The sequence below is a fragment of the Galeopterus variegatus genome, unplaced genomic scaffold (genome assembly GCF_000696425.1).
Source record: "Galeopterus variegatus unplaced genomic scaffold, G_variegatus-3.0.2 Scaffold342, whole genome shotgun sequence".
NCBI classification, from domain to species: Eukaryota; Metazoa; Chordata; class Mammalia; order Dermoptera; family Cynocephalidae; genus Galeopterus; species Galeopterus variegatus.
In genome coordinates, this window is record NW_007726453.1 from 258,798 (window position 1) to 330,886 (window position 72,089).

The 72,089-nt window shown below is 33.5% G+C and overlaps 1 protein-coding gene and 1 pseudogene across 1 annotated transcript; one reads left to right on the forward strand and one right to left on the reverse strand.

Annotated features, from left to right (window-relative positions):
- Positions 1-1,913: 1,913 nt before the first annotated feature.
- Positions 1,914-44,083, forward strand: KPNA5 (karyopherin alpha 5 (importin alpha 6)). The gene is made up of 14 exons (XM_008567748.1): positions 1,914-2,040; positions 4,738-4,871; positions 6,765-6,866; positions 6,985-7,084; positions 10,137-10,231; positions 14,149-14,280; positions 15,939-16,027; positions 21,813-21,912; positions 31,543-31,706; positions 33,705-33,783; positions 35,367-35,492; positions 36,158-36,285; positions 39,281-39,459; positions 43,162-44,083. The coding sequence occupies exons 1-14, from the start codon at positions 2,037-2,039 to the stop codon at positions 43,347-43,349; spliced, it is 1,620 nt and encodes a 539-aa protein (XP_008565970.1). The 5' UTR covers positions 1,914-2,036; the 3' UTR covers positions 43,350-44,083.
- A 22,933-nt stretch (positions 44,084-67,016) lies between these two features.
- On the reverse strand, positions 67,017-67,854 carry LOC103586470 (annotated as a pseudogene).
- Positions 67,855-72,089: the final 4,235 nt, after the last annotated feature.

The following is a 72,089-nucleotide window of genomic DNA, read 5'->3' on the forward strand; positions in this document are numbered from 1 at the left end:
GAAGGGAATTTGCAGATATGATTAAGTTAAGCATCTTGAGATGGGAAGATTATACTCGTGGTTGAAATGTAATAACTAGAGTCCTTAGAAGAGGTCAGCATCAGAGAAGGAGATGTGACAACAGAAGTAGAGGTCATAGTGATGAGATTGCTGGAAGGGTCCACAAGCCAAGGAATGCTTCTAGGAACTGGGAAAGGCAAGGAAATGGATTATCCCCTAGAGCCTCCAGAAGGAACACGGCTCTGTTGACACCTTGATTTTAGCTCAGTAAGATCTGTTTTGGACTTCTGCCCTGTAAAACTTTGAGATAATAAATTTGTATTGATTTAAGTCAGTAAGTTTGTGGTAATTTGTACTGCAGCAATAGGAAACTAATATACACCTCTAGCAGTGTGTTTGAAGATCAATTAGTAATGAGCATGTAGAAAACTGAACAAATGATGGTAGAAAACAAGCAATTATTAACTTAAGAATAATAAAAAAGCTGTATAAGAAAATATAATTATACCATGAGGTGCAGCTCTGATCACTATTTGTATAACACTATTTACATAAAAATTAAATATTGATTTAACCAAAATAATTTTAATAGAACTAACTAAATAAGATGTGAGATGAGGAGGTATGTGTATGAGTGTGTGTGTGTGTGTGTGTTTGTGTGTGTATTGGGAGTCTGTTGTGGTTGAAAGAGTGATAAGTATTCATTTTGTAAAAAAGGTTAATAGATAATGTCTAAGATTTTTTAAAATTAAGAAATAGCATATGACTAAGAAATATAGATGAAATACCAATAAGAAATAGCTAAACAAGTTGAAAATGGTAGCTCCTGGGTAGTGGCAATTGGAGAAAGTCGGGGAGGGAAGTGTTAATTTTCTTGACACACTTTGTAATATCACTGGACTTTTAAAACTTTTTACTTTTATTATTTGATTAAAATAAATAAAAATTTAATTTTAAGTTGCTGCACTCTGCCTTTTGGGTAGGGAATAGATTATAAAGGAGTTGAGGTGAGTACAGATTGCTCAGTTAGGACATGACTGCAGTTTATGAAAGAGATAATGGAATGTTCGAGAAGGTGTCAGTAACGATAAACTAGGAATAGATAAGGGCTATTTTGGAGGTAGAATCAAAAGACAGAAGAGATTGTTAAGGGAAAAATAAAGAATGATTCCTAAGTTATTTAGCTGGAGCGTTTGACAACACGGTGATATCATTTCAGGAATCATGTGTTATCTTGTATATTCTGTGCCTGGCATTGCATCTGTTTTTAATAGTGTATTGAACTCCACGGTGGATTACAGGGCTGCGTGTGTGTGCGTGTATGTGTTATAATAATTTAGAATACTTTATCTGGAGTTTTTCATTTCATGTATCAGCGACTACATTTTTTATCACAAATCCACAGATGTTATAGAATCCAAAGTTACAAATAAATGCCAAATTAAAAGGCTTGAAACAAACGAGCAGAGCATATAGGAAGAAGTTAATGAATCTGAAGAAGGCGAGAGTTTCTTTGTAAACTCCACGAGTCTGGGATTTTTACCGGTTTCTTTCACCTTTGCACTCCCAATATCTAAAACGGTACCCAGCCCAGATTAGACCCTAATCACTATTAGGTTGTAGGATGAATGCATAGATGAACGAGTGAATGAGAGCTCGACTCTGGGCACGAGGAGAACCAGGGACAATAGCGCACACGTTTGCCACAGCGTGCGCGCGGCTAAAATCCAGGCACTGGCTCCTCCTGCTGAGCACAGGGGTAAGCACTTCTCTCCGCCGCTCTGCGGGTCGGTGCGGCCCCGGCCCCGGCCCCGCCTCCTCCTCCTCCTCCGCCGCCGCCGCCGCCGCCGCCGCGTGCAAGGGCTTCTGGGAGCCGAGTTCGGGGTCTCGGGGAAGGGGCGCAGGTGGCCGCCATCTTGGGCTGCGAGCCGGCTCGGTAGGCTCCACTCTAGGGGCGGAGTGGCTGCTCCTCTGTTACTCGCAGTAGACGTCTCCGCCGGGGACTGGGAAGTCAGAGCACGGAGGGTACCACATTAATGGGTAAGTGAGAGTGACACAGGCCAGGTTGGAGGATCCTCGGTCCGGTCCCTTTGAACGCTTCTAGTTACTGGGGCCGCTTTTTATTTATCCCCTTCCTCACGAAGGGTTCAGGACCTGGCCTTGCCAGGGTGGTTTCTCAGGTTTTCCTGAGGGCGACGTTGGTCGCGGGGGCGTGGCAGCCGCACCTTTCCCTTGCAGACGCGATGGCGCGGTGAGTCCAGATTCCGCTCAGCCAGGCAGGCTGGTCCTCGGAAGGAGCTTTGGGCAGCCGATCTCATCTTCTCGCCGCTCTGCCTCACCGTTTCTTGGCGGTTCTTCTCGGTACATGGTCTTGGTAAACGTTGCCACTCACTCCTGGTACGCAGTGGCTGTCTGTATCCTGCAGCTTATGGAAATTCCACAGTGCCCAGAGAAGAGGCAGATTCTGTCCCCGGGGCCTGCTTGCAGTACCCTATATTGCCACCGCCGCTGATGCAGGTGCCTCCAAGTGCTCAGTCCCGACGGTTGCATAGTTTGTCTGCTCCGTTCCAAGATGCAGACTTAATAGTGTTTCATCGATAATGCATGAGAGGTGAATAGATTTGAAAGCTGTGAAACAGCGTAGTGATACGTCAAAAGAATATGACACTGGCATTTACTCATGAACTTTTTGGCACATTAAATAAAAGAAAAGACTTCTAACTTAATCTCCGAATTACAACTTTCAATAATGACTCATTTTGTAGGAAAGTGACTTTTTTGTTAAGCTATGCAGAACAGCTCTGTCCTTCAGATCCTGGTAGGTTATAGGGACTCCAGTTGGCACCTTCCCCCTTTTTTACAGTGTTGTAATGTTACTAATGAGGCACCCAAACCCATGGCAGTGACGGCTTGACTGGCATGAGAAATTCCGATAATAGATATTAGAAAAAGAAAACCCTAAGTTCAGATTCAAGTTCTTTTCCCAACTTCAACACAGTTTTTCTGAGAGCTGGGTAAAAAATATACTTAATGAATGAAAAAAAAAAAATTCGTCTGTTTGGCAGCTTTAAAGTATGTGAATACAATTCTTAAATTTAAAATAATTTGTATGAGACTCCAGCCTTCGAAGTAGAGTCTTTGAATTTATTTTCCAGTGATTGGATGAGGCATCTTCGGAGATTATTTTCTTTAGCCTTAACATATCCTTTAAAGCAACTGCAGTGAGGATGCAGGTGTTAAATAAGAAGCAGGAAGTTAGTATTAAAGAAAAAAAAGGAACAAATGATATATGAGTTGTTGGGGCTACATTTTATTTGGTTAACAAGTTTATATTGAAAAGTGGTTGCCTAGATTAATGGTCTCAGAAGTAGTGTCTGCGGTGTGTTTTGTGTGTATGGTGGGAGAGTGGGACACAAGGTGATCTAATCAGATGTGGGAAGAAATTATTAGAACTTGTATTTGTTTACCTTTAAAAACTATTCTTTTTAATTTTTTTTTTTTTGTTTTGTGAACTTTTTAATTGGATAGTACATTAAGGTAGTAATACATATATAGAAATAAATATATTGAGAATGGATGCACAAATACGTTTTACATGCATGATCAAAAAAGTTTAGAGGCCACTGGCCTAGAAAATGCTGCATATATAGGTGATAAATATTTTAAGAGGTTTATTTTCGTGAAATTTCATTTTGATAAGATATTTTATACTTACTGAGTATAATACAACAATTAATATTGAGTAATGAACTCTGATCTTTATTTTTTCTTCCAAGAGCCTAAGCTGTTAGTAATACGATAGATTTTTTATATATATATAAAATAAAGAATAATGCTAAACATGATTATTATTAACAAGATTGAGCAGTTTCTAATGATTACTATTTGTAGGTGCACACAGTACTGTGAAAATCCATTAAATATTTTAAAGAGGGATTTTGGTCAATTATAAATGCATTTTGATTGCCAGAATATAACGTGTTTAGTTCAAAGGCACGAAGTACTTTTTAAATCATTTCCAAGTCCTCAGCCCATGCCATTCTATCTTTAGCTCTACCACTAGTGAGATTTGTCTCACTATCTTTACCAGTGACCTGATTACCAAATCCAATGCCTGGTATGGTACTTGGCTTATTGCAGCCCCTTATTTGTTTGATGAATCAATGAATGGATAAATTGGCCAGTTTTTAGTGCTACTACGACTTAAATATTCCTCTATTTCTTGAACTCCCTTCTCTTATAGGACTTATTTTCTTTTGATTCTCCTACTTCTCTGACTTATTTCTTTTTGGTTTCCCTACTCTTGCATTTTCCACTAAAATGTGAATATCCTCAAGGTTTCTCCTTTGGTCATCTTTCTTTTATAGCTCTACATGATATTGGATGATCAGTCAGGACTGAGTTCTGACTCATATTTTTAACCATCTATAGATCAAAGCCTCTCATATGTGCCCTAAGTACTATAAATTTAACATGTTTAAAACCAAAATCAGTGAAATAAGGGTAATGATTTTGTGTTTAGATCAAAATCTGTTAATTTGTTTAATATGTTATTCCTAAGATATTTGGTCATTTTGCTCCAATCTTAACATGGGAATGAGGGAATGTATTCTTTGTATGTAACTTACAGAATAGGTCTTGTTGCTCTATTTAATCAGTGACCTTTAATTTAATTGCCCTAGAGTAAGCATCTTGTGTTGTTTTGAGAATCATCAGTGTCTGTTCTCTTCTCTTAAGATGCCATGGCTAGTCCAGGGAAAGATAACTATAGAATGAAAAGTTATAAGAATAAAGCCCTAAATCCTCAAGAGATGCGTAGACGAAGAGAAGAGGAAGGAATACAGCTTCGAAAACAAAAAAGGGAAGAACAGGTAGGTGTTTTTAAATATTTAATTTTTTTAACAAAAATTATATTATGTTGCGTTTTTAGAAGTTTAATTATTATTGCTAATTTTTAGATAATTTAAAATGGAAAAGTATTTAGGAAGTTGACAAATAGCTGAAATAGCTAAATCTATTCTTTAGTTTATTAGACTTCAGGAATAATATTTGTAAATTTATGAATCAGATTCCTGTATGGTTTTTAGTAATGGAGAGGAATAGCATTTCTGTTTCGTTGATAAACATTTTCCATCAGTTATACTTTTACCCCATTGCTAAGAAATTTTTACTCTTGAGTCTATTTAGATTACTTCCATTTGTCAATGTAAAATTTTCCCTCTAAAGAAAATTAATTATACTTGTTTGCTTTTTTGTGGTTTTCATAGCTCTTGCCCCTAAGTTAATTATAGTCATCTTCCCATTCTATTCATACTGTTTTCCTGTAGTCTCATTAGCCAGATTTATTAGCCTTCCCTGTTTATACTTTACATATGTGATATAAAGAATAGAAAATCATTTAAGAGAGTGCATCTCAACAACATTTTCATTCTAAGATATATTTAAATTTAGAAATATTTATATATAGTAGGGTGTGGTACTTACATATACAAATGAAAAGTGATGTGTGAAAAGGGCTAGCAATGAAGAAAGTAGAAAAAGCCCAGCTTTAGAAATATAATTATGATTTGTCATCTCCCTATCAATAGTATCTAGCAAAGTCTTCAATATATTATAGTAGATACTAAAAAAAAATTTCATTGACTGAATGATTAGAAAGAGAAGTGTGTATACATTGAAGAAGAGCAGTATTTATTTAGCTATCTAAAGGACTATACGGTAGTCCCCCTTTGTCCAAGGATTCCTTTTCCATGATTTCAGTACCCACATCAACTGTGGTCTGAAAATATTAAATGGAAAATTTCCTAAGTAAACAATTCATAAATTTTAAATCGCTTGCAGTTCTGACTAGTATGATAAAATCTCACACCTTCCATTCCATCTTGCCCCATCCCTCCTGGAATGTGAATCATCCCTTTTTCTAGTTTCTCTCCTTTGAGATGGAAAAGGCATTAAATTTGTGGGTGGAAGACATGAACAGAAACATGTTTGCTACTATCTGTTGTTTCAGGCATCCACTGGGGGTCTTAGAACGTATCCTTTGTGGATAAGGGGAGGACTACTGAAACAAAATTTTTTTTCCCTCAATTTTTGTTTAGGAAGTGTACCTATAAATTTCCCTTAGTGACCTCAACATGTCTCTTTGTCTCTTTCCTCCTTCCACCACCTTTGTTTGACGGCTGGCCGGTAAGGGGATCCAAACCCTTGATCTTGGTGTTATAACACTGTGCTCTAACCAACTGAGCTAACCAGCCAGCCCTTTTCCTTCATTTTTATCCACTCCTGAGTTAATAAGCATTGGGTCGTCTTTCCTGAGAATTTGTTCTCTATTCCTTGTTAATAGGATATACAACTCTGTTAATATACCATATGTTATCTCTCCTACGTAACAGATTTGCTTTTTATTAAGATTTTCTTGGAAAAATTCTTAGGCACCTCATAATTCAGTGTGGGTATGTATGCTTTTTCAAGTGTTATGAAATGTAAATGCGTACTCTACTTATGGGCTCACCATTGGTAAAAGACCTGAGATTGAAAATGACCCGAAGTAGGTCTGCAAGCAAAAGCTAACCTAGCCCAGAAAGTTACTTCTCATAAATACTTTAGGTCTTTCTGGTGTAATGATTGGGAAATACTAAAATATTCATAATTTTAAATTATAAATTATTAGTTTGTTTTCTTCACTTAAATGAAAAATGGAATTGTATGGCAATTGAATGTTTTATGGAAAGCTTAATGTATAAAGTGATTTCTTTTTATTATAGTTGTTCAAACGCAGAAACGTCTCTTTGCCCAGAAATGATGAATCTATGCTGGAAAGTCCTATCCAGGATCCGGATATCAGTTCCACTGTACCCATTCCAGAGGTATATTTTACAAAAGTATTTTGAATTCTATCTCAGCAAAATTTCAGAGATAGTGTATACAGCAAATATTCATGCAGAATATTTAAATGTTAATCATATTTTCTTTTGTGTGTTTTAGGAAGAAGTTATTACTACAGATATGGTTCAGATGATTTTTTCTAATAATGCTGATCAACAGCTAACAGCAACACAGAAATTTAGAAAACTGCTTTCTAAAGGCAAGAATTATTTCAGTATGCTTATTTGATATTACAGGATTTTGTAGTAAAGTTATATTTTATTAGATATTTTTTATTTTAAAACACCTTTCTTTGCCAGACGTAGTAGATTTTAGTTTCTGTTTAAAATAACATCTATTTTTAAATTATATGAGTATTATCGAAGTAACACATGTTGATTATAGAAAAATTGCAAAATGTAAAAGAATTTAATGAAGCAAATATAAAAATCCTTTTAGTCCTGCTGCCAAGAAACAAAGTTAGAGACACATATTTTTAAATTCTTGTAGAAATATTTTTCAGACATGATTTTTAAATGGCAACATAACATTATAGGACATAAATATAAAATCAATCAGGTATATAATATTTTCCCAATATTTGATTATCATAAATGATGCTACAAAAATCATTGTACAATCTAAAACTTCCTTGAAATACATTCATAAAAGTAAAATAGTGGGTCAAAGGGAATAACCAGTATTAATTTACACTCCCATCTTCAGTTTGTACAACTATTCATTTCACTGTATTTTTACTAAAACTCACAATTATCTTTAAAACAGAAATAATGCTTATGCAATTATAGCTCATTGTATGGTAATTTTTTAGAAATTAGGTTGAATATTTTACCTTATTCATCAACTTTTTATATTTTATAATTGCCTGTTTATGTTATTTGTCCAATTTTATATTGAGTTTATAAGAATTCATTATTAAATAAAAATTTAAACCTTTGTCTTGTGGAATTTATAGAATTAATGATTCTAATTATGTGGAATCCCATATATAAACTGATAAGATTTTTGAAAATGCCCTTGGCTCTGCTGCCTTATCTTCCTAAGAGAGACAGAATTTAGTAACATGAGGAATGAAAGAACTCTTGTGGTCAAGACAGCATAGATTACAAAGTTTTTACCTTTCCTTTCCTATTGTAGTATGTGTTCATAAATACATTTATCTTTTGTTTTCCATTCCTCATCTCCCAAGCTAAAGTAACTTGTACAATCAAGAACAGCCTTCTCTCTCTTTCTCACATACTTCACAGTTTTTATTTTGTAATTGGGATTATTTTGGGGGGTCAAATTAATATTTTTAAATTGTTTTTTACATTATCAAATTCTCTTTCAAGATTTCTTTTTGACATATACATTATATCATAATCATTAATAGAATTTTTTAAGATTTAATTATGTTTAAGAGTTTTAGATTTTGTCACCAGTATTTTTATACCACAACTTCTCCATTATTGAATTCTTTATTTTCATTCATCTTTTATTAAGGCATTAATAAAAGAGTATTGCTTGAAGAATATGTATATATATCATTTATATCTATATTTACCTACATATGTAGATATAACTGACTGCCTCAGCACTCACTTCTCCCCAGCTTCTAACCACAAAAACCCTTTTTTCTTCCTTTTCTCATCCTCATCTCCTTCTCCCTTCAAAAAGAACAAGACAAAATTTTTGTTCCCTAAATTAAAAAAAAGAGGATGGTAAATTTAGAATTTTCTTTTGGAAAAAAGAGAAAAAATCAAGAATGTGAAAGTGGTAACTACAACCCTAGGATTTTGTTTTGATTTTTTTTAAAGGTGGAAGGTAAAAGATTACAGACATGTAGTTTTTCCTGTTGATGTTTTATGACTATAACGATAGTTTAGGATCTAGAATTAACATTTTGAAGAATCTGAAATTTTCATTTAGAGCTCCAAAACAAAACTTTATGGGCATAGCTTTATTAACTTTGCAGAAATCTTCTAATTTTTGACCAAGTTAGAAGAATAGCACATTTGTGTAAAAATGAAGAAAAGAAAGAAGTACATTTTGAAGTAAATCTTTTTTCACAATTGAGGATATGGTTTCTAGGATTTGAATTGACTTAAAACTTAGTGGGAAGGTTTTTCTTTTTCAAAAAAGGAGGATTTGTACAGATGTTTTATGATTACCATTCACTTATTCATCCTGCTGATTGTAACAATGTGTTAATATTTATATGAGTTATTTATGATCGATAATATAGTCAAATAGAGGAAGTAAAAAGAAAAGAAAGAGTCAGAAGTGGAAAAGAGAATTCTTTGTGACTAGATGGATGTATAACTCAGTAAAAGGTTTGGGTGTTGGGCAGAAGGCAAGGGGAAGGAACACACATAGTGATATAATGAGTTTAGTTTTGATTATGCTACATTTTGAAGCAGGTGCAAAAATAAAAATGCATCTAATAGGCACTTAGAAATATGGTCTGGAATAGAGAAGAATTCAGTTAAAGAAGTTAGATTTGTGAGTTATCACAAATGATAATGATAAGTGATAATTCAATTCACATAATAGGTAAATTTTCTAGGAAGCAAATAAACAACAGGAATAAGACTAACCCAAAGGCACACCAACAGAGAAGTCACTGAAGAACCACAGAGGGTACTTTTTGCTGAAGCCAAGATAGAAAAAAAAAGTTCTTTGTATGTAGATGGCCAGTAACTAAAATATCTTTGAATTTTACATAAACTTCCTAGAGATTTTATGATTCTCAGAAGCCCTCTGCATTTCATGAAAACTTTTCAAGAATTTTAGATAGTCCAATAGCATTTCTGTAAATAATAAATAATACCCGACAAAATAGAATTTCACCTGGATAAGACACATTAGGCAAGTCATGGTTGATAGTGAAGGAGTTATCCTTGGAAATTGAGGGTAGTGCTATAATTAGTGGAAACTTTATTTCTCAGATGGTGTTTTGAGTATCGCACCAAAGTAGTTCCATGTTGCAAAGGTAACCTCTTAAATAACCTTTGACTTAAGAAATTTAAATATTTACGTACAAAGTATTTTTAAAATTTCTTACTATTGCTGTAATGAGAAAGTAGAATTGGCTTTGCAAAAAACATTGCAATTATGAAGATGTTTGTCTTCACTTACATCCAGCTAAGGATTTTAAACTTAGATCAGTAAAACCTACGAAACAGTTATTTTGTGTGCACTGTCAATTGGCATAGGGACCAGATCATTGTCTTTTTGTGTCTGTAATAACTTGATTCTTTTTTAATTTTTAGAACCTAATCCACCGATAGACCAAGTTATACAGAAACCAGGAGTCGTACAGAGATTTGTGAAATTTCTTGAAAGAAATGAAAATTGTACTTTACAAGTGAGTCTAGTTTCCTTCTTAATGCCTTTCTAGAAATGACATGATTAAAGTTTCTAATGAAAGCAATTTCTGCAATGCTAACTCTATCATAAGCATTTAATAAATACTTGGCAATTAAAGGAAAAGGTAGTGCCACCTGTTTCGCCTTGGGCACATGCTTGTTGCAGTGCTAGTTTCTTTTAGAAATTGTTATTTTATTAAACAATTTTAGAAAAAGTATATAAAATCATTATTATGTTAAAAAAAATTCTGTAGCTGTAAGTCTTTAATAACTTTTTATTTTAGAAAACCTCAAACTAAATTGTTCATTTAATGGTTAAATTTATTTTAGTTTTTAGCTAACCAGGGTTGTAACTTTTTCCTCTTAAAACATTTTTAGCTAATTGATTAGTTCTTTTTTTGAAAGAAGAATAAATTAGTGTAATATACTAAAATTGTGACCAAAGTTAGGTTTGTCCTCAATAGCATTGCTTCTCAACGATGTTATAGTTACAGTTTTAAGATGTCTTCCAAATAATTTGCTACTAATGGTTTCTTGTTTTGGAGCCAATTTTGTTTGAATTGCTTCTTTTCTAAATCCATCACATGTAAGTATATTTGAGTTACTTCCGTTATAAAATCCATCACATATAAGTATATCTGAATTCTAATTGAATTGATATGAGTAAATTCTCAGAGGCTCTGCTGCTTAAAGAAGTCCTCGTCCTGGCTCTGCTAATAATGACCTCTTGATGTTAAACAAACACCTAAATCTCTCAACTTCTAATTTTCATTTTCCTAAATGATGAGGTAAGGGCTGTATGTTCTCTAGGGAAACAAAAGTACTTTTTATGATTCTAAGTTCCCTAAATATACTATTGCTGTATTAAGTTGTGTCTCTTATTTATTTTTAAACTTCTTGCTTTATTTAGAACACCAAGCTCTCTAATACTAAACATTAGGAGTTTTATGAATTGCAGGTTGAGCATCTCTAATTTAGAAATCCAAAATTCGAAATCTCAAACTTTTTGAGCACTGACATTATGCCGCAAGTGGAAAATTTCACACCTGACTTCATGTGACCAGTTGCAGTCGAAATGCAAGTGCACAACACAGTTTATTCAGTATCCCCAAGGAAAAAAAGACCTGTCCAGCTCACTTCAGCTGCTATGTATCTTTTCTGTGCATGCCCAGATTCCCCCACACAAGCATACCCACAAAGGGTAATAAAATAGTGCATGTTCAGGCTGGATGTGCAGACATCATTTTCTCATATGATGTCCCTTATGGGGTCAGAATGTGCATGCATTACTCACTGTGCTTTTTTTGCTTATTCTCTGCTCTGTGGTGTAAAGATATTGTTGAAAATATCAAACTCTTGTAGATAACCCTTTGTGTAACAACAATAAGAAAAAGAAGAAGCATTTATATTTATTTATAGCACAGAAAGTCAAGCCGTTGGAGAAACTGGACAGTGGGGTAATGTGAAATGTCTTACAGAAGAGTATGGTGTTGGAATAACCACCATATATGACCTGAGGAAACAGAAGGGTAAACTCTTGGGGTTCTGTGCTCAGACAATGAACAGAAGTTAATGAAAAATAGAAAATACTACATAAAGCCAAAAATGAAGATACTGATTATGTATTTATTGAAAGAGTAGATCCATCATTGTCACAGCGAACACTTAATGTTATACATTAAATGCCACTTAATGGTATGCTGATATTGAAACAAAAACCTATCCTGATGAACTAAAAATTGAAGGGAACTATGAATATTCAACAGTCTGGTGGCAGAAATTTAAGAAGAGACACAGCATTAAATTTGTAGTATTCTGATCATGAAGCAGTGGAGAAATTCATTGATGATTTTGCCAATGTTATCACTGAGGAAAATCTGATGACAGAATATGTTTAACGCTGATAAAATATCACTGTTTTTCATTATTGCCCCAGAAAGACACTAACTGCAGCTGATGAGACAGCCACTACCGGAATTAAGGACACCAAGGACAGAATAACTGCTGGGATGTGCTAATGCAGCAGGCATGCATAAGTGTAAACTTGCTGTGATAGGCAAAAGTTTGCATCATCACTGTTTTCAAGGAGTGAATTCTTTACTGGTCCATTATTATACTAATAAAAAGGGATGGATGACCAGGGACATTTTTTCTGATGGGTTTCACAAACATTTTGTACCAGTGACTTGTGCTCACTGCAGGGAAGCTGGACTGGATGATGACTGCAAGGTTTTGTTATTTCTTGACAACTGTTTTCTGCTCATTCTCCAGACGCAATTCTCATCAAAAATAATGTTTATACCACGTACTTTTTTCTCCAGTGTGACTTCATTAATTCAGCCATACAACCAGGATAAACTTAGATCAATGAAGAGAGAATATAAAAAACAGTTTCTTGAATAGCATGCTAGCAGCAGTGAACAGAGGCATGGGTTTATGGAAGTTTTTCAAAAGAAGTTTAGTATGAAGGATACCATATATGCTGTTGTCAATGCTTAGAACACAGTTACTAAAGACAGTTTGCAAGCCTGGACAACCTCTGGCCTGTAGTTATGTTTAGTGATGATGCTGAACAAGGTGGTGACTTTAAAGGATTCTGTATGTCAAGTGAGAAAAAAAAGATGTTTCACCTCCGTACATATGCAAAAAATATACCTTCAGAGTCCTCCAGTAAGCTGAAAGAAATGGATATCAAAGAAGTTTTTAACACTGATAATGATGCTCCATTTGTTCATTCATTGAGTGATAGTGAAATAGCAGAAATGGTTCTGAATCAAGGTGATCGTGATAATAGTGACAATGAAGATGATTTGTTAACACTGAAAAAAGGTGCCTATAGATGACATGGTGAAAATGTATGATGCGCTTTTTGAAGGACTAGAGCTTCATGCTTTCATAACAGAACAAGAAATCATGTCAGTTTACAACATCAAACATACTTCTAAGATAGAAGCTATTGTTAATGAGGCAGATGACTCTGGAGAAAACATTTAAAAAAGCCATCCAGCAAAATGCCTCCTTACCCTAAGAGGACCGACTTCCTGGTTCAACTGTTCCTCATGTTTCCTTTCACCTAAAAAAAAAAAAAAAGTACAGTGGACAGTAACCTTTTAATCAAAACATAGCATTGTAGGTGGAAACTGAAAGCCTGCCTTTTTTCTTGTTGTTTCTGTTTAACAGCTGATACATGTATTGTGGTGATGCTTCTGTGCTGCTTAGTTACCCTGAACACATTACTTTTTCACTGTATTAATGGTATATCATATTTTTTACCATTATGTACTTATCTGTGAATAAGTGTAAGAAAATGATTGCTTATCAGTAACATATAAATTCAGAGTCGGGAATGATGGTTATGCCAACTAACCACAGATTATAACCACATCTGTGGCTGGTGGTATAGTGACCCCTTTGCTTTCTGATGATTCAATGGACACAAACTTTGTTTCATGCACAAAATTATTAAAACATTATATACATTTACCTTCAGGCTATGTGTATAATGTATATAAGAAATGTAAATGAATTTTGTGTTAAGACTTGGGTCCCATCCCTAAGCTATCTCATTACGTATGTGCAAATATTCCAAATCTGAAAAAATCTGAAATCCAAAAATATTTCTGGTCCTAGCATTTTGGATAAAGGAGACTCAACCTGTATAAATTTAAATGTGTTTATATATTGTTGATTCTGTAAATTTTCATTATATTCTTTCCCAGGTCTTGTTTTTCAAATTGAAGAATACTTTTTTTTAAATAGGATTTTTATCCATGAAATCTGACTTCATGATGCATCTTATTAATCATGTCAGTCTTTCTCTCAGACTTGTTCAGCTGTTTTTACTTTCTCTCTTCCCTTTTTCTCCTTTCTGACCTTTCTTTGGTGCTTTCGTTTATTTTACTTTTTTTCTTCTTAGTTTGAAGCTGCATGGGCATTAACTAATATAGCATCTGGAACTTTTCTGCATACCAAGGTAGTGATTGAAACTGGAGCTGTTCCAATTTTTATCAAACTTCTTAATTCAGAGCATGAAGATGTTCAAGAACAGGTAGGTTTCTATACTAGATTTTAATTTTTTTGTGAAAGTACCATTTGTGATTATGATTTGTAATTTATTTTTGTGCCTAATTGTCTGTACATTGCATTTGTTAAAATATAGTAGTTTTTTTTCAATGTAAAATTAGGAGGGAGGAAGAATGAACTATCTCAGGCATAGTCCTGGGTTCTCTATAAGTGTGATCTCAGCTAGCATAGGAATTACTATTCCTGTTTGTGAATGAGCATACTGAGACCCAGAAAAGTTAGTAACTTACCCTAAGTCACAGTGAATGGTTGAACCAGGTTCTAAACTTTAGTCCTACTCCTTATTCTCCACATGTTAAGTGGATTATTTTGTTGTTCCTTTTTAAAATATCACATTACTTTGAATAGAACAATTTTTTAATAAACTGCATGAATAAATTTTCAAAGTTTTGTTGTGAGAAGGAAAATTAATCACATGTAATTGTACCATCCAAAGAAAATCAAGTATTTTGTTATTTTTGTTTTGCATCATTTTAATGCACATTGATCTATTGATCTCTCTACCATACCATTCATCATGTAATTTTATATCACTTCTTTTTTCCATTTAACACTAATATTGGGCGCCTTTTCTTATGAAATTAATTATTCTCCCAAGAAAATTTTACAGACTACACATTATCCACTCGGGTTTGTACCATAATTTGTCATCTGTTCCTCAATTGTTTTACATTTGAGTTATTTCTAGCTTATTAGGGTTGTTAATAATATTGTGATGAACATCATTGTATATCAGTCTTTATATGCCTTTGATTATTTTATTAGGGAAAATGACTACCTTGCCAAAAGATACAAAATTTTTAAGGCTTTTACTATATATTTCCAAGTTGGCCAAAAAAGTTATACCAATTAATATCTGCACCAACAGAATATTGTACTTCATAGGATGGAAAATGTCTTTATTTTAAATGTTTTTCTTTAAAAAAATAAAAAATAAACTTAGGTCTAAAATATATATTAAAAATGTTAACTCATGTTTTAAACGTTAAAATAACATTTTCCCAATTGAAAAGTGACATGTCTACTTTTGTACTGGCCTGAAAAATCTGAAGTGAGAATATAATAAAATGACAATTTTTATTTGCATTATTTCTCTTCTAAGTGAAATTTAATAAGTGAATAATTTGATCTTTTACTAGCATTTATTTTAAAAATTATAATGAACCCTGTCTAATCTTAAACTTATTTTCAGGGATCAATCCACGCTAATTCTCATATTAGCCATTACCTCAGTTTTCTGTGCTTCGTTTCTCCTTCTCTTATTTTACAGTGAGTGGATTCTTGGCATAGAAGCAAACCTCTAGTATAAGTAATTGGAAAATTTGCTAAATATATATATTTTGTCTCTCCATGTAGATTCAGAGTAGACAAGCTATGTTTTTTGTTGAACAGTATAGGCATTTTACTAGTAAAGGAAAACTTGTTAAATGCCCTATTTTTCAATTGATTTAAAAAATTATTAAATTACATTTGTAAAGTTTTCTTTTCTCACTGCCCCACTTTTGTTTTTCATATGTTGTTGAAAACTATTGCTTTGTTTGTTCTGTACTAAGATCTCTCATCCTTAAGAGAGCATCTTACTTAAGATATTGTCTTAAGAAAATTTTTTCTTATTTTTCTAAGGCTGTTTGGGCACTTGGTAATATTGCTGGTGACAATGCAGAATGCAGAGATTTTGTTTTGAATTGTGAAATACTTCCACCTCTTTTAGAGTAAGTACTTTGTTTATCACAATTAAGTTATTACTTTTGGAAAAGAAACTATATACTCCACTATGTTTCTACATACACTATTATGTTCTTCAGTGATGCTTTTAAATTTGGCTGATAGTTAGCCATGCCTGCAGTAGCTTGAAATTAGGGAAAACCAGGAAATATTTCAAATTGTGTCTTATCTATGTCTTTTATGTCCTATTGAACCGTACTTAACAGTGATCATTGCTAACTTGATGCTTACTATGCCAAAATACTTACTATACAAAACAATGATGTATTGAAGTTTATAATATAATAAAATGTAAACATTGCTACAGCAGGGAATCTTTAACACTTGAACAGATGGTGTATTTAGGATGTCAGGGGGTTATATTTGATTTTGAAATAAATGTTCACAGAACAAATCTCATAAAGATTTTTCTTTCAGGATTAGAATTTTACTTAAAGTGTCTAATATAATGGTTTCTTGAGCCGTTTTACACATTTTTTGAAAAGATATTGCTTTATAATGTAAGGTTTTTTTATAGAAATGACATAAAATTATTTGAAAGATAGGTTTCTTTATACATTTTGTTTATCATTCACTAAGAGGAACTTTAGGCTAAATGACAGTGATAAGTACTGAAAAAAATGGAGAAGGTGATTAGAAGGAAAAATTTTACGTTATCATTTCTGCGCCGTTCTCCATCCTCTCCAGCAGAGGATGGTAGACCATATTTCCAGATACTTGTTTGCAAATTACATTTTACTCCTTTAAAGAAAATAGCTATCTGTGGACAGAAGTAATTTCTTGGCATAATTTCATTCAACTAAAATTAATTGAGGACAAACATTGTAGGATACTGAACCACTTGCTACAACTGCATTTACTATGGGTTTATCCAAAGTTAATGTTCCATAGTATTTAAGAAGTTAGCTGAGCTATAAAAAAAATACTAATACTTTCTGTCTTACAATGGTTCGACATACTTTTGTTTGACTTTATGATGCTGCGAAACTAATGGGCAGTCAGTAAAAACTCACTTTGAATTTTGCATTCTTATCCTTTCCTGGGCTAGTGATATATGGTACGATATTCTCTTGCAATGCTCGGCCAAATCATCTAATGCAAAGCCTGTTTTATAATAAAGTTTTGAATATCTTATGTAATTTATTGAATACTGTATTGGAAGTGTTCTGAGCATCTTTAAGGTAGGCTAGGCTAAGCTATGATGTTCAGAAGGTTAGGTGTATTAAATGCATTTTTGACTTACAATATTTTCAATTTATGGGTTTCAATAATGGGTTTATCGAGACATAACCACACTGTTAGTTGAAGAGCATCTGTACTGATTTACAGTTCAATATCAGAGTCATTTTGAAGTTTGTACTATTAAAAGCATCTTTTAGTGAATTGACTTTTCCATTCTGCAAAAAGGCCATTATCATTTTGATAGAGATTACATTGAATCTATAAATCGCTTTGAGGAGTATTGCCATCTTAACAGTATTAAATCTTCCAGTGCAAGAATATGGGGTATCTTTTAATTTATTTAGGACTTCTTTAATTTTACCAGTATTTTGTAGTTTTCAGTGCCTAGTCATATACCATCTTGATTAAACTAATTCCAAAGTATTTTATTATTTTTGGTGCTATTGTAAAAAAAAATGTTTTCTTGATTTATTTTTTTACTTGTTACTTGGTAGTATATAGAAATACAACAGATTTTTGTGTGTTAATCTTGTATCCTACAACTTTGTTGAATTCATTTATTAGCACTAATAGTTTTTTTTGTGGGTTATTTTGGATTTCTGTATACAAGATCATGTTGCTGTGAATAGAAATAGTTTCACTTTTTGCTTTTTAGGCATCTTTTATTTCTTTTTTCATGTGTAATTGCTCTGGCTAGAGCTTTCAGTACAGTGTTGCATAGAAGTGCCAAAAGCAAGTATCTTTTTCTAATTATCTTGGAGTGAAAACTTTCACTGTTTCATTATTGAGTATGATTTAGCTGTGGGTTTTTTATGAATACCCTTTATCATGTTGAGGAAGTTTCTTTCTATTCCTGGTTTGTTGAGTGTTTATATCATGAAAAGATAATTTTTGAGTTCTTTTAAATGCCTTTTTCTTTTTGGCATTAATTGAGATGGTCACTTTTTTTTCTCCCCTTATTCTGTTAATGTGGTTTATTACATTGATTGATATTTGTATATTGAACCACCCTTGCTTTCATGGGATAAAACCAATCTGATCCATAGTATACAATCTTTTTACTATACTGCTGGACTCAGTTTCCTAGAATTTTATTGAGGATTTTTAAATGTATATTCATAAGAAATCTTGGTCTGTACTTTTGTTGTGGTCTTTGGCTTTGGTATCAGGGTAATGCTGTCCTCATAGAATTAGGAAGTGTTCTCTTCTATTTTTTGGAGTGTTTGAGAAGGACTTAATTCTTTCTTAATATTTGGTAGAATTCACCAGTGAAGCCAGTTGATGTTGGACTTTTCTTTACTGGGAAGTTTTTGATTAGTGATTTAATACCTTTACTCGTTATAGGTCTATTCATATTTTCTATTTCTTCTTGAGTCAGTTTGGTAGTTTGTGTGTTTCTAAGAATCAAAAAAATTTCTTCCATGTTATCCAATTTGTTGGCTTTTAATTATTCATAATATTCTTATTTAATTCTTTTTATTTCTGAAAGGATGGTAGTAACATCACCCACTTTCATTCCAAAATTTAGTAATTTGAGTCTTTTTTCCATTGTAGGTCTGAACAAAAGTTTGTTTATTTTGTTCAGTTTTTTTTAAAGAACCACCTTTGGGTTTTCTTAGTGTTTTTCTATTCTCTATTTTGTTTATCTTTGCTCTTATGTTATTATTTTCTTCCTTCTGTCAGCTTTGGGTTTCATTTACTCTAATTTTTTTAAATGCTTGAAGTGGGAGGTTGAGTTTGTTGATTTGAGCCTTTTTTTAATGTGAGTGTTTATAGGTATAAATTTCCCTCTGAGCATTGCTTTCACTGCATTCTTGAAGGTTTGGTATGTTGTGTTTCCTTTTCACTCCTCTCAAAATATTTTCTGATGTCTGTGTGTGTGTGTGTGTGTGTGTTTGGATCTACTGGTTATTTAAGAGTGTGTTACTTAATTTCCACGTTTGTGAATTTTCCAGTTTTCCTTCTGTGAGTGATTTTTAATTTTATTTATTTGTGGTCAGAGAAAATACTTTGTATTATTTTAATTTTTTAGAATTTATCAGGCTTGCTTTGTGAGCTAACATATGATGTATCCTGGAGAATGTATCATTTGCACTTGAGAAGAATATATGTTCTTCTGTTCTTAAGTGGAGTGTTTTATAGATGTCTGTTATATTTAGTTGATTTTTAGTTGTAAAGGCCTCTATTTTCTTACTGATCATCTACCTAGATATTCTATCCATTGTTGAAAGCAGCATTTTGAACTCTCAAACTATTATTGTACAATTGTCTATTTCTCCCTTCAATTCTGTTTGCTTCATGTATTTCAGAGCACTGTTTTTAGGTCATATAAGTTTATAAGTGCTATATCTTCATGATTGATTGACTTTATTACTATATAATGTTTTTCTTTGTCTCTTAAAACATTTTTTGGTTTCAAGTCTATTTTGTCTGATATTAGTTTAACCACACTGTCTCTCTGTTGATTACTATTTGCATGGAAATTTATTTTCCATTCTTTCACTTTCTACCCATTTGTGTCTTTGAATCTATTTTTTTACACTATTTTTTTTATTAAATGTTTAACATGTTATCCTACTAGCCAAACACTACACAAATGGTGTAGGGTGCTTAACTCTATATAAACTGAGACAATAAAAACTCAAGATTCTCTTAGGAGGGAATGATATTCACTACAAAAATAGTGCTGTGTCTGGATAAAGAGTCTTGTTCCACTGCATGGCCAAAAGTAATACTATATATGAAATAGTATTTTCCTTCTTTTTTGTAATTTGTTTCTTTCCCTCAAAATTTTTCTTTCAAAAACTTCTTAGTGAAATATAACATATGCACAGAAAAGTTCACAAGTCATAACTGTGTAGGTTTGATGATTTTTAGAGATTGTAGGTATAAAATAAATGCAATTCTTAAGTTATATACAGAAGATAGTTCTACAGAGAAAAATAAAAAGGGAAGGGGATTAGAGTGATAGATAAGAGGGAACTGTAGTATGCATAGTGTGGTCAAGAAAGAATTATTCCTAAGTAAGTATAATTTTAGCAAAGATTTAAAGGAAGAGAGGAGGTATAGCTTTGGAGGGAATGGATGTAGAATGCTAGCAATTTCTCTTTCTGGCTGCTGGTTACACGGATGTGTCTTTGAATCTAAAGTGAGTCTCTTGTAGACAGTATTATAGATGGATCAGTGTTTTTTGGTTTGTTTAATGTATTCTGCCAGTTACTGCTTTGTAATTTGAACATTTAATCTGTTTATTTAGTGTAGCTACTGATAAGGAAAGACTTACTTTTACCATTTTGTTACTTGTCTTCTGTATGTCATATCTTTTTTCTCCTTAGTTTCTCTAATGGCCTTCTTTTATATTTAATTGATTTTTTTGGTAATGGACAGTATTGATTTCCTTCTCATGTCCTTTCTCATATATTTTTAAAGTTATATTCTTGAGAGTTACTCTAGGGAGTACAATTAACATCTTAAACTTACAACAATCTTGTTTGAATTACTACTAATTTGCCTTCAAAAGTAAACAAAAACTTTGCTCCGAGACATCTCTGTTCCACTCTTTTTAAGTTGTTATTGCCACAAATGGCATCATTATACATTGTGTGCCCATTGTCATAAATTTATAATTATTATTTTATGCGTTTGTCTTTTAATGACATAGTCAAAAGTTTACAGCAACTAAGAGAGCTTTTGACTGTCATCCAGAGTTCTGATAAAATTTATTCTGACAGTGTTTGCAAGTTTTTTATTAGTGTTTCTGGGGAAGGATGAGCCCCCAGAGTTCTCTCTTCAACCATTTTTGTTGCTGTCACTTCAAAACAGGGATTTTTTTAAACCTACATTCTCTATACTTTTAGCTGGCTTGTGAAGATCCTTATGAGGGTAACAAACTCCTGAAATTACATGCCAAAATTTTGTTGTGTGTGCTTTCTTTGTGAAGTAAGATTCATTATGGTCTCAAAGGGCACACAACTCACTAAAAGTTTCAAGGACCACACTACTTTAGGGGATCTATTTAAATATAAATAACTAAAACATAACTTATTATATTGTGAAAAAACCTATAAGTAGCACATCCTTAGAAGGTTGAAAAGAAAGTTCTTGTTTCAGACACCCAGTTTCTTAGCAGATATCAGCATTTATTACAAACCAGATAAAAAATACTAAGACACATAATCTGTTAAAATGAAAAACCTCCCTTGTCAATAGGTGACCTTCATTTAATTTGACCCTGTATTTCCTGTTTCCTGAATTTGTATCATGTATTATTTTTATGATCAAAGCAAAAGTAATCTAGTACTCTTTTTAAAGTATATAGAAATAAGTAAAATTACCATACACCCTTTATTTTCAAAGTGTTTTATGATTTAAGAATGCATTCAGATCATAAATTCAAACTTTAGAGAATAGAACTGTAATATGTTGACTTTTGTTTTTGAATGTAATGAATTTTAAAGATTCCCTTTTCCTGTTTTGCCAGTTTGGAAATCTTATAAAATATATTGAAGAGACTTTTATGTTATGATAGAAAATAGCTACCAAGGAAAAATGAATGTAAAGTGACGATCCCTTTTTTCTTTTTCTTGGCAGGTTATTAACAAATTCAAACAGACTCACAACAACCAGAAATGCTGTATGGGCCCTCTCAAATTTATGTAGAGGCAAAAACCCTCCTCCAAACTTTAGTAAGGTATGAGTAAAATACACAATTTAAAGAATCCATATCCATAAACTTTTAAGTTTCTTTTTGATAGATATTTTTGAATTTGAGGGGACTCTATTGTTAGTAATTATTTTCTTAATTGACTAAATAATATTTGCACATATACAAAATTCAAAAGATTTACAGTAAGAAGGAAATTTCTCTTCCACTCTTCCCCCACCCCTTGAATTCCTTTGCCCAGAGGGAACCATTATAACCAGATGTTTCTGCCTTGGAGTTGACTTTAGAAATCTTCTATTCTAGTTCTTTTCATTTATAGGAAATTGAAGCCCCCACAAAGATTAAAGTAATTCATCCAGGTTTACTGTTAGTTGGAAAGTTGGAAAAGTCACTAGTCCAGAGTGGTATGTGCTTTCCCATTGTACCTTTTCTCTCTTAGACTATCTTTTTCCTCATCTACTAATGTTTTGCTGCTTGAAAGATATTAGTAAATGTCCACTTTAGTTATATTATCTTACCTCTAAGATGCTGTTAGAAATATAGAATGTGGGTAAATTTTTAAGATGCCGTTCTACTTCTTCTGAATTCAGTGTCTAAGTGAATTAAAGGGGAAAAATGACTACAGCACTAAGAGAAGCTCAAAATTTGGTAAAGATCTAGTGATAAAGTTTTTGGGGATAAAAAGTAATAAATTTTTAATTAAAAAAAAGTGATGCATGAATTAGTATGCATTCTCATTTATTCTTTCACCATTCCAGTTCTAAGAATTTATGATTTAGCCACATTTTGTCTGAACAGCAAGCATGGATTGAAAATCTCATTGTACCATGGTCCATGTTGTGAGTTTAATCATAGTTCATAAAACTCTTCCTCAACCTTCCATGCCTATTCTGTTCTGTGTTTATTGACAAGTACATATGACTAAGAAGCTGATTTAAAGTATTATAAAATATGCTGAAAATAAAATGGGGAACAAAATTACTATTTTTTTTTTTTGTCTTTTGTCTTTTTCCGTGTCCGGCAACGGATTGCAACCCTCAGTGTTGCCCCCGTACCGGACCGGGGACCGCCAACGGGATTGCAACCCTCGGTGCTGCTCCCGCGCCTCGCTCAGCCAGTGAGCGGGAACCGGTCTGTATGTGGGATCCGAACCCTCGGGCAGGAGCGTAATAACTTCGTATAGCATACATTATACGAAGTTATACGAGAACTAACGCCAAATTGGCGAAGCCCTAAATTTCCTCTTTGTGCTTTAAAGAAGTGACCACTGTGGCCCAAAGCAGCACACAGAATCTGTGGACAGTTAGAGAGAAGATTCATGGCAACATTCATTTACTAAAGGACAAATAGACACTGATAATTTTAAACAGAAATTTGGTTTAATAGATTTATATTGTAGAGAAACATTTTTGAATAAGGTGTATTTCACAACCAACTTCCTAAGAAAAAAGTTGTGCGGTAATGTTACAGCAACGGACTTACTCAGTTTAAAAGTATTTTGTATGATTTGCAGTTTAATAATAGCAGGGGAAGGAATGAATATTTGGACCGCGTATAATACAAGGGAAAAAATACTTATGAGGTACACAAATGCCCTTCAAACGGCCTTTTAAAAAGAAATATGAATATTATATGTTAAAACTGATAATTTGGCAGTGATATAGAGGTGAAGGGAAAAGTGTTCATATTTTGTCTGAGGAGATAATAAGGGTCAGTGTGTCTGATGACGGTGAGTTCTTTGCCTGCTGTTTGTATGTTAAACTTGCATATGTAGAATTGTCTTGCTAATCATAGTCATGCTTTTAGCAGTCACAGTGATTTCTTTATTTTGCCTCTTAGAAATGGTATGTGATACCAGCATTTTAATTAAGTTTTTACTAAGTGAAGCTTGGTTTATGCATTGCTCTTCTCTTTAAATTCCTTTCTTTAAAGTACATTCCTTTTGGGAGTTTGGTTTTACCACACTTTTAAAATAGAGAGCATGCATTCATACATATATATGTTAAGATATTAATTATGTGATAATAGTTGTAAAGATATAATTAGTTTAAAAGACCCTGTTTGATTTTTCTTTCCTTTTTTCTGCTTAGTAATAGGATTCTTTTTTTTAAATAAATGATTACATTTTGAGATTTTTTGTTCTAACTACATTTCATGATTTGTAAAAGTTCTTTAGCCATAGGCAAATAGTGAAGACTTAAAAAATTTGTAATAACAAAGTGCCTTATTTAAATAATTTATTTTTAAATAAGTTTTTTCATGTAGTTGATACCTTTGAAATTATGTAGCATATTTTTTCTGAAGAATTTGCTTACTTGAAAGATACTAAAATTTATAAAGTTTGTAATTTATAAAACTGATAGTCTAAATCACATTTTTCTAAGCATCCTTTTAAAAGTTAGTGAAACATTTCATGAAACATAAAGGACTTTGGGAAGTTATGTGGATCTTGAGAATTCATGTAGTAATCTGAATTTCAGACATATATTTATAATATTAGTTAATACACATTATTTGACAGCTGGAAGAAAGAGGATTATTAATTAAGAGGCTATTTGTAATTTTGTTTTCTGTCCTACTACTTCTCCTTCCTTCTCCATTATTCTCACTCTTAGCTTATGACCTTGCTTCCACTGAGAAAATTTAAGCAATCAGAAGAGAACTTCTGCAGTTTACAATTGCCACGTTTGCCATTGTGTCATCATTCGTACCTACCTCTTACACTTTCTTGTCATTGTTGATTATTTTTTCCACGCTCCTATATAAGGTTAACTTCTCTACTTGTGTACTACATAGCTTTCTCTGTCCTGTTTAGGGTCATCGCTCCAGCAATTCCCTTTTCTCTCTCCGACATTATTAATTTTTCTCCCCTCTCCTAAAGCACTCTCATTACTATAAAAATATGCTATTATTTCTCCCATCTGAAATCTTACATTGGCCTCTGGGAACCCCTATTAGTTTCCCTGTTAGTACCACCTATTTCTTTGTTCCCTTTGGTAGCAGAATTCCTTATTTATCTATTCTTGCATGGTCCACTTCTCTCCTTGCATTCCTTCTTGAATCCACTCCAATCAGGCTTTTTCCTTAGTGATTGCACTGAAACTGCTTTCAACAAGAGCATAAATATTTCTAGATTGTGAAATCCAGGAATCAGTGTTTAGACATCATCTTACATAATCTGCTAAGTCCAATGGTCATTTCTCAGTCTTCCTGTTATCTGATCTATTACCTGCACATGCAACAATTTAATCACTCTCTCTTCCTATATCAACATTTTTCACTTTTTAAAAAAGTGTTTTATTTTTTATTGTAACATCGTTGATTGTACATACCTGTGGAGTACAGAGTTGAATATCAGTACCTATGTGCAATATGTGATGCTCAAATCAGGATAATTAGTATATTCAACATTATATAAATTTGTTTTCAGGCCACTACACTTTCTTGGTTTTCCTTCTACTTCAGTGATTGCTCCTTCTTGGTTTTATTTATTATTTACTCCTCTTTTACCTCCTAAAGTTGAGAATACAAAGTGTGTGGTTTTGACTTTTTCCTATGTCTATTTTCACTCACTTTCTTGTTGATTTCACCCATTCTGTGACTTTAAATATCATCTGCATGTGAACAGCTTCCAAATTTCAACGTTTGGCTCAGACCTTTTGAACTCCACACACAATATCTTTATTTAGATATCAAATGGACATCTCAAACTCAACATATCTAAAATATAGCTCCTGTTCTTTTTTTCCCCAAACCCATTCTGCCAGCAGCCTTTCCCAGATCAGTTAATGGAATTTCTTTCTTCAACTACTCAGATGAAAAACTTTGTTATTTGTACATACCTTCTTTTATCTCATATTCTACATCCACTTTGTCAGAAAATTTTATTGGCTCTACTGCTGAAATATATGGGTCACTGTAGCTAAATTTGGTAGTATTCAAGGATCAAAAAGAATAAAGAAAGGTATTAGTTTTAACACATTGATAAAAAAGTATCTGAGTCCATCCTGATACTAAAATTAAAATGGAGAAAGGAAAGCTTGTCTTTACCAAGTAGGATGCCAAATATTACATATAAAAGTAGTGTTATTAGAAAAGACAACCATCAAGGTCCTTAGGTAGGAATCACAATGAGTTTTAAAACCTTTAGCTGAATGATTGTTGGGGAGCAATTTTTTCACATGGTCTGAAAGTATTGCCCTACAGAGTAGTTATTAATTACAAAGAAGGTAGGAGGCAGGTATGTTTATTGTTTAGAATTATAGCAGACACCACCTACCTTAACCAATAATTAAATTTAACATCAATAATAAAGGGAAAACTGACATTATGTGCTTCTAGATGTGATACGACTAAAAGGAACATATCATCACCTATGTAAGACTCCTGTCAGAAATGTGAAACCGAAACCTAACAATGAGCAAACAATAAGGTAGTCCAAATAGAGAGATGGTCTGCAGAATAAATGGCCTGGACTCTTTAAAACTGTCAGAGTTACAAAGACTACAGATAGGCTGGGGAACTATTCAAGATTAAAATACTAAAAATACTACGCATCTGTTAGAATGGTTAAAATCTAAAAAACTGACAATCCCAAGTGCTGGTAAGATGCAACTGAAACTCTTGTACCTTGTTGATGAGAATGTAAAATGGTACAGTTACTTTGGTATAAACTGTCTAGCATTCTCACTGTTTAGTATTTACCCAAGAGATATGAAATAGCATGTCTGTAAAAAGACCTGTATGCAAATATTTATGGCAGCATAATTTAAAATTACCTAAAACTGGAAACAGTCCAAATGTACATTAGGTGATGTATGTATGTACAAATTATGATGCATTCATGTGATAGAATACAACTCAACAATAAGAAGGAACCGACTACTGATACATGCAGAAACATGGATGATTCTCAGAAGCATTAAGATGAATGATGGAGCCATACATGAATGCTACATCTCGCATGGTTCCATTTACATGATATTTTGTAGAAGATAAAACAATAGGAACAATCAGATCAGTGATTGCCTGAGGAAAGGAAATTGGCTTCAAAGGGGCAGAAGAAAACTTTTGAGGATGATAGACATATTCTCTATTTTGATCAGATGGTGATTTTATAAATATATATATTTGTCAAAATTCCCAATAGGATTGTTTACCTAAAAATAGTGTAATTTTATAGTTTGTAATTTGTACCTCAATAAACCTGATTTTTTAAAGAAAAGACACTAACGAGACATAATAAATAAACAAAATGTTTAATCCTTTAGTAAATATACTAAAAATAAAAAGCAAAGAATTTAGTAAATACACTAAAAAGAAAGTGAGCAGTATACTACCAGAGAAAATCACTTATCCATGCAAGAGACATTAAGAGAAAGACAAAAAGAAAAGATCTCCAAAACAACTAGAAAATGGCAGTAGTTAGTCCTTTCCATCATTAATTACCTTAAATGTAAATGTATTACATTCTTCAATTATGAGACATAGATTGGCTGAATAGATAAGAAAACGAGACTCAACTATATAGTATGTCTGTAAGGACACATATAGACTGAAAGTGAAGGGATGGAAAAAGATCTTCCATGCAAATGGAAACTAAAAGAGAGCAGTAGTAATTAGATAAAATAGACTTCAAGTGAAAAACTGTAAAAATAGACTTTAAATAAAAAACTATATTTATATAACAGTAAAGGGGTCAGTTGAGCAAGAGAATATAACAGTTCTAAATATGTATGAACTCAACATTGGAGCACCTAAATATATAGTGCAAATGTTACTAGGTATAAAGGGAAAGATTGACTGCAATACAATAATAGTAGGAGACTTCAAAATGCAGCTTTTAACAATAAACAGATCATTTTTTTCTCATGCATGATTTTGTAACATTATGCATTGGTCATGTAGAAAATATCGTTCACTGAATTATGCAACTCTCTGAAATATTGATACCTTTCATTGTATAACTAGTGCTTTTTAAAACTTACAGTATCACTACCAATATTGGGAAACTGTCAAATTTAACAGTGGTAGATGCAAGTTTTCCAAAACCGATTTTTGAAATCTCAAGATCTATCATTGGCAACAGATACTATCAGTTATTTTCCTTAAAATGACAGACTCACTTTGTTTATATTTTTTAAAATGTCCTCCAAATTTTTAAGACAGAATGAAGATTAATAGTTTTTTTAAAGTATAAACAGTGTTTTGTGGACAAAAGTGGCTAATTCAGTTTGCAGCTAAATCACAAGAATGATTTTCCTGGAGACCACCCTAGGACTTCTATGTGCAGAAGGGCTTTATACATATTTCTTATTTCATCTCATAAAATATTCAAAAGACATGAACTCATATGTTTGGATTCAATAAAATTAATAATTTTTACTGCTTATTCAAGGTAATTCTTAAAACTGGCTGCCCCTACCCCCTTTTAACTGGAGGCGAAGAATACAAAGATCTATAGTACATTTTGGTACTACTGCCTTGATTTGTGCTAAGGTATGAACAGTCAACACCATTCCTTTTGTACCTTTAAGTGCAAATGTCAACAAAATGAAAAAGACCAATGATGCCTTAGTAAATTATGACGAAAATAGTTTGACATTACACACTCCCTAAAAGGGTTTCAGGAATCCCCCAGTGGTCCATGGACCACATTTTGAGAACCACTGGTCTGTGACACTCTTCCCGTAGATAGCTACTTGACTGATTCTCTCATCTCCTTCAGTGTCTGGTCAAAAGTCAACTTTCCTGTGAGCTTTACCCTGACTACTGTATTTAATAATGTCATTTGTCACTACCCCCAGCCCATGAGTGTTCCTGACCCCCTCATTTTACTCTACTTTTTGTAAATCACCTTTTAGCATAGTGTTTGTTTTTCTTATTTCGTATGCATATTAATTTTTAAAGTATTTTTTCTTCCACTAAAATGTAAACTCCTCAGAGGCAGAAATCTTTGCGTCTTTTGTTTGTGTATATATTCTAAACTTGTGTAATAGTATAACATTATAGGGCTCAAGACTTATTTGTCAAAGAAGTAAGTTTTCTGGGAGAGATTTTTCTTTATCATTCACTTCTTTTTGGAAATTATTATTTTCACAACCATATTTTATATTTTCATTAATTATTTTTTTTATTTTCTGGTTGCATGTCTTTATAAAATTCTGTTCTTCTTTTATGGACCCAGGAAATTATCTTATCTATCTGAAGATAAATATAGTTTTCTTGAAGTTTTCTCTTTTTCTGGTATCTCCGTTTCTTTGTACTTTTTTGTCTGTTTATGGTTTATTGTTAGTCTCTTTCCTACTGGAGGCTACTCTTGTTTTTCTGGTGATTCTTGGCTCTTTGGACAAATTTAGGAGGGAGGCACTAAAAAGCTGACTGGAAGATGGGTGTATGGGTGGGTCTTGTTTATGGACTTTATTGTAGGGTAATTAGGTAGCAAAACCATATTTTCTTTGAGGAACACCAAATTTCAGACTCTTTTCTGAGACCATTCTGTTTTTCAAGAGACAGGTTTTTATTCTTTGCTGAAAGGTGAGTAGTTTGGGTTGGGATGTAGAGTAGGAAATGCATGTGGCTACTGCAGATTTGGGAACTGGGCATTGGAAGAGGGCCAGAGGTTTTCACCAGTCCGTATGTAGACTTTTACTGAATTTCCTTAGTTTTTAATCCAGTGCTTCATTTCTGCCTCTACTGTGCTTGATATCCCAAAGTTGAGTTTCTGTGGTTTGCATTTTGTTGTTTAGTTTCTCTTTAAAAAAAAATCTCCAGTCTTTGGTTGCATTGAGAATGCTAGTCACCTACCTAAGTAGTAGAGACCCAGAGTCTAACCTGCCTCTTATTTAGATTTTTAATCTTTCCCTCTATTTTAGCACTGCCTCCACTGACTTCTGTGATAATTGGCTCCTCTGCTTCCTAAGGCATTTTTGGAATGATGGTGGGAGGATACATTAACTTCCTTCTTATTGGTAGCTCCCTCTCCAGGCAATGAGGTTCCAATTTCCCTCCTCTTCTAAGCAGTTCCAGTTCCTTTATTCACTTTCATCTTCATATATTATGAACAGGGTTATAAATGTCTACTGGTCTCCTCAAAGATGGTATTTGTATAGCTGTTCCTTTTCCTTGTTTCTGAAAAGACAACGGGGCAGAAATGCTTTTACTTTGTTCTCTTAAAACTAGAAATCTAGGGCTGACCGGTTAGCTCAGTTAGAGTGCCACCTTGTTAACAACAAGGTCACAGGTTCAGTTCTCTCTTCCAGCCAGCCACACACACCAAAAAAAACTAGAAATCTTCATTGTTTTTTAACTCAGTGAAAAGATATATATCAGCTATGCTGATTTTTTTTTTTTTTAAACTCAGATTTTGTATTTGCTTTAACAAACTGATTCACATATTTCTCTGTTTAAGAAAGATGTGGTTGGCAAGGATGGAAGCTGGATTGTTGGTGAAATATCCAGTTTTGCCAATTCTATTTACTAACTTACAGATGGGCATATCTATTTTGTAAGCTAACTGATTACTTTATGTGGGTCCTAGGGTCATCCTTGAAGGAGGGGCCTAGCAGAGATAATAACTACTTTCAGAATATTATAGTTTGTGTACTTACAGTCGTTAAAATAGAGGTAAAGGGAAAGCTTATCTAAAATATTAGAACATGAAAAAGCTGTCACCACTTTTCATTTATTGCGTTTAATATATAGCTCTTTTTGAGGAGAAAGACTACGGGATATGTTAGGTAGCTGATTTCAAGAAACAGTGTTAAGGAATATATGATCAATACTGATTATGGGAATAAAATGAGCCAATTGAGTGCTGACTGTAGGCCAGGCACTCTTCTTAGTTGCCATATCCCTTCTTGCCAATTTAATAGTACCGTATTATCCCTGTTTTGCAAATGTACAAATTGGGGTTTAGAGATGTTAGGTAATTTTCCCGTGGTCACATAGCTAGTAAGCAGTGTAGAGCCTAGGTCTGTCTAACAGGAAGACAGGAAGGATCACAGAATTTATCTAATTCAGCCCCTTTGTTTCACAGATTGGAAACTTATCCACAACTAACTAGTGGTGTGTTAATGCTAGAGGGATTAAAAATCTGTTGTCATGTGTTCTGTTTTTTTAGTTGAAGATTTAGGGTTTCATTACATTAAGAAATATAGTTGATTAGCGACTTCCATTTTAAGATCCTTAAGAAATATATTTATTTTTGTATTTTTTATATCTTTGCTCTTCAAATTATTATTAGATTTTTTTTCCCAGTAAAAGAGTGTAATGAGTTAAGTGAGAAGTTAGATCATATTCTGTGATCATTATATTAAACATTTAACTGAAGTATTTAGACTTGACTCAGTTTTGATACTCATTTTTGGGAGTACATATATGATTTAGACATAAACAGGAGAACCCAAATACATATTTCATTTAAAAAAAAAAAACCTTTAAATTATCAAATATCTTATTCAGTATATGATTAACAGGAATCATAATCAGTCATGTTCATCTTTTTGATAATAATTTTAAAACAATAGAATATTTTAATTTTTGTGATATTTTTATTGCAGCAAATTTTTGTTTTAAAACGGGTTTCTATGTTTTCCTAAGGAAACTGGGTTTTAGAGAGAGAAAAAATATAAATATTGGCTCTTGCTTCCTTTCTAGGTTTCACCTTGCTTAAATGTCCTATCACGATTGTTGTTTAGCAGTGACCCAGATGTGTTAGCAGATGTGTGTTGGGCCCTTTCTTATCTCTCCGATGGACCTAATGATAAAATTCAAGCAGTCATTGATTCTGGAGTCTGTCGAAGATTGGTGGAACTTTTGATGTAACTATAATTTCTGTTTAATAATTGTATGATTGTATATTAAGTTTAGCAATTAAAGTAGTAGTGGCCTCATAAACAGCTCAAGAGTCACTTTCTTCAGGAAGAATTAAAAAGCTGTTGACTCCACACTTTGACGTTTAAACTTATATCTTATATCCTGTAGTTATGACTCATTATTTTGAAAGTGAGTTTCTTTAGTTTTATGTGATCTCTTTATTAATGAGAGAGACTCAAGAAGTATTTATGGAATGATTGTTATCTGTTAAGGTTTTATGTGAGATATTGTTAATGAAGTATAAAACATGGTTCCTGCTCTCACAGAACCAAATCTAGTTTGTTATTCATTATTATTATTAGTTTGTATAAAAGTCCATTTAGTGAAAATCATTTAATGTTTCACTTGTATTAAAGATAAGTTTCTCTTTGCTGGTCTGTTATAGCTACCTTCTTTAAAAAGAACAGATTTTCTAGAAAGAAGTTAAAACATTTTATGAAAATTTGCTTTAAAAAGATACTATTTCTTCCTCATCCTCTTACCTTCTTTAAAAAATATTTATTATCTTCCTTCCTTCCTTCTTTTGTCAAAAAGCCGTTAAGTAGGCCTACAGGAGGCAGGTGGCATAAAGAAGAGAGGTCTGATAAGGGGTTGGGGCCCCAATGTGAGGACAGCATCAGAGGAGTGTGAGCAGGCAGGTCCAGTGAGGGGATCAGGCCAAATCCTGAGCATGGCACCCACCATATTGAGCAGACAAGACAAGCAGGCTAGAGCGGGGCTTGGAGTTAACACACCATGGTGTAGCAGCCTAGCTGGGTCGGGAGATTGGCCATATGTACGGCAATTAGGATAATAGAAGCTGGTTTCTTATAATCAGAGAATGGAGATATAAATGTGGAAGAGAATAAAGCCTGTATAATCCTGTGTTATTAGATTAGAACTGGAGATATCAGTGTGAATTCATGGCTCTCAACATGAAGAGATAGGTGTAGAAATAAATGTTTGTGTGTGTCTGTGTGTGTCCTCTTAAAGAGCCTGGGAGCACTAACACCCCTATAGTAATAACAGCACAATGGTTTCTAAACACCATTCTCCATTAAAAGGAACCAGGGTTTTGGAGAAATTATTGATTCCAGGGCTGGACTGAGAAAAAATAAGATGAAAGCAGAAAATAATGAGTGCTCAAAGAATGGAGAAAAGTCAAGACACAGAAGCCCACTTGAAGAGGCTCTTACTGTCTAAATCAGGGACAATTTGAGCTTCAAAACAAAATATAGTAATCTAAGTTATTGAATAAAATAGGAACCTATAAGTCCATATTAAAATAAGTAGATTGACCAATAGATAAGGCATGTAGTTGGAATGATAGCATTAGAAAATCAGCATTGGTAACAATACTAAAAATAACTAATACTTCAGACAGTAAGCATCAAGAGATCTAAATCTAGTGGTAAAAGTAGTTTAAGGAATGTGATTTTTACATAGTCTCAAAGTAGTCTTCATAAAATATTAATTACAAAGAGGAAAAGAATAATGGTAAAGTAAAAAAAAAATCTGACAGGTCCCATCTTAATTAGTGACCAGACTTTAGCACCACTATAATAGTACAAACTAAACATGATATGCCACCCAATAGGATGTAAAGAAAAGACTAGCATTTGTGATATACCAGCCAAAAATACATATCCTAGGTCTTAATCATGAGGAAACATTGGATAAACTCAAATAATTGGCTTGTGATCTTCAAAAATGTCAAACTCATAAAAATCAAGGGAAGACTGAGGAAATCATTCTGGATTAAAGATACTGTAGACATGACAACTGGGTGCAACATGTTATCCTGGATTAGATTCTTTGTTATAAAGATATTACTGGGATAATTAGTGAAATCTGAATAGGATCTCTGGGTGAAGAATACAGGAGTTTTTTGTACTATTTTTGCAGGTTTTCTGTACATTTTAAATTCTTACTAATACGTAAGTTCATATTTTTATTATTTTTAGGCACAATGATTATAAAGTTGTGTCACCTGCATTAAGAGCAGTTGGTAATATTGTGACTGGTGATGATATTCAAACACAGGTGAGTTCAGACTTTAATACAATCAATTGTTAATGTAATGGACTTTAAGAAGTTTACTGTGTTTCAGACCACTTGATTAGATATTAATGAGTATGTAGTTGTACAGGCATCTATATGTGACAGTAAGCATATTCTTGATAACAAGTGATCAACCTCAAATACCTCTGGAAAAACACTATCCTAGACTTTATCAGTGCAAGGAGGTATAAGATGAGGGTTCTGCTCTTGGGATTTGTATTCTACTTAGAGAGAAAATATATATTAAAACAAAGCAGATCACCTAAGGTAGTAAATGTTTGCTGTGAACTGATCAGTCAGTAAATGCTATAAAAGTTTAAAAAAGAGATCAGTGTGGTAAGAAATCTGTGTAGTTTCCATAAAGAAGTTGCAAGTGAAGTTAGATCTAAAAAGTAGAGAAGTACTTAAGTAGATAGAAAAGATTGATGTGATCATTGGTACAGAGACAGACATGTGTGAGGTATGTTTAAAAGGCATTAAACTTGACTGGAATAGAAACTGGTAGTGGGAGGGTAATTGATTATAAATAGATTAGAAGTGGGGTTGGAAATGGAGGTTCTTCTATACTATATTGAAGTCTCAAATTATGAGAATGGGTGGAAAGATGGCAAAGAAACATTTCCAGGACTGGTATTTAAACTACGTGCATGTGTGTGTGTGTGCATGTGTGTGTCTTTTGGAGGATGATGAGATGTCAAAGAAGGTGTGATGCTATGATTTGACTTCAGATTTGGGTTACAGTCTTTCTTGAAGATAGAAACTTAAACTCTGTACCACAATGGATTCTCCTTTCTTTACCACCTTAAAGTATATTTTTTATTCTAGCCTACATGTTCTTTCAGTTTTAATCTTAAAAGTCCTATTTAGATACTCATCAAAGTTATTAAACAGTGATCCTTAGTAATTGATAGTTATTCATTTAAAATAGCTCTTTAAATGAAAATGCCCTTCTAAACATACACCATATTTTTCAGCTTAATTTCTAGTGCATTGCTTCATACATTCTTCAAATCATTGGGATATTTTGAATATAGGAACATAATCTTGCCATGGAATAAAGAATGTAAAGGGACAAAACAGAATATACTTCTTTACAAAAGGTAGAATAGTAAAAATTATAATGCAACACTTATTCTATACATTAAGGTTTCTTAACAGTTATAGAATGAGATGTTTTTAGACTGATATATAGATATAGATATTTTTTCTCACTAAAAATTTGGCAAAAGTAGAGGTTGGATTTTGACCTCAGTCACTAAATCTATCTTCAAGTTACTTACACTAGTTGAACTCTGAGTGCATTTGTAAACTTAAAGGACACACCTCTGATTTGCATTTTAGTGAACTGAGAACAGAGTACTTCACTGCACTGTCATTAGACAAGTTTTGTTAAAAATAGAAGTATAGAAGACAGCAAGTGCCTAAGTTTTACTTTGAGAGGAATTTCTCTGTTCTTACTTTTGTTTTTCAGGATGGTTTTTGTACTTATAAATAATTTCTTAGTAGATTTTTGTGTAGATTATTTACTATAAAAGTTTTTGTTTTCCATTCCTAACATGTTTTAGGTCATTTTGAATTGTTCTGCGTTACCCTGTCTCTTACACTTATTGAGTAGCCCAAAGGAGTCAATTAGAAAAGAAGCCTGCTGGACCGTTTCTAACATCACTGCTGGAAACAGAGCTCAGATTCAGGTATTTACCATTCAGATCTGAGAATAGGACAGGAAGATCTAAGAAGCCAGTTTGGACAAAAGTTAACATTTTACCAGTGATACTTTTTAGTGAGTTACTAAAAAGGATTCTTTTAAAAAAAGATTCTTGAAAAGTATTTTAAAGAACATGATCATTTCTCCTTTAAGATAATAGCATTTACGTCAAAAATAATTGCATTTACTTGTAGTATTCTAGGGAGGAATAGCAAATACACACGCGCGCGCACGCGTGCATATATAAACGCCTAGCACAGTGCCTGACACTTAATGGTTAATCTTTAGAAAGGGATTTTTATTCCTTAGTTTTTAATAAGTTAGGCAGTGATCTTCCTCTCAAAGCATTTAATGATTTATTAGGGTCCTATCAAGCTTCTTGAGTCAGTGATTAGTCATATGTTTTGTGCTTTGTCATCTTTAAAATTTTTATTCTGCTAATATCTTCTCCTGTCTTTAAAAAGTTAATTTCCTTTTAAAAAAAGAAAAGTATATGAAAGTTTGTTGATAGATTAGAAATAAAATATTTCCAAAGGTATTTTCAAAAACCCTGACATTTTAAAGCCATCGAGTTTCAAAACTCCTGTACTTGGTAATATTTTAAAAATAGTGTTTGCACTTATTATGCTTTATAATTTTTCTTCCTCTCAGGCTGTTATAGATGCAAATATTTTTCCTGTTTTGATTGAGATTCTTCAGAAAGCGGAGTTTCGCACCAGAAAAGAAGCGGCTTGGGCTATAACCAATGCAACATCAGGAGGCACTCCAGAGCAAATAAGGTGTGATACAGATTTTTAAAAATTGTTTTTAAAAACTTTTTAAAAAATGTAAGTGAGACAAAATTTGAAATAAAACATACTGTTTATTTGTTGATCAAACTAAAACATTATTTTTAAGTCACTTTGGTAAGCATTTTTAATATGAAATGACAGCATTTGTTGTATCAGTTATTCATTCCCCATGGTTTATTTTTTTCATTTAGCTTATAGTTAACATTATTCTTGAGAGGCTATTTATGAAAAATCCGAGCAGGTATGGTCTATGTTAATTTGCCAAATGCACTATCATAGGCATTAAATATTTTTTACACCATTAAAATAATATAAGTGTAACATAAAGAAATGGCTAATACATTTGAATATCCACTTATTTAAAATAAAATTGAAGTAGACTTTTGTTTATATAGTGATGTTCTACTCGTAATAAGTTGTTAGTCTTGCCTGTGGATAATATTTTACTTTTATTTTTCTATACTAGTTATCCTTTTTCGTTTTTATGTTAACTTTTTGAATCTAAGGCTTTTATTGTTTATTTATTTTACTGACAGCATAAGTAGTAGGTACCATGCGCTTTTAAGTCAGCCTGGTTTCAAATTGTACTTCTTTAAAAGTTGTGTGATCTTGACACCTAAGGTTAGCTACTATTTTCATTACTTGTGATCATCATAATTTTTATTATTGTATTGTTTCCTAAGTCTTTTTGTCATATACTTTCACTCTTTTTATCTCCTGTAGCAAAGTTTCACTTCATACATCTATAGAAGCCTAACTTTCCTACAGAGAATCTTCTTATTCTGAGGATGTCAACATATAACACAAGACTTTTTAGGTTTCATGAAGTGACTCTTTAGGAGATATTTTCTAATGAGTATTTAATTTCTTTTTTAATTTATAAAACTAGAAGTCAAATTTCAGTGCTGTTTTACAGATCACTCATGTGATTTTGAAATCTACCTATTGCAAGATCATTATCTTTTATTGCCTTCATTTGTACTATTATTTCGCTCTCTCAGATTCATATCATTTTATATTGATAACATCACTGTCACTGCTTTTTATTTTCATTCTACCTCTTTGCTTTAATCCATATTTCCACTTTATTTGTGTTATGAATATAAGCAGTAATAAAACATGATCTTTTCTTTGTTCTATCTTATATATTTTTTAATGCTAATGTTATTTCTATTTGCTTTGAGCTAAAAGTTTGTTCAATTGCAAATAGTTGTATTTTTTCAATTTATTTTCATGATTGTATCTATTTCCTATATTATTTCTTAAATTTATTGTTGTGATCAAGTGCCCAAACTGAGATAATTATTTTTCTAACCATTTTCACCATTTCATTAACTTTGCATTCACGAATATCGGAAGAGGACTTTTTAATCTCAGATTAGGTTCAGCATGCATACCACTAACACTTGTTGACTGCTTACCATTGCCAATTGTTGTGGTAAGTAAATCATTTCAGTTATGAGCATATGAGTGTATCTCAGGTACTTTTGTGAATTTTTTCTCCTTTAACCTCATAACTCTGTGAGCTAGTTATTCACTCAGCAAGTATTTTGATCAACTGCAGTATAGTATATGGCAGCGAGTGCTCCAGGGAAGGTGTATACATTTCTTTAAAGGGACAGAAACTAATTCTTATTAAATGCCTACTGTATTATCAAAAGAAACTTCTGAGATTGGTGCTATTACTATTCTCATTTTAAGATGGGGAAACTGAAACACATAGAGCAGTTGCTCAAGATCACACAACTTGAATTGGGACTTGAAGCCATGCAGCCTGGCTTCAAAGCATTTTTTTTTTCTAATTTTTATTTTATCAATATACAGTGTAGTTGATTTTTGTGTCCCTTTACCAATTCCTCCCTCCCCAATCCCTCTCCCGCCTCCTACCTATCAACATCATATCTGTTTTCTTGTCTTAACAAGTTCAAGGAATTATGATTGTTGTGTTTTCTTTCCTGCCCCCCCATTGTTTGTGTATTTATTTATTTATTTATTTTTAGCTCCCACAAATAAGTGAGAACATGTGATATTTCTCTTTCTGTTCCTGACATTTCACTTAATATAATTTTTTCTAAGTCCATCCATGTTGTTGTGAATGTGGCAGTATTTCATTCTTTTTTATAGAAGAGTAGAATTCCACTGTGTAGATATACCACATTTTCTGTATCCACTCATCTGATGATGGACATTTGGGCTGGTTCCAGCTCTTGGCTATTGTAAATAGTGCTGCAATAAACAATGGGGTACAGGTATCCCTTCAACATGATGATTTCCATTCCTCTGGGCATATTCCCAGCCAGAGCATATTTTTAACCTTTGTGGTTAATATGGATTTTTTGCCAAGTGAACAATTCAGTTACTTCATTTACATTATAGGGGATGGAAAAGCAGCTAATAACAACTAGAAAGGACAGAGCATTAAGAAATGAGTGGAATTTTTTTATGAACATTATTTATGAAAATTATTCACAGGATGGGCTGTTTTGTTCCTAGAGGCCTGCTGTGCTTTTGAAACATGCATATGTTTTAGCACATCAGCTATCATTGTTTTTGTGAGAAATTTCTTGAGGTTTAATTTAGATATCTATTCTCCTTCTCCATTTCTGCCTACCCCTATATGACCCTAACGTGTATATATAGGCCTTGCCATTAAAATAAAAAAAACACCTTGAACTCTTTATTCTTAGTGCTTATTTGCCTTGTAAAAATAGGTCCAAGTACCAGTTTGCTTGTGTGTGTATTCTGTGTATTTGCAGTACCATTTATTTCTGATTATATTAAACTAGAGAATAGGAGAATAAAGAAGGTTTTTAGCTTCTTATGTAAGTGAAAATTTAAGTGTTTGTAATGTTTAGTTTGTATAGGAATACTTTTCTAAATTGCTTATATAACATTTCACTGTGAAGAATATTTTCATGTCATTGTTATAAACAGTATTTGTCTTTTTAACTCCATTTTTTCTCTCTTTTTAATTACTCTAAAGGTATTTGGTAGCCTTAGGCTGCATTAAACCACTTTGTGATCTTTTGACTGTTATGGACTCCAAAATAGTCCAAGTAGCTTTAAATGGACTTGAAAATATTTTACGTCTTGGAGAACAAGAATCTAAGCAGAATGGAATAGGCATTAATTCATACTGTGCTCTCATTGAAGAAGCGTATGGTAAGCAACCAGTTTAAAAATTTATAATTATGGTCACTTCTTAATTATCTTTCAAAGGCATTTCTCTCCTCCATCTCCATAAAATTTTTTGTTGTAAAAGCAATATAATATTTTTAAAATGTTTTAAAATAAGTAACCAATAATTGTATTGCCCGAAACCTTTATTTTTATTACTTACCTTTCTTTTTATATTGTGCTTATGCACAAATACTTTACATTGATTTAATTGTAGTGTATGTGTAGTTTTGTGTTCTACTTTTTAACATTCTGGAGGAATTTTACATTTCTATGTAATTTTTATGATTATTTTAACCACATAATATTATATTGAGTGAATGTTGAGTGTAGTTTTAGCCTTACTGAGTGCAATTTTAGCTGTACACGTGTAGTTGACCTTTAGTTTGTGTCGGAGACCAGCTCTGCAGGATTCGTTGGACCTGAATAGGTGGTGTGGTGTCGGCGAAAGAAAGAGATGGACCACAAATGTCTAGTGCAAGTGTGGACACTAACCACATCTTGCTTTATTTATATTTTTTATTTAACCTTCTATGTAATGATTTATCTTTTAATTAAAAACATTTCTTATATCATATCCATAGAAAAGAAAGGTTGAAATGTTCTAAACCATCCATGCTTTCACAAGAACAAAAATGTTCCAAACTGCTCATGTTTTGACAAAAACATCTATTCATACATCAAAAGTTTACCTCAAAAGTTCATTACTACTGCCAAGAAACTATACAATAGCAGCATGTTTAATTTCAAAACATCAGACTTTTGGTCTGAATCACAATTCTTAACTTTTGAAACTTACACATAACTTATATTCTAAACTCCTATTAAGTCTTACTTATACTTATATTTAACAATTTAATACTTTATGTTTTATATTAATCATTCTAATTTTTAACCAAAATCACAATGTCTATAACATGATTTTTTATAATGAAACTTAACTATAATGTTCTATTATATTTTATGCTACTATTAAAGACAATTATACTTTAAACTAATCTAAACAAAATCTATTAATATCAAAACCTTTTAATGTATCTCTACTATTTTACCTATCCATTTCTATAACAAAATTTTTCTGTTTTCTTGTCAATTGACTCTGGGAACAGTACAAGGAACAAAGTGAAAAATTAAATGACCCTTCTCAGGTACTGCGTCATTCCAATCCCGGAATGATATGTACTTGGTGAGTCAAGTGAAGCAGAGATGGAGTGGAGAAGGAACAAAGAAATATGTAACTGGTTGTGATCAATTAGTTGTAAACACCACTGCACTCGGACCCACCATTTCCCTAGGAGATGTGGATTTATAAAAATTTAACACAATAACTTCATTACATACACACAAAAGTATGATTACAACTATAGAGCCAGTTATTCTAAAATTATGGGTCAATGCACACCACTAACAGGACAGATCAACAACAAAATTAAATCAAGCCAACCCATACCAGGAACATACATCAAAAACACCTCTAGGGGCCGAGCCCGTGGTGCACTCGGGAGAGTGCGGTGCTGGGAGCGCAGCAGCGTTCCCGCCGCAGGTTCGGATCCTATATAGGGATGGCCAGCAGCCAGTCTCAAAAAGGACAAAAAACAAACAAACAAACAACAACAAAAAAAACACCTCTAGTACTGACAATGCCTTTTAAATAAACCAGTTAATTTTGATATATTATTAAAATGTTCTTTGAGAAACTCCAGGGCTCTCGGAATCTCCCAAAGCCATACTAACCCAAAAAGTTAGGCCTTTTAATTCTGGGAAGCCTTGTCAAGTAACCAAAGGTGAACAAACAGGAAATTCCATGGAGCCGTGCCACACACACAGGACCCCCTTGCAGCCTACTGAACAAGGGGTGTCGCTCATCAGGCTCTCATGCCGTTCCCTATAGCAGGATGGCTCTCAACAAGTTTGTTTCTGTTTACTGTGTTATATGTGCCAAAATAAGCATCTTTCTGCGTATAAATTTGCTGCTTCTGTTGAATTAATATCTTGGGATAATGTTTTGGAATGCAGTTGCTGAGTCTTAAGCACAAACTTCTTTTTAAGCTTTTGATATATTTTCTCATTTTGCTTTCCAAAAAGGCCTGTTACTTGACAGTGTCACTAGCATTGTGTGAATGTACTCTACTTGTTTTGTTGATTTTGCTGATTTAGCAGATGTAAAGTGTCTTTTATGTGCATTTCTTGGTTTATTTAATACAGGGAGTGGTATGTATTTTCCATGCATTAGTGTATTTACTCATTCTAATTGCATATTTATTGTACTTTGTCCAGTTACCTAACTGAGTTTTCTATGTAAAAATTTGAATTAATTTTATTTTATAATTGTTTTTTTTTTTTTTTTTTTTTTTTGAAAGCTCTCCTGGAATATATTTTTTTTTGATATGGCTTTTTTCCCCTTTTTTTTTTTTTTATTTTATAATTTTTTTTTTTTTTTTTTTTTTTTTTCTGAAAGCTCTCCTGGAATATAGTTTATTTCGATATGGCTTTTTTCCCAGTCTTTTTTTATTTTAATGAAACAAACCATGTCTATTTATATTGAATAAGTGACTCAGTCTAATCTTCTATTTCTTCAAAGTTTACAGATTCATTGCCCCCACAGATATTTGAAGAAATTTTTTTTTTAATGGCCGCATTTTTCTGATTGGATTTTTAAAATTTAACTTTAACTCATATGGAGTTTATTTTAGGATAAAGCATTAATCTAAACTGATTTTAATTTATTGCATTAAATATTCACTTTTCTGCATTAAGTCCTCATATCGTATGACTGATTCAAGCTTTTATTTATGATTCTTAAAGCTTGGGATATCACTTTGACTTTATATCAAATTACATAATGTCACTGGTTAAGACATTATATAAATACAGGATGTTAATCACTGATTTAAGAGTATTTCCTTACTACAGTCATTATTTTGGCCACAAGTTATACAAGGGCTTGAGATATTCTATGATGGTATGGAGATATGACTACTTTGCTTATTCTTTGTTATTCTACAATAATCCAGTTGAAGTGGTTTGTCTGTAATAAAATGAAAAATATTTTCAGCATTACCAATAGTTATGTGTAGAATTTTTTCTTGTAAGCAGTAAAACAGAGTGCTATAGATTCTCCTCATCCTTTCTAATTGATGTTTTTCAGTTTCATTTATAGATTGTACTTTTGGTAAATCACATAGTAGCTATATGTGGTGTTTTGTTGTGAAAAAGAGTCATGGATTTGCAAATAGTATAGATTTATGCTATAATGATAACCTCTGGCTCATCGTGGTTTGGTTTGTTCATTTAATTTGTTCTGTTGCTTTCCCTTTTTGTCTTTCGTTATTTAGCATAATTTCTCTGGAAAGGTCTTGTGGAGTTACTTAATCTAAAACTCATTTTTCAATTGAGAAACTAAAGTTCAGAGGAATTGAACTTACTTGGCCAAGATCACCCAGCTAGCAGGGTGGTGTCTGTGATCTTCTTACTCTGAGGCCTGTGGTTCTTCTTAATATCACACTGCCCATACTCCCATTTTTGAAGAATAAGGCATAAATGTTGGCTATTGATATGTGCAAAAATTAGACAGAAATAGCAGTCCCATTACCAGTGGAGTGATGGATACTGTCTATTTATATTTTGATTTAAATATATACTGAAACTTTTAGTAACTTGTTTTTATATATATGCTTTACATAATAGGTCTGGATAAAATTGAGTTTCTGCAAAGCCATGAAAATCAGGAAATTTACCAGAAGGCTTTTGATCTGATTGAACATTACTTTGGTGTAGAAGAAGATGACCCCAGCATTGTACCTCAGGTGGATGAAAACCAACAACAGTTTGTATTTCAGCAGCAGGAAGCACCAATGGAAGGGTTTCAGCTTTAACTTGGTGGAAGTAAAAAATTAATGGCTAAAAAGGGTAGCTTTACATATTTCCTTTTTGTTGCCAGTGTCAATGTTTGATGTTTTTTGCATAGAATAGAAAAGAAAGAATTTGATGCACTTTTTAAAAGCAAAACAAAAACAAATATTTCCATTCAGGTGCAATCTTTCATTGTAGTTTGTTCACTTGTTTGTTTGTTTGTTTGTTTGTTTGTTTTGATGTGCCTGTATTTATGTCTTTTGTTATTTGGATTTTTGTATCTGTTTATGAACAATTATGCAATTATTTAATAACTTAAGCTTGAAATGAAGAACTTTGGTAAAGTATTACATAATGATTCTGAATTTTTTCAAGCATTCTTGGGAACTGCACATTAGCAGTACAGCTATTGATAATTGTACTTTGGCAGTAAATCAGACATGCCCAATCTCTACTAAATCTACCTCTACTTTGAAGCAAAAATAAAAACAAAAAAGCTTCAGAAGCATGAAATAAGTGGAAAAGCTACATTAGAATGTGAAAATATTTATTACCTTAAATTATAAATCACTGTGCTGTAGGTTATACTTTGTAAAAAAAAAAAAAAAAATTGCAACAGAAAACCCGTAAAATTATTTATAAAACATAGAAGAGCTGTTGTACTGATAATCAGTTAAAATGTGACAATTGTGAAGAGAGAAGCTGTTCTTCATGTTGAACACATTAAAAAGATTATTTTACAAAACATTTAAATATTTGTGTTTTTAACGTATAAATGCTGTTGTATATTTTGTATTTCAGCCAGATATGCTACCTTTTTTGAAATAGTGTTTTATTATTTTTTCACTCTTTATTTTAAAGAGCATCATAACAGAGATGCCATCATGAATCTAAAGAAGTGCTGCATATCTAAAATAATACTGTAATTATTTCTCTGATTTTTAGAGCAGTAATTGAAAAGTTTCATTCTCCATGTGGTAATGAACTTTCTTGAATGACAAAATTATCCTGAAGAAATCATCTTGTTATGCATTATATTTTATTAAATGCATTTAATGTTTGGACACTAAATGATGATATTAATGAAAATTGCTGAGTCTTTAATATGGTTCAAATCTATATTAAGAATTTCTTTCTTTTGGTAATACTTAGAGGGTCGTACTGCTGCTTGTTATGAACCATGTATTAGATTACATTTGTATCAGATTGGACAATGTAATGTATGTGTTTTGTGAATTAACAGCAAAAACCTTCAAACTATGAAACTTAAAAAGAAAGTTTTCAATAGAAAAATTATATATACATTTATTTATAGATTCATATATATTTGTGTCTGTGTTACTCCCACAGTACTATGCTTGGTAGGATTTTCTAAAATACAGTACTATTGAACTCAGTCTTTTAATTTGTAGTTATATTCAGGCTATTTACATTTCCAATTACATACCTAGAGTACTTATTTGAAACGTAGTCTACAGCATTTTTAAGATGGGAACTAAAAGCAATTTTGATATGATTCATAGTCTATTCTGTAAAGAAAGATTTCATTTATGATAGCATTTATAATGTTTCTGCTGGAAGTCAGAGGCATGTTACAAGAGGAAAATGTATACAGGAATACTTTTAAATAGTATGATTTTACTTTGCAAATTGCGTATCATGAAACTAAGCTTTTGGCAAGACACTTAAAACCTACAGCTATACAGTACAGGTTTAATGGTGTCCATAATGCTGACTGCATCTGCCAATCCTTTTTTATATTGTTAAGTACAGGATTGTCTCTGTGTCGTTTTTATTGAAGAAGTCACATGATTGAGTATAAAGTTTTTCCTTTGCATTATGCATATTCGAAAAACAGGGTAGCTGTATTAAAGATTACCAAATTGATGATGGATTTACCAGATAAACACTTTTTTGTGGTGCAGATGGTTCTAAGTATCAGGTGACACAGGGTATTCTATTCTACTCTTTCTAATCAATTGAACTTGATAATGCAGCATAATTCATAAACTAACCAGCTGTGCCTGCTTTTATTTTGACGACCCCATAGTCACTGTAATAAATCTTAAGCCAGATCTTTCAAACAAAATAGTTCTTTGTAGAAGGAAAAATAATATGTGTGTTTGCACATGTACACACACATAGAATGACCTGTGAAGAGAAATTTTTAAATTTTTGCCAGTAAAACAAATTTAATATATCTAAGTACAGAATATGGCCATACTTTAATCATTTAAATACAAATTATATTTAATTTCTTGGATATGTTACTTGAGTAATTTGATTAGATTTGAATGCAAAGGGCACACTATATAGTAGTTGGGACCAGCTCTTGGCCTGGTGATGAGTTTATTGGATCAAGACTAACAAATACTTTGTTATTAGAATATTTAAAAATATCTCTGCTCTTTTCAAGTGTACTGTTTAAAATGCTCCACAGTGTTTTTTCATTAATTTTTACTGGTCCCTGTAGAAAAAAATTCTTTTTTTAACTTGCTTTTCTAAGATTTATTATATTTAAATCCAAGAGAAACTGTGCCAAAAAAATTAAGGTAAAATATGTTATAAAGGGGAATGAATGCAACATTAATGCAAATATTAAGAAAATACTTGAAAGAGTTCTTTTCATTAATTAAATTTGGTGTTTTATTTTGTCTGAATTTGAATTTCTACTAGTTAATCTATGCAATTATGCTTGCTTGTTTTATGTTTATAAGTACTTGACTCATTGGTCTGATTTTTTACTATAAGTTTTATTTTGAAAGTTGTTTTAATTTTTAGTGTCATTTGTTCACTTGCTGGTAGCACCAGAACATGAAAAAAATAAAATAAAATCTGCTGGCACAGAAATAACATATCATTTGCTATCTGTAAAACCTATTTGCAGTTAAAGGTTGATTTATTGGATAAAGGACTAAAAGCAGCATTTATTACCTTTGCCTTTATATTCTTCTCTTAAGAAGGAGCATTATGGAGCAAGTACATATAAAAAAAAGTCTTAGCGGATTTTTGTTGCTGTTCTAAATTCAGCAATCTGCTGGCTTCTTAATTGTGAAACTGTGATACCGAATTGTTGTTAACCTTTATTGATTTTAGTTCATAGCATTATTGTTTTATGCAATGTGACATTTTAGGAGCCAGTATAATAGGGCTGTAAAGGGTTGTGTGTCCTTAAATTCTGATTGTGGAGTGAAATGAGGGGAGGATATTCTTACCTAACTAAATAAACCAACATTTGAGCAGTATGCAATATTATGAAATGTTACAGCACTATATTGAAAATAATAAATACTATTTTACACTTGCATTTATATAAATGTGTCTATTTCATTGCTTCTCATTTGTGATTGTATATAGAAGTACACAGGGAGCTAGAAGCAGATTTCATCATTGGTTAAAATGCCATCTACTTTCTAAAACCAACAAAGGATAAGATAAAATAGAATTATTAAAAATACCGGGCCGGCCCAGTGGCGCACTGGAGAGTGCGTCGCTTGGGAGTGCGGCGGCGCTCCCGCCGAGGGTTCGGATCCCATGTGGAGACCGGTTCCCGCTCACTGGCTGAGCGTGGTGCGGGCACAACACTGAGGGTTGCGATCCCGTTGCCGGTCCCCGGTGCGGGCGCGACACCGAGGGTTGCGATCCCGTTACCAGTCAGTAAAAAAGACAAAAAGGAAAAAAAAATACATAGTTAATCCAAAACTAGGCCAAGAAACAAATAGCAAGATTGTAGATCTAAATTCACTTACATCAATAATCACAGTAATTGTTAATGATTTAACCACTCCTTTTAAAATACAGAGATCATCTGATCAAATAAAAAACCAAGACTCATATATTGCCTACAAGAAACCGTTTTATAAAGAAGCAAATTGGTTAAAAGAAAGAGGATGGAAAAAAGATACTCCATGCTAACATGAAGTAAGTTGGAGTAGCCATTTTTTTTTTTCTTTTTGTCCTTTTTACTGACCGGCAACGGGATCGCAACCCTCGGTGTTGCGCCCGCACCGCGCTCAGCCAGTGAGCGGGAACTGGTCTCCACATGGGATCCGAACCCTTGGCGGGAGCGCTGCCGCGCTCCCAAGCGGCGCACTCTCCAGTGCGCCACCGGGCTGGCCCTGGAGTGGCCATTTTAATGGCAAGGTACATTTCAGAGTGAAGGATATTGCCCAATATAAAGAAGTTGATTTGATAAAGTTATCAATCGATGGTAGCAAAAATGTGGAAACAACCCAAATGTCCATCACCCAATGAATGGATAAATAAAATGTGTTATGCCCATACAATGGAATTGCCCAGTAATAAGAAGGAATGAAATATTGATATATGCTACATGGATGAACATTATGCTGAGTGAAGAACCCAGTCACAAAATAGCAAATATTGTATGATTCCATTTAGAAAAAAAGGTTCAGAATAGGCAAATATCTAGAAACAGAAATAGATTAGTGATTGCCTAGGACTAGGGAGAGTTGGAGGGAAATGGAGAGTAACTGGGTACAGAGTTTCTTGGGGCAATGAAAATGTGATTTTCTAGTATATTTACAGAGATCTCTATTACCACAATCAAAAGTTTAGCTTCTCAATGGCACTACCCGTATTTTAAGTGTTCTATTGGAAAGTTCATTGTTCTTTGTGATATGTTGTTATATTACTTGAAAGTAGACTAAGCATAAAAATGCATATTTTAAACTCTAAAGCAACCAATTCTGGTCATGCAGTTAGCTGAGCTTCCTTGGATCTGTTTATAATTTTTATCAAATTTGGAAACATAACCATTATTTCTTCAAATATTTTTTCAATTCCTATCACACTTGCATTAATCTGCTTGAAGTAGACACACAGCTTATTAATGCTTTGCTCATTTCTTTTTCAGTTTTTTTCTCTGTGTTTTATTTTGGATAGTTTTCATTGCTTTGTCTTCAAGTTCACTAATATTGTCTTCTGTTGCTTCTAATCTCTTAGTTCCATTACAGTATTTCTTATATCAGACCTTCTGTATTTCATCTCTAGTAGGTTTATTTGGGTCTTTTTTTTACATCTTGCATGTTTCCTATCATGCTCAGGCTTTCCTCTACTATTTTGTTCATAGCAAGTATAATTAAAATAGCTGTTACAAAGTCCTTCTCTACTAATTCTATATCTGTGTTATTTTTTGGTCTGTTTCTATTTTTTGACTTTTTAAATTATGGGTTGTATTTTCCATTGCATGCATTGTTTGCATATTTGTTAATTTTTGATTGATGCTAGGCATTGTGAATTTTACCTTGTTGGAAATTGGATTTTCTGTATTCCTGAGCATTGTTATGGGACACAATTAAGTTACTTAGAAAAAAAAGTTTATGTTTAGATGCTACATTATTTTGTGCCTACAAATGTAGAATTATTATATCCTATTTTAGGTTCATTATATCATATTTAGGTTCAAATGAGAATTTGTAATTTATTTGCTAAAAGAACAATATTGCAAAATTGACATTTTCAGATTACTTGATAAGTGAATTTTAACAAAACAAGCTAGTTGGCACTTAACTGAAAATGATTTCCTTTTTGGCCACTGAGGTGGAAACAATGTATTTTTCCATTGAAAGATAAAGGCACAGCAGCCTTATTATGCTAAGATGAAAAATATGATCAGGTTGAAAAATCAAGCACAGCTTTTCATGGCAAAGTATTCTGTACCAGTGCACTAAAGAATGGCCACCATCCAAAAGAAGCAGTCAATAGATGGAAGATTACATAATCTTTGGTTTAGCGTTTATTAATGTTAAAAAAAAAAAAAAAGTGACAGGGAACCGTGGTCGGTTAAGAAAACAACGTAACTGAAGGGAAACAAGATAAGGGAAAAAAGCAGCCCTGTTATTTCTTTCTTTTCTCTTGGCAATTCAGCATGCTTAATTTTTTATTAGTATATTTATTATTACAAATCATAGTTTTTCTTCATGCCCCTTAACCAAACTGTCATGCCCCAACCCTCCTCCCCACCTTCCATGGTGCTAAGAAGGAAAGAAAAAATTTAAAAAAAGAAAAGGAAAGAAGGAAAATACCACAAAAAGCCCTGCTCTTAATCCCCCTCTCCCTCAGTCACAATTCCAGAATAATAGAATAAAAATATATTAATCTTGTGTGCTGTTTATGAAACAGGCAAAAGTCTCTCTCTCTCTTTTTTTTCCCCCCCTTCTTAAGCCATAGGAGTAACTAGCTTTTCATCCACAGACAGGTTCTAGTCACTTGTGTTTATCATAAAAACCACTAGCACCAAGAAATTGGCTGCTGCAATTTGATGTCAAGTCACATTACCGGGTAAATATTTTTAAAAAGATTTTGTGCATGTATACGCACACAAATACCTGTGGTCAAATGACAGCTATCCTTTTTCCTGAATACATGTTAATTCATTAAAATTGCCTCAAGTATATTAGAATACACATATGTATGTATAGAATATGTGGGCATACATAATATGCATGCATAAATATACATAAGTTGCATGCATAAACATACATATGTTTAGGTTTTTAAAAATACACTAGCAATTACCCACTTCATTTGAAAATGCATGTATGAATTACCCCATGAAAAGTAAACCACAGTATATATAATCACAGATTTCTACTGATTAAATATAATCAGGCACCTAAAAGTCTTGACTATGGATAGTTTTTTTTTTCTAATAACACATTTAACATAACGTGTAAGTAAAAGTCATTTATGGAAATTTCTGTACCAGATAACACAATTCTCTATATTTGAAATTATTGATTTCTGTTGAACTAACCACAAGCTATCTTCTATTCACTTTTAACAGAATAAGATATGCAAAAATAGAATTAAATATTGGTATGTTTTGAAACTATCACATCTTTCAAAACTCGAGTTTTACCTACTTTCTTTTAGCGCTAACTGTGCCCTAAGAATTTTGATGTATATCATGAAAAGAAGACACCGATTTAAAAAGAGCAACAAACAGGAAAATCATATCAGTGTAATTTTTTTTAAGTTGCATTTCTAGCTAATTAATTTGGTCATTCTGTGCCACAGCTTACTGTCTTCAAATAAACATCTATTCCTACTTGCATCCTAGAGTGAAATTTAAAATTTTCAAAGGATAATGTTTCAGCATCATATACTGAAGAGTATATATTAAGGAAAATTCCTTTTGAAGCTATTACAACACTCTTTCTACATGAAAGTTAACAATTTATATCATTCACTTTTTTGTCATGTAAAAAAGGGTATTCAAGTTGTCGTACCCATAAAACTGACAGTCTGGCTGGCTGGCCTAGTCTGTGGGTTTTGCCACTAAGTTTTATATTAAGAATTGAAAATTGGACTGGTTTCTGTAAAGAGGGAAAATCAATTTTTTTATATGATCAAGCACCACTTCTTGTTAATGTTCTCCCTAGATTCTGTGTTTTGAAAAATTTTGCCAAACTCTACTTCTTAAGTAATATTTAATTTCAATGTTAAATAATTAACTGTCTACAAATGAGTTTACAGTAAAAATACAAAAAGCAACATTTTAAAAATTAAAAAGGAAGGCCCCGAGCTACCTGCACCAGAACAGGCAGGCGCCACTGTGGGACTCCCAGCCCAGGCCAGTACACATAGCCCAAAGAGGTCTGAGCCACCAGCCCACAGGCAACTGAGGCAGCCATGCCAAATTGTCAGTCCCTGCAGGATCCCAACCAGACACTAGAGTAGGAGTAGACCATGAAATCCCCCGCCACAATGACTAAACACCAAAGCAAAGATACCAGAAATAGGAAAAATCAAGAAAGTACACCACCACCAAAGGAAAATAATAATGTTCAAGCTCTAGATCCTATAGAACGGAAAGTCCTTGAAGTGACTGACAAGGAATGTAGAGCAACAATTCTAAGGAAACTAAATGAGATACAAGAATACTCAGACAACACAATGAAATGAAGAAAAGTATACAGGACCTGAAAGAAGAAATGTACAAAGAAGTCAATGCCCTGAAAAAGAATGTAGCAGAACTTGAGAGCTGAAGAATTCATTCAGCGAAATAAAAAAAAACACAACAGAGAGTTTAACCAGCAGGCTAGAACAAGCAAAAGAATTTCTGACCTTGAAGGTGGGCTATTTGAAATAACACAGGCAGAGCAAAAAAAAAAATTAAAAAAATTGAAGAAAATCTGAGAGAGAATAGATAACCTGAAGTGCTCAAATACCTGAATCATGGGTATTCCAGAAGGGGAGGAAAAAGGAAATGGCATTGAAAACATATTCAGTGAAATAATGGCAGAAAACTTCCCAGGTATAGGGAAAGACACTGATCTTCAGATTCAGGAGGCTCAGAGTTCCCCAAACATATTCAACCCAAAAAGGTCCTCTCCAAGGCATCTTATAGTCAAACTTGCAATACTCAAAGACAGAGAGAGAATCTTAAAAGCTGCAAGAGAGAAGTGTCAAGTCACCTATAAGGGAGCCCCAATCAGACTAACATCAGACTTTTCACTGGAAACCCTAAAAGCCAGAAAAGAATGTGATGATATATTCAAAATACTAAAAGACAAGAATTGCCAGCTAAGTCTACTTTACCCAGCAAGACTATCCTTCCAAAATGAAGGGCAAATAGTATATTTCTCAGATAAACAAAACCCGCAGGAGTTCACTACCACACGACCAGCCTTACAAGATATTCTCAATGGAGTACTGGGTCTGGTACCTGAAAAACAACCATCACTACCATGAATACTCAAGAAAGAACAAATCCCACCAGTAAAATAAAAATGCTAACAATAAAGAGAAAAAAATGTTTATCTACCACCCCCAGAAACCAACAAACACAGAAGACAAACAGTAAATCAGAAAGAAAGGAACAAAAGATACTTAAGAAATCCAAACAAAAATCAATCAAATGCTAGGAGTAAATCAACACTTTTCAACAACAACTCTTAATGTAAAAGGATTGAATTTCCCACTCAAAAGATACAGACTGACTGGATTAAAAAGGTGGACCCAACTCTATGCTGCCTTCAAGAGACTCAACTCACCTGTAAAGACACACATAGACTGAGTGAAAAGATGGGAAAAGATATACCATGCAAATGGATATGAAAAATGAGCTGGAGTAGCTATTCTTATATCAGATAAAATAGACCTTAAACCAAAAACCATAAAAGGAGATAGAGAAGGCCATTATATAATGATAAAAGGATCTATCCATCAAGAACACATAACAATCATAAATATATATGCACCCAACGTTGGAGCAGTCAGGCTTATAAAGGAGACACTATTCGACCTAAAGAATGAGATAGACACTGTATTAGTCCATTGTGTGTTGCTATAACAGAAATACCTAAGACTGGGTAATTTATAAAAATCAGGTTTATCTGGATTATGATTCTGGGACAGCTGCATCTGGCACAGGCCTCGGGCTGCTTCTACTCTGGTGGAAAGTGGCAGGCAGCCAGCAGGTAAAAGAAGATAACATGGTGAGAGGAAGCAAGAGAGAGTGTGAAAAGAGGTGCCAGGATCTTTTAAACAACCAGCTTTCATGGGAACTAACAGCAAGAACTCACTCACTACCCCTCCTCACCCAGGGAGAGCATCAATCCATTGATGAGGGATCTACCCCCATGACTCAGCTTCCAGCACTGCCACATTGAGGATCGGATTTCCACATGAGTTTTGGCAGGGACAACACATCCAAACTCCATCAGACACTAATATCATAATAGCAGGGGACCTGAACACCCCACTCTCAATATTGGATAGATCATCTAGGAAAAGAACCAACAGAGAAACACAAGATCTAAACAACACATTAGACCAGTTGGATTTGGCAGATATCTACAGAACATTCCATCCAACAACCTCGGAATATTAATTCTTCTCATCAGCACATGGAACATTCTCCAGGATAGATCACATGATAGGTCACAATCAAGTCTCAATAAATTCAGAAAAATTGGAATTATTTCATGTATTTTTTCAGATCACAACAAAATAAAATTAAAATCAATAACAAAACTCTGGAAACTATATAAATACATGGAAATTAAACAACATTCTACTTAATTACAAATGGTTTGAGAAAAATTAAATAGGAAATCAAAAAATTTATTGAAACTAATGAAAATATTGATACATCATACCAAAACATGTGGGATACTGCAAAAGCAGTGCTAAGGAGGAAATTTATTGCATTAACTGCTTACTTCAGAAGAATGGAAAGATGGCAAGTAAACAACCTAATACTTCACCTTAAACAACTAGAAAAACAAGAACAATCCAAACCCAAAGTTAGCAGACAGATAGAAATCATTAAGATCAGAGCAGAACTTAATGAAATTGAAACGCAAAAAAACAAAATGAAAGATCAATGAAACAAAAAGTTGGTTTTTTGAAAAGAAAAATAAAATTGACAAACTATTAGCAAGGCTTACTAAAAAAAGAAGAGAGAAGACCCAAATAACAAAAATTAGAAATGAAAATGGTGACATTACAACTGATACCTCAGAAATACAAGGAATCTTTAGAGACTACTATAAACAACTATATGCCAACAAATTTGAAAATCTGGAGAAATGGATAAATTTCTGGACTCACATAAACTATAAAAACTGAGCCAAGAAAATATAGAAAATCTGAACAGACCAATAAGAATAAAAGATTGAAGCTGTTATCAGAAGGCTCCGAATAAAGAAAAGGCCAGGACTGGATAGGTTCACTACAGAATTGTACCAAACATTCAAAGAGGAATTGATACCAATCCTCTACAAACTATTCCAAATGATTGAATCAGAGGCCATTATCCCAAACTAATTCTATGAGACAAACATCACCCTGATGCCAAAACTAGACAAACACATACGAAAAAAGAAAACTACAGGTCAATATCCTTGATGGATATAGACACAAAAATCCTCAATCAACTACTAGCTAACAGAATACAGCAACACGTACACAAAATTATCCACCATGATCAAGTGGGATTCATCCCAGAGATGCAAGGTTGGTTCAACATATGCAAATCAATAAATGTGATACACCAATCACTTCTATAAAATCAAAGACAAAGACTGTGTGATCATCTCTATAGATGCTGGAAAAGCATTTGACAAAATTCAACGTTTGTTCATGTTAATGACTCTCTACAAGTTAGGTAGAGATGGAAAGTTTCTCAACATAATTAAAGCCATATATGATAAGCCTATTGCCAATATCACCCTGAACAGGGAAAAGCTGAAAGCTTTTTTCTTAAAAACAGGAACCAGACAAGGATGCCCACTCTCAAACTCCTATTCAACATAGTGTTGGAAGTACTAGCCAGAGCAATCAGAGAAGAGGAGGAAATAAAAGGCATCCAGATTGGAAAAGATGAAGTCAAGCTGTCCCTGTTTGCAGATGTTATGATCCCATATGTCAAACAACCTAAAGCCTCTGGGAAAAAACTCTTAGAGTTGATAAATGATTTCAGCAAAGTTTCAGGATACAAAATCAACACACAAAAATCAGTAGCATTTCTATACTCCACCAGTGAACATGCAGAAAAAGAAATCAAGAAAGCTAGCCCATTTACATTAGCCACCTAAAACATAAAATACTGAGGAATAAAAGTTAACCAAGGATGTGAAAAGTTTCTACAATGAGACTACAAAAGACTGCTGAGAGAAATTAAAGAGAACACAAGAAGATGGAAAGATATCCCATGCTCTTGGATTAGAAGAACTAACATTGTAAAATTGTCCATAACACCCAAAGTGATCGACGGATTCAATGCAATACCCATCAAAATTCCAATGACATTTTTCTCTGAAATGGAAAAACTATCCTTGCATTCATACAGAATAACAAAAAACCATGAATAGCCAAAGCAATTCTGAGCAAATAAATAAATAAATAAATAAAGCTGGAGGCATAACACTACCTGACTTTAAACTATACTACAAGCTATAATAACCAAAACAGCATGGTACTGGCATAAAAACAGACACATGGATCAATGGAATAGAATAGATAATCTAGAAATCAACCCACACACCGACAGCCATCTGATCTTTGACAAAGGCACCAAGCCTATACACTAGGGAAGAGACTACCTCTTCAGCAAATGGTGCTGGGATGACTGGATACCAATGTGCAGGAGAATGAAACTAGACCCATCCCTCTCACCATATACTAAAATCAACTCAAAATGGATTAAAGAATTAAATATACACCCTGAAACAATAAAACTTCTTATAGAAAACATAGGAGAAACACTTCAGGAAATAGGACTGGACACAGATGTCATGTATATGACCCCCAAAACATGGGCAACCAAAGGAAAAATAAACAAATGGGATTATATCAAACTAAAAAGCTTCTGCACAGCAAAAGAAACAATTAACAGAGTTAAAGACAACAGAGTGGGAGAAAATATTTGCAAAGCATACATTTGACAAAGGATTAATATACAGAATATACAACGAACTGAAACAACTTTACAACAGAAAAACAAGTAACCCAAGTAAAAATGGGCAAAAGAGCTAAATAGGCATGTCTCAAAGGAAGATATACGAATGGCCAACAGACACATGAAAAAATGCCCAACATCACTCAGCATTCCAGAGATGCATATCAAAACCACACTAAGATACCATCTCACCCCAGTTAGGATGGCTAATATCCAAAAGTTTGTGAATGATAAATGCTGGCGAGGTTGTGGAGAAAAAGGAACTCTTTTACATTGTTGGTGGGACTGCAAAATGGTGCAGCCTCTATGGAAAATGGATGGAGGTTCCTCAAGCAATTTCAGATAGATCTACCTTATGACCCAGCTGTCCCACTGCTGGGAATATACCCAGAGGAATGGAAATCATCAAGTCAAAGTTATATCTGTTCTCCAATGTTCATTACAGCACTCTTTATGATTGCTAAGAGTTGGAACCAGCCCAAATGTCCATCATTGGATGAGTGGATACGGAAAATGTGGTATATCTACACAATAGAATACTACTCTGCTATAAAAAAGAATGAAATACTGCCATTTGCAGCCACATGAATGGACCTAGAGAGAATTATATTAAGTGAAACTAGTCAGGCACAGAAAGAGTAATATCACATATTCTCACTTATTGGTGGGAGCTAATAAATAAATACATAAATACACAAACAACCTGGGGAGGGAGGGAAGAAAGCACAATTACAATTCCTTGAAGTTGATATGACAAGCAAACAGAAAGGTGATTGTAGGGAGGGAGGAGGGAGAGGAAAGAGAGGGAGGTTTTGGTAATGGGCTACAATAATCAACCACATTGTATATTGACAAAATAAAATAAAATAAAAAATAAACTATATTACAAAGCTATAATTACCAAAACAGCATGGCACTGGCATAAAAACAGATACATGGATCCATGGAATAGAATAGAGAATCCCGAAATCAACCCATATACCTATAGCCATGTGATCTTTGAAGAAGGCACCAATTCTACACACTGGGGAAGGGACTGCCTCTCCAGCAAATGGTGCTGGGAAAACTGGGCATTCATAGGCAGGATAATGAAACTACACATGTCCCTGTCACCGTATACGAAAATCATCTCATACTGTGTTATGTAATGAAATATACACCCTGAAACAATAAAACTCCTTAAAGAAAACAGGGGCAACATTCCAGGTAGTAGGATTTGGTACAGACTTCATGAATACAACCCCCAAAACACAAGCAACCAATGGAAAAATAAACAAATGGAAGTATATCAAACTAAAAAGCTTCTGCACTGCAAAAGAAACAATTCACAGAGCAAAAAGACAACCAAGAGAGTGGGGGGAAATATTACAAAATATACATCTGACAAAGGCTCAATATACAGAATATACAGGGAACTCAAACAACTTTACAAGAAAAAACAAGTAACCCAATTAAAAAAAGGGGAAAGGAGCTGAATAGGCATTTCTCAAAGGAGCCTCCATCAGACTAACAGCAGACTTCTCAGCTGAAACTCTACCATAAGAAAATGGAATGACATACTCAAAATACTAAAAGAAAAAACCCTGCCAACCAAGAATACTATACTCAACAAAGCTATCCTCCAGAATTGAGGGAGAAATAATGTATTTCCCAGACAAATAAAAATTATTGGAGATTCAAAGAACTCAAGCAACTATACAGTAAAAAACCAAATAACCCAATTAAATAATGGGCAAAGAAGGTGAATAGACATTTTTCAAAGGAAACCATACAAATGGCCAACAGGCATTTTAAGAAATGCTCATCATTAGTAATCATCAGGGAAACGCAAATTAAAACTACATTGAGATATCTCCTCTGCCTCGTTAGACTGGCTATAATCAAAAAGACAGAGAATAATAAATGCCGGTGAGGATGTGGAGAGAAGGGAACATTCCTACACTGCTGATGGGACTGTATATTAGTATGATCACTATGGAAAAGTATGGAGGTTTCTCAAATGACTATGGATAGATCTACCATATGATTCAGCATGCCCACTTCTAGGTATATAAACAACGGAATAGAAATCATGAGGTCAAAGGGATACTTGCACTCCTGTGTTCATCACAGCTCTATTTACAACAGCCAAGATATAGAAGTAACACAAATGTCTGTCGATGGATTACTGGATAAGGAAAATGTGATATACATACACCATGTAATACTACTCTGCCATAAAAAAGAATTTCTGCCATTTGCAGCAACATGGATGAGCTTGGAGAAAATTATGCTAAGTGAAATAAGCCAGACACTGATTGAAAAATATCATGTCTTCACTCATAGTGGGAGCTAAGAGAGAAAAGAGAAGGGAAGGAAAGACTACAGTGGTGTATTGGACTTGCAGAGGCAGAGTGCATAAACAGGGTTTCAGAGGGATGGGAAAGTGTGGGAAGTTGGGGATTAACTAGGTGGGGACATGGGGATAATTGAAATTTGTGGTAATGGGCATTCTGATATCATTGATTTGACCATCACATCCTGGGCACAGGTGGTGAAAGTCAGCTTTGTACTCCATGAATATGCATAATCAATACAATTTTAAAAAATCTACTCTACTAACAATTTAAAAATATACAATACATTATTAACTATAGTCACCATGCTATGCAAAGGATCTTTCTAATTTATTCTGTATGTCTAACTGAAACCTTGGACCCTTTGAACATCCTCCCCATCCCTCCCACCCAGCCTCTTATAACCACCATTCAAACTTTACTTCAAAGTGTTTGACTTATTAGATGCCACATATAAGTGAGATCATGCAGTATTTGTCATTCTGTGCCTGGCTTATTTCACTCAGCATAATGTTCTCCAGGTTCATCCATGTTGTTGCAAATGACAAAGTCTCCTTCTTTTTAAAGGCTGAATAGTACTCCACTGTGTATAAATACTACATTAAAAAAAATTCGTTCATTAGTTGATGGGCACTTAGGTTGATTCCATATCATGGCTATTGTGAATAGTGCTGCAATCAACTACAGAGTACAGATATCTCTCTGAAATACTGATTTCAAGTCCTTAGGACTTGGAAGTGGGATTGTTGAACCATAATTCTATTTTTAATTTTGGGGGGAACTTCCATACTGTTTTCCGTAATGGCTGTATTTATCTTTCTACCAACAATGTATGAAGGTGCCATTTTCTCCACATCCTTACGTATACCTGAAGTCTTCCATCTTTTAGATAATAGCCATTCTGACAGATGTGAGGTGATATCTCATTGTGGTTTCAATTTTCATCTCCCTGATAATTAGTAATGGTAAGCATTTTTTCATATATTCACCATTTGAATGTCTTGTTTTGAGAAATGTTTATTCATGTCCTTTGTCCATTTTTTAATCCAGTAATTTGTTTTCTTGCTATTTAGTAGTTTGAGTTCCTTATATATTTTTGAGATTAGCCCTTTATCAGATGTGTGGTTTGCAAATATTTCCTCCCAATCCATGGGTTTTTCTCTTCATTCTGTTGATTGTTTTCTTTGCTGTGCAAAAACTTCTAAGTTTGATGTAATTCCATTTGCCTAGTGGTTTTTTTTTGTCGTTGTTGTTTGTTTTGTTTTCTTTTTTCTTTTGTTGACTATGCTTTTAGGTTCATATCCGAAGAATTATTGCCTCCACCAGTGTGATGAAACTTTTTCTCTACATGTTCTTTTAGTTATTTTACACTTTTAGGCCTTATATTTAAATCTTTAATCTATTTTTATTTTATTTTTCTGCATGGTGTGAGAAGTCTATTTTCATTCTTTTGCATGTGGATATCCAGTTTCCCAACACCATTAATTGAAGGGACAGTCCTTTCCCCCTCGTGTATTTTTGGTACCTTTGTCAAAAATTAATTTACTGTGCATATATGGGCTTATTTCTTGGCTCTCTCTTCTGTTCCACTGGTCTATTTGTATGTTTTCCTGCCAATACCTTGCTGTTTTGATTACTGTAGTTTTTAAATATATTTTGAAATCAGGTAGTGTGATGCTTCCAGCTTTGTTCTTTTTCTCAAGATTGCTTTGGCTATTTGGGGTCTTTTGTGATTCTGTACACATTTTAGGATTTAAAAAATTGATTCTGTGGAAAATGTCATTGGTATTTTGATAGAGATTGCATTGAATATGTAGATTGCTTTGGGGAGTATGGACATTTTAACAATATTAATTCTTTCAATTAATGAACATGGGATATCTTTCCATTTACTTGTGGCTTCAATTTCTTTCATCAGTGTTTTATAGTTTTTAGTGTATAGATCTTTTATCTACTTGGTTAAATTTATCCCTAAATATTTTTATTGTTGTTGTTGCTATTGTAAATGGGGTTGTTCTCTTGATTTCTTTTTTTATTCTTAGTATATAGAGAGGCTACTGATTTTTTATGTTGATTTTGTGTTATGCAATTTTACTGAATTTGTTTATTGCTTATAAGAGTTTTTGGTGGAGTGTTTAGTATTTTCCGTATATAAGATTATGTCATCAGCAAACAGACAATTTCACTTCTTTTCACATTTGGATGGCTTTCATTTCTTTTTCTGTCTAATTGTTCTGACTAAGACTTCTAGTATTATATTGAATAGAAGTGGTGGAGATGGGCATCCTTGTCTTGTTCCTGATCTTAGAGGAAAAGCTTTCAGTGCTTTGCCATTGAGTATGATGTTAGCTGTGGGTTTGTCATAAATGATCTTTAAGATTTTGAAGTAACCTCCTTTTGTGTCTAATTTGTTGTGGGTTTTTTTGTTATTATTATTATTAAAGGATGTGGAATTTTGTCCAGTTCTATTTTTGCATTTATTGAGGTGATCATATAATTTTTATCCTTTATTCTGTTAATGTGGTGTATCACATTTACTGATTTCCATATATTGAACCATCCTTGCATCCCAGGGATAAATTTCACTTGATCATGTTGAATGATATTTTTAACATGCTATTAAACTAGGCTTGCTAGTATTTTGTTGAGGATTTTTGCATCTGTGTTTAAGAATATTGGCCTGTAGCTTTCTTTTCTTGTAGTATCCTTATCTGGATTTGGCATCAGGTTAATGCTGACCTTGTAAAGTGAATTTGAAAGTATTTCCTCTTCTTCAAATTTTTTGGAAGACTTTGAGAAGAATTGGTATTAAACATATTTAAATGTTTGGTAGAATTAAGCCAAGAAGCCATCTGGTCCAGGCCTTTTCTTTGATGAGAGATTTTTTTTACTACTAATTTGATTTTCTTACTCATTATCAGTCTGTTCAGATTTTCTATTTCTTCATGATTCAGTATTTGTAGATTGTATGTTTCTTGAAATTTACTCATTTCTCCTAGGTTTTCACACTTGTTGGCATAAAGTTGTCTTTCATAGTCTCTAATGATTCTTTGTATTTCTGGAATATTTATTATAACAACTCCTCTTTCATACCTAATTTTATTTATTTGTGTCTTCTCTCTTTTCTTTTTTAGTTATTATGGCTAAAGGTTTGTAAATTTTATCCTTTTGAAGGGCCAACTCTTAGTTTTGTTAATCTTTTCCACTGTTTTTGTAGTCTCTATTTAATTTATACCTACTCTGATTTTTATTATTTTTTCCTTCTAACTGACTTTGGGTTTAGTTTCTTCTACTTTTTCTAGTTCCTTGAGGTGTAACATTAGATTTTTAATTTGATGTAGGCATTTATTACTATAAACTTTCCTCTTAGAACTACTTTTGCTACACCCCATGTTTTGATATGTTGTGTTTCCATTTTTGTTTGTATCAAGATATTTTTAATTTTCCTTTTAATTTCTTCTTTGACCTATTAATTGTTCAAGAGCATATTGTTCAATTTCCACATATTTTGTAATTTTCCCAAAATTCCTCCTGTTACTGATTTCTGGTTCCATTCTATTATGGTCAGAAAATATACTTGATGTAATTTCAGTCTTATAAAACATGCTAGGACTTGTTTTGTGTCCTAACATATGATCTGTCCTGGAGAATATCCCATGTGTACTTGAGAAATGTGTATTCTACTGCCATTGGATGAAATGTTCTGTATGTGTCTCTTTGTTAGGTCCAGTTGGTCTAATATGTAGTTAAAATTCAAGGGTTTCATTATTTATTTCTGACTGGATGATCTGTTCATTGTTGATAGTGAGGTATTGAATTCCTCTGCTACTATTGTATTGCTTCTCTCTCTCCCTTCATTTGTGTTAATACTTGCTTTACATATTTAGGAGTTCTGATGTTGGGTGCATATATACTTGAAGTTGTTATATCCTTTTGCTGAATTGACCCCTTTAATATTATATAATGACTTTATTTATCTCTTTTTACGATTTTTGATTTAAGATTTATTGTTGTCCGATATAAGTATAGTTAACTCTGCTCTGTTTGGTTGCCATTTGCCTAGAATATCTTTTCCCATGCCTTCAATTTCAGTCTCTATGTGTCCTTAAGGCTAAAGTTAGTCTCTTATAGGCAGTATATTGTTGGATATTATTTATTTGCCTATTAAGCCATTCCATTTCTTTTGATTGGGAAATTTAGTCCTTTTACATTTAAAGTAATTATTGATAGTTATGGACTTACTATTGCCCTTTTGTTAATTGTTTGCTGAAAGTTCTCTGTTCCTTTCTTTCAATTTTGTGGCCTTCCTTTGTGGTTTATTGAATTGGTATGCTTTCACTTTTTATTTTTTGTATCTGCTAGAGGTTTTTTCTCTGTGGTTACTATGTGGCTTACATAAAACATCTTATAGTTATAATATTATACTGTAAGCTGATAACAACCTAGATTATACTGTATAAAAAGACTCTACACTTTTACTTCTCCTCTCCACCACATTTTGAACTATTGATGTGACAATTTACATCTATTCATATGGTGTATCCATTAGCATTATTATAGCTATAGTTGTTTTAAATACATTTTTCTTATTTTATACTAGAGTTAAAAGAAGTTTATACATCACCTTTACAGGATTAAATATTCTGAATTTGACTATGTATTTAACTTTATTAGTGAATTTTATACTCTCATATTTTTTTTGTTACTTAGCATTCTTTTGTTTCAACTCAAAGAACTCCCTTTAACATTACTTGTAAGGTTTTCTTATGGTAATAAACATCCTCAGCTTTTGCTTGTTTTGTAATGTTTTTATTTTCCTTCATTTTGAAGAATATCTTTGCCTAGTGTAATATTTTCGGTTGGCAATTGTTTTCTTTTACCACCTTGAATATTTTATCCCACTCTCTCCTGGCTTTCAAAGTTCCTATTGAGAAGTCCACTCATAACCTTATCAGTGGTTCCATTATATGTGACAAGTTTCTTCTCTCTTGCTGCTTTCAAGACTCTCTCCTTGTTTTCGGCTTTTTACAATTTGATTACAATATTTCTCAGTGCATTTTTTTTTTGAATTGATCTTTCTTGGAGTCCTGTCCTTTGAGCTTGCTGAATCTGGATGTTTATATCCCTCCCAAGATTTGGGATGTTTTCTTTAAATATACTTTCTGCCCCCTTTCTCTCTCTTCTCCTTCTAGTGCTCCCATAATTCACATATTTTTACATTTGGTGATGTTCCATAGATCCCTTATGCATTCTTCACTCTTTTTCAATCTTTTGTCTTTTTGTTCCTCTAATTACCTGATTTCAGATGAGTTGTCTTTGAGTTCACCAACTCTTTCTTTTGCATGACTGAGCATGCTATTGAAGGCCTCCACTGAGTTTTTCAGTTCTGTCATTGTATTCTTCAGCTCTAAGATTTTCCTTTGGTTCTTTTTAATGGTTTCTATTTCTTTATTAAACTTCTCATGTCATTAATAAATTGTTTTTCTGATTTCATCTGGTCATCTTTATTTTCTTGCATTTCATAGTGTTACTTTAAGACCCTTATTTTGAATTCTTTTTCACGTAATTTACATATTTCCATTTCACATTTCACTGGGGTCATTTATTGAAGCTTTATTAATTTCCTTTGGTGGTGTCATATTTGTCTGCTTCTGTGTTGTTTGTTTAGCCTTGCATTGGTGTCTATGCATTTGAAGCAACAAATCCCTTTTTCAGTCCTTATGTACTAGTTTCATCAAGTTAAGGGCTTCACCTATTAGGACCAGGAGCAATCCCACCTTCACAGAAAGGAGTTGAAATCAAGACAGTGCTCCTTTAAGGTCTTCTGTGCGATGGAGGCTAGCAAGACTGTGATAGTGGCTCAAATAGGCAAGTCTCCCAGCAGTTTTCTGTGTTGGCAGGATTTCTCCCAGATGGCAACCAAGAGGGGCTGGCACTGAGACAGGACTCCCTCAGGAGCAGGTGTGGGATGGAATCCAGAAAACCTGTCCCTGTGGCACAAATGTGTAAGTCTCCCAGAAGTTCGTTGTGCATCCAGGATTACTGCTCGGCTATGGTAGAGAGGAACTAGAGATGAGACTGGAAGGATCTATTTACTTCAGGATCTGCTGTGGGACAGAGGCCCATGAGTTTGTCAGTAGCACAGATGGGTAACTCTCTTTTTGGGTCCTTGTTTATGCAGAACTAATCTGGGACTATAGTTGAAGGGACCTGGAGCCAAGTTACAGGGTAATTTTTAGGTCCACTGTTTGATGTTGGTGGGCCTGTATGCTGAGGTACTAGCATGTGTGATACCTCCTGAACCCCTTGGTGGAGTTTTTGATAGCAGGATAAAGGTCAAATGGGGTGATAGCTGAGCCCTTTGAGGAACAGGGCCATTTTTGGATTTGAAGCCATGAGTGTGGTTAACAGTTCTGCCACATGTGTGTAGGTCTGCCCTCTCAAAATGACCCTTCTAGGCCATAGACTCCATCAGTGTTTCACAAACTCCCACCTGAATCCCAAGGCTCCCCACAAAGGCACTTTTGTCTGCGGATGGCTGCAAAATCATTGTTGTTGGGGGGCTGGAGGTGGATATGAGTGGGAAACCTCCTATTCCACCATCTTGCTGATGTCCTAAATCAAATTTCAATACTGACAAAATTCTGCTCTTGTGCTTTCACTGTACTTTTATTTTTAAAGAAGAAGAAAACAAAAAGCTGAACAAACCCATGTTGTCTAGGCAAATAAACTCAAATCTTTTTGTTGTGTCAGATATTATAATCTTCTATGTATATTTTAAAATTAAAGATATTTCTATATACCTTGTATTGTCTGACTTGAGTGAAAAGCCACTTATTCATGTCATACCCTTTCCTAGGCCTAAATACAAACAAACATTAAAAAACAAAAATTTTCCTTATAATGTTATTGGGAGAGGGAGAGGTAAGCTCTACTCTATGCTTAAGTGTTAATATTCTTATTTTTCAAGACTTACTTCTCAAAATCCATAGTAACCTATAGAAGTTTAATGCCACTGGTCCTATTATTTCTCACCACGTTTATTACAAAGCAAGAGAAGTTATAGGAATAAAGTGATTTATACATATTTTCTTTCTAAGAATAATTTGGAATACAGTTATAAAAATTTTAGTTTATGAATTAACTCTGTCATCTATTAGTCTACTAGGTCTCTTTTGGAATAACAGTATACACATCCTCAGAGCCAAGTTCTATAATTCCTGAATATTCTTAGCTATCTTGTTCTGAGGCAGAGTAAAGTCTGACTGGAAATAAGAAAATGTTGAGTAAAATCAGCTTGCTTTGCCTATCCCACCTCTCAAGGGCTTCATTTATAAAAGGAACACAGACCAGAAATCCTATGTACACTGGATCCTTTTCAGGATACCAGCCTGTTGCTGAGTTTTAATTCCTCATTTTTTAAATAGGACAAAAATATTTGTTCTAACATTTATAAGTGATTTATAGATTTAATGAGATTATATCAAAATATTCTGTAACTTACAAAACATAAATTTATATGATTGCTACTTTGTACTGAGCATCTACTAAGTCCTAGAAATACTACTGTAAGCTTTACCTGTATAGTAATGCACTGCATAATGATGTTTCAGTCAATGACAGACCACATATTCAAAAGAAGTCCCCTAAAATTATAATGGATCTGAAAAATTTCTGTTGCCTAGTGACATTATAGCCATCATAACATCATATTGCAATGCATTGCTCATATAGTAGCAATAGGCTATACCATATACCTAGGTAGTAGCAGGCTATACCATCTAGATTTGTGTTAGTATATTCTATAATGTTCACATGAGGAAATTCCCTAACAATGCATTTCTTGGAATGTATCCTTGTCATTAAGCAGCACATGACTGTATAAAGTTACCTCTTTTAATATTCAACACAACCCTGAAAAGTTGTTATAACTACATTAAGTTTATAAACGAATAACAGACACTCAAAGAGGTTGAGTGATTTGCTAAGGTCAAATAACTGGAAAGGGCAGAGTCAAGATTCACTTGGATATTACCTTCAGAGACTTTACTTTTCCTTTCTACTCAGAACTAAGGCAAAAGCATTTTTTAATGTCCTTAAGGATGGAGGGTGGATTAAAGAAAGGGGAAAACAATCACTGAATAATTTGCCCCTTCAGCAAAGCTGATGGATAAAACATACATTTGCATTTTAGCATAGACCACAGACCACCTGAAAATGTATCCCTAAACAGCATACACTTTTTAATAGTTTTATGCATCAAGTGTAAGGTGAAAAGTGAAAAATAGAAAGATTTCAACATAAGAAAAATATTGTAAACCATTCCAGCCAGGTCCAAGGTTAATTTCTCATAAGTTTCATTCTAATCATTATCAAGTATATAGACAAATCACAAATGACATAAAACAGGAAAAACCATAAAGATTTCCTTTGCTTTTGGAAAATATCTGAGAAACAGCAGAGAATTCTTTTTAGAATGAGGAAAAATATTTTTAAAAAATTTTTTAACAGTAACTAATGTGAGGGTACTTCATAAAGCTCATGGAAAGATTCACATGATCTTTTAATTCTATATTTCCATGATTCTTTTAAGTACCCTTTTGTGTCTTCCTTAGTCATTAAGACATCATTTTTGCTTACAACCTTAATATTACTGTCATATTTTGACTCTTCCTAGTAATTGTCTCCAAATAAAAGCAGGGTATTAACACTATTCTTTAAATTCTATCACTATGATGTAGTTATAACGTACACACCAATTTCTAACTTCTTGGAACATCCTGTACAATAGATAGATTGTAGTTACTGGAATGAATAATTGCTCAGAAAAGCAGCACTGCCTCAACTGCAATATGATTTGGTAGCCAACATTCTTGCTTTCCATTGCAAGATTATATGACCAAAACACTGGATTCTTTGAGGTTTCACTCATCAAGGGAATGTTTCTGTGCAGCTTCTGAGCAAACATTTCTTAACGTGTTGATCACAGATATAGGGTCTTTACTCCTCAAAATGGCACTGCCAGGGCTGGCCCCATGGCTAACTCGGGAGAGTGCAGCACTGGGAGCGCCAAGGCCGAGTTTGGATCCTATATAGGGATGGCTGGTGCGCTCACTGGCTGAGCATGGTGCTGACCACACCATGCCAAGGGTTGCAATCCCCTTACTGGTCAAAAAAAAAAAAAAAAAAAAAAAAATTAGCACTGCCAGACAGAATTATGTTACCTCCTATCTCCGTGCATTTATGAACAGTGTCAGGCCCACTCCGCCACAGTACTCTGTGGAACTCAATCAGTGAAAATGGCTTTATATCTTCAATGAATTTCTGCCTATCAAGCCCAGATTCCACTGTCATAAACAAGGCTATACTTATCTGATTAGCCCATGGTGCCAAATGCTCACCAGTAGTTCCTGGTTTGATGGGAAGGCTGACTTTATCTTGTTCTCACAAATGTCTTTAGCCAAAGCCCCTGTAATTTCAGTAACCTCAAGATGAGAGGTATATTGATTGGGTCCTGCTACCACCATGCACTTTATCCGCTGTTCCAACCTGAATACTATCATGTGCATGTCAAAGAAAGGGTCCTGGTCTAGCTGCTTGAGGAGGCTTTCTACCACAGAGTGACTAAATGTGATGTTGGGAACGAAATGCATCCAGGTGCAGAAAATTGGCCCCAGAGTCCAGCATCCAGGGGCTCCTGGTCCCTAAACTTGACAAGTTACTGTTAAGGATGAACAGGCCAGTTTTGCAACTGAATGCCATGGTACCAAGAAAGTAATATCTTTTGATGAATTAAACCTTTGAACAATATGCTGTTACCCTCCTTATTGCTAGTTGTTTTAGTTTGGTTTGTGTTGCTATAACAAATACCTGAAACTGGGTAATTTATAAAGGAAAGAGGTTTATTTGGCTTACAATTCTGGGACAGCTGTATCTGGCACGGGCCTCAGGCTGCTTCTAATCATGGCAGAAAGTGGCAAGCAACTGGCAGGTACAAACAGATCACATGGTTACAGGAAGCAGGAGAGAGGAAGCAAGAGAGAGAGAAGGTGCCAGGGTCTTTTTAAGCAATGAGCTCTTGCAAGAACTACTAGAGCGATAACTCACTCATTAATTCCCCCGCCCCCAGGGAGAGCATTAATCCATTCATGAGGGATCCACCCCCATGACTCAATCAGTTTCCAACACTGCCACATTAGGGATCAAATTTCCACATGAGTTTTGGAGGGGACAACATATCCAAACTCCATCACTAGCAATCCATTTTCTCTTAATGTTTATTTTGTCTGATATTGATACAGCCACTGTGGCAATATTTTGGTTAAGAATTGTCCCTATATCTTTTCTCCATCATTTCACTTTAACTCTGTATTTCCTGGTTTTAGTTTTGTCCTTTGTATGCAGCAATTATTTGTTTTAAATGCATTCTGAGTATCTCTGTATTTATTTACCAGAGTTTGATTCACTTATATTGACGACTGATATGTCTGTATTCATTTCGACCTTGTTATTTTGTTCTATTTCTCTTCTTTTTTTTATTGTCTTTTTTCTCCCCTTTCCTTCTTGCTTTTTCACTGATTTTATTTATATTTCTGTTTTTTAAAAAATCTCTAGTAGTTTGTAAGTTATACATTCTGTTCGTATTTTTGTGTTTCCCTAGGAAATTTAACATATGTATTTAACTTAAAATCTAAAGTTAACTGATATCTTTACCTTCTACCAATCAAAGCAACTCCTCTGCAACACATATGCTAGGTTTTTTTTTTCTGACCCAGAAATTAGATACTTTTAGAATATACAGTCAATCAATGTTTATTTTGATTTAACCATTTTTACTATTTCTTTCTTTTTCATTCATTTCTTCTTAACCTTAGACCTTCCTTTGGGGATTGTTTCCTTATTCTGAAAGTATGTCCCGAAGAAATATAGCCTTTAGAAATTCTTTTATTGATGGCCTCTAGTAGTAAACAGTTTTTGCCTAAAAAAAAACATGTGTTTTATTGATCCTTTTACTTGGAAGAGAATCTTATTGAAATGACAGTTAATTTCCTCTCAAAATTCTGAAGGCACCAATCCACTATTTTCTGGCTTCCAGAATTGCTGTTGGAAAAACAGTCAGTCTGATTATTGCTCCTTTTAAAGTTATGTTCCTTTTCTCTATGGCTGCTTTTAAGATGACCTATTTATCTTTTGTTTTCTTTAGTTTTATTACAATATGTCTATATGTTAATTTCTTTTAAAAATCTTATTTAGGATTAATCGAGCTTCTTGAATCTGAATTTATGCATTTGTCATTAGTTCTGGAAAGCTGTTATTTTGAAAATTGATTCACTTCATTCTTTTTCATAACCTTCTAGAACTTTAGTTAGAAGACTGTTGCTAATCCATCCTCAAAGTATCACCTTGCATTCAAATTTTTCATTTTTTTTTCTATGTTGCAATCTGACTAATTTTGATAGCTTCTCAGAGCTATCTTCTGGTTTACAATTTCTCTCTTCAGTTAATCTGCCTAATTCATTCATGTGTTTTTGTTGCTTTCTAATTTGTTATAATATTTTCATTTCTAAAAGTTCTAGTTATCTGATTTTAATCTTCCAAGTCATATTTTTAATATTCTTTCTTCTGTATATCTTTGATTCTCTTCTTCATTTCTGTAACCATATTAAACTTAACTCTACCTTCTATATTAGATTCTTTCAGTATCTGCCATCTTTATGAACCTGAGTGTTACCTGTTGTTTCTGCTGAAACTTACTTATGGAAGCTTCTTTCTAGGATTATAGGGTGCATGCTTATATTTCTTGGAACTTTCTTTGTGGTTGTTCCTTGAAATCTGGGTTTAAAGTGCTTTCTTCTGAACCTCTTTTCTTTTTTGAAATTCTTCTTTGCAATATTTTTTGTTGAAAAATAGGATTGTCATAGTTTCCCACAGTCTAAGTTTTGCTAATTACTTTCCTTTAGTATAGTTTAATATATTCCTATCTCCTGTATTTATTATTAAATTAGAAGTTAGATATATAGCCTTTCAGATTCAGGTTAAAAGAATTTTTTTAAATGCTTCATTGGTGGTGATGTGTACTTTAATCAGGTGATACATAGTATCTAAGTCTCTCTCTTTTTGAGTTGTTGGCAGCCATTATGATTATTCCCTAGATCCACTCTTTCTTTACTGGTTGCAAAATCATGAGACTATCATTCCCTATTCTTTTTTTTGCTGGAATATTACTATAATGGGTATGTTCCTTCATCAGCAGTTCAGTTATACTTGGCACAGTTGATACAGAAAAAGCATAATAAAAGTTTGATTCTTTACCTTTATTTAACAGTTTTCAGACTCATGTGATTCCCTAAGCTCTTCCAACATGATCTGATTTCTTTCTGTTTTTGTTTGTTTGTACTCACAGATTTAAACATATTTGAAGAGGTTCAACCCACTGGAGTTACTATTCTTGCTGATGTTCCCATTTTTGTCTGGTGGAACTGTTGTCAAGTTGGTTTAGAGGACTTCAGACATAGCCCCAAAGCTTTACTAGCTCCTTTAAGAGTATTTTATAATAAAACGACATGTTCCAGGATCATCTTGTATGTTTCTTGTACCAGACCTGGAATCAGCCAGTTATCCAAGGAGCCCTGGTTTCTTTTAATATGAAATAATATTTAGAAATCAAGATCTGAGTGCTAGGAGTGGACGTTACTACAGTGGTGGAAATATATATGTATATATATGATTGCTGTTGTTACAACACCAATATTATTGTCAATATGTGTATTAGTCAGAGTTCTGTAGACAGACAGAACCAATAGGACATATGAGTGTGTATATACATATATAGAAAGAGAGATAGATGAGAAGAAATTTATTAGGGGAATTGGCTCGCACAATTATTTAGGCTGAGGAGTGCTGCGATAAGCTGTTTGTAAGCTGGAGAGCCAGGAGGCCTGTAGCATGGCTCAGTCTAAGTCTGAAGGCCTGAGAACCAGGCAGGCCAATGGTGTGACTCTGTCTGAAGCTGAGAGCCTGAGAACCTGGGAGGTGTGGGGGTGGAGGGTGGGAGAGCATTGGCACAAATCCTGGATTCCAAAGGCCAGAGAACCTGAAGTTCTGATATCCAAGGGCAGAAGAAGGGTGTCTCAGCTCCAGGAGAGTGAATTCACCTTTTCTCTTTTTGTTCTATTTGAGCTTCCAGCTGATTGGCTGGTTCCAACCCACACTGAGGTGGATCTTCCTTGCTCAGTCCACTGATTCAAATGCCAGTCTCTTCTGGAAACACTCTCACAGACACACCCAGAAATAACGCTTCACCAGCTATTTGGGCATCCCCCAATCCAGTCAAGTTGAACCTAAAATTAACCATCACAATATACTTACTAAAAATGTTTTTTGGGGGGTGGGAGAGAGGACTTCTATTTAAACATCAAATATATCTCACTAGAGATATTTTTAGATTACTTAAAATACTTACTCTCCATGTGCCTATACTGCCAATTTAGGCTTATTTGTTTGATTTTACTTTTACTTTTTAAAAGTTGTTTGCCTTTTTTTGGGGGGGGATTTAAGTTTTTATAATCATATAAGATATTTACGTTGTTCTAAAGTCAAGTGGCTGAAACAATATATATTCAGAAAAGTTTAGCTTTTATTACTCTCCCTTCCAACTATTTGTTCCTTTCTTCTATAAATAACATTACATTTTTTTTTGGTTTATCTTTCTTTCTTTCCTTTTTTTTTTGGGCATCTAGCCAGAAAAGAGATCTGAACCCTGTTTTTTAATATAATAATAAATATATTTACATATCCCCTCCCTTTATTGGATAAATAATAGCATATACTACATATGCTTTTCTCCAATGTGCTTTTTTATATTAATTATATTCTGGAGCTCATTCCAAAGCATAATATAGAACTCTTCATTCCTTACTACATCTGCATAGTACTCCATTGTGTGGACATAGCATTACTTATTCAATTGATCCTCTATTGACAAGCACTTAAATTGT

Excerpts from the sequence above, each read along its gene's own strand:
- KPNA5 (XM_008567748.1), top strand. Across the intron at positions 4,872-6,764 it reads AACAAAAAAGGGAAGAACAG|TTGTTCAAACGCAGAAACGT; the intron begins GTAGGTGTTTTT and ends TTTTTATTATAG. Across the intron at positions 21,913-31,542 it reads CTCCTCCAAACTTTAGTAAG|GTTTCACCTTGCTTAAATGT; the intron begins GTATGAGTAAAA and ends CTTCCTTTCTAG.